General features: G+C 40.6%; 6 protein-coding genes across 8 annotated transcripts in view; 5 read left to right on the forward strand and 1 right to left on the reverse strand.

Annotated features, from left to right (window-relative positions):
- adssl (adenylosuccinate synthase, like) overlaps window positions 1–1424 on the forward strand; it is an 8228-nt gene extending 6804 nt beyond the window's left edge. Inside the window, exons 12-13 of the mRNA XM_084941844.1 lie at window positions 358–507; window positions 620–1424. Of these exons, the coding sequence (XP_084797970.1) occupies window positions 358–507; window positions 620–672 (203 nt within the window). The 3' untranslated portion in view covers window positions 673–1424. The remainder of the gene's footprint in view (window positions 1–357; window positions 508–619) is intronic.
- Window positions 1425–10104: 8680 nt separating this feature from the next.
- On the forward strand, window positions 10105–17052 carry kcnk4b (potassium channel, subfamily K, member 4b). Its single transcript, XM_084941268.1, has 6 exons — window positions 10105–10366; window positions 13484–13598; window positions 13714–13874; window positions 14421–14607; window positions 15757–15899; window positions 15988–17052. Exons 1-6 carry the CDS (start codon window positions 10178–10180, stop codon window positions 16570–16572), a joined length of 1380 nt encoding a protein of 459 aa, XP_084797394.1. The 5' UTR covers window positions 10105–10177; the 3' UTR covers window positions 16573–17052.
- Window positions 17053–21743: 4691 nt separating this feature from the next.
- esrra (estrogen-related receptor alpha) lies at window positions 21744–36207 on the forward strand. Of its 2 annotated transcripts, XM_084941845.1 has the most exons (8): window positions 21744–22025; window positions 23651–23753; window positions 29421–29804; window positions 30248–30364; window positions 30485–30598; window positions 31672–31839; window positions 32206–32475; window positions 32934–36207. In XM_084941845.1, exons 3-8 carry the CDS (start codon window positions 29426–29428, stop codon window positions 33185–33187), a joined length of 1302 nt encoding a protein of 433 aa, XP_084797971.1. In that variant the 5' UTR covers window positions 21744–22025; window positions 23651–23753; window positions 29421–29425; the 3' UTR covers window positions 33188–36207. The 2 variants fall into 2 exon arrangements, with proteins under 2 accessions (XP_084797971.1, XP_084797972.1); XM_084941846.1 differs by lacking the exons at window positions 21744–22025; window positions 23651–23753 and adding an exon at window positions 24498–24859.
- A 3190-nt stretch (window positions 36208–39397) lies between these two features.
- prdx5 (peroxiredoxin 5) lies at window positions 39398–42430 on the forward strand. The gene is made up of 6 exons (XM_084941848.1): window positions 39398–39743; window positions 40905–41039; window positions 41128–41259; window positions 41414–41452; window positions 41535–41599; window positions 42096–42430. Exons 1-6 carry the CDS (start codon window positions 39648–39650, stop codon window positions 42199–42201), a joined length of 573 nt encoding a protein of 190 aa, XP_084797974.1. The 5' UTR covers window positions 39398–39647; the 3' UTR covers window positions 42202–42430.
- Window positions 42431–42918: 488 nt separating this feature from the next.
- Window positions 42919–46038, forward strand: banf1 (barrier to autointegration nuclear assembly factor 1). 2 transcript variants are annotated; one of them, XM_084941850.1, is made up of 3 exons: window positions 42919–43053; window positions 43865–44004; window positions 44450–46038. In XM_084941850.1, the coding sequence occupies exons 2-3, from the start codon at window positions 43879–43881 to the stop codon at window positions 44594–44596; spliced, it is 273 nt and encodes a 90-aa protein (XP_084797976.1). In that variant the 5' UTR covers window positions 42919–43053; window positions 43865–43878; the 3' UTR covers window positions 44597–46038. The 2 variants fall into 2 exon arrangements, with proteins under 2 accessions (XP_084797976.1, XP_084797977.1); XM_084941851.1 differs by having other exon boundaries at window positions 42946–43053; window positions 43845–44004.
- A 54-nt stretch (window positions 46039–46092) lies between these two features.
- Window positions 46093–50988, reverse strand: gng3 (guanine nucleotide binding protein (G protein), gamma 3). Its single transcript, XM_084941852.1, has 3 exons — window positions 50744–50988; window positions 49793–49892; window positions 46093–47652 (listed from the first exon to the last, which is right to left on the reverse strand). The coding sequence occupies exons 2-3, from the start codon at window positions 49889–49891 to the stop codon at window positions 47524–47526; spliced, it is 228 nt and encodes a 75-aa protein (XP_084797978.1). The 5' UTR covers window position 49892; window positions 50744–50988; the 3' UTR covers window positions 46093–47523.
- Window positions 50989–56385: the final 5397 nt, after the last annotated feature.

Consider the following 56385-nt stretch of genomic DNA (forward strand, 5'->3'; position numbering starts at 1 on the left):
ATTGACAGAAATATAATTACTGAAAAGAATCTGGTTTCATGTGAATGGCCGGGGGGGTGTCTTTATTTCACATGGGTTAGCTTTTTTTTTTTTTTCCCAGCAGGAAGTGCAACATCCTGAGTTTGTCAAAATCTGTTCAGATGCAGCTTTATCGTCTTCATCTCTCTGTTTGTACTGCCAAATAGAAGAAGTTGAATCATGAAGTTAATGAATCAGAAGGGTCTCCTCTGTTTAAAATGGCACCAGAGCTGCACAAAAACAGCACGTTATCATTTCTTTTTGCTCAGTGGGTTTTTGTGGGCCGGTGCGTTGGATTTCCCAGGACTGATTTTTCTCTGAACGATGCTTCTTTTGCAGCAAACATGGACGTTTTGACACAAGTGAAAGTGGAATACGAAACGTTGCCCGGCTGGTGCTGCAACACGGAGACGGCTCGGAGTTTCGAGGAGCTTCCGGTGCAGGCTCAAAATTACATTCGGTTCATCGAGGACTTCCTGCAAGTGCCAGGTTTGTAAAGAGATACTTTAGTTTAATGGGGATGGAAACTGCAGCCAACGTCTTTGTTCGCTTTGCCAAAACCTGCCAATCGAATTTTGGTCCCTGCGTCTTCTCATTTCAGTGAAGTGGGTCGGAGTCGGCAAGTCCAGGGAGAGCATCATCAAACTGTTTTGATCTCTCCGTCTTCTGCTTCCCCCGCCTCCCCCCTGCAGTCCTCGACACCAGCTCAGATGATACCTTGAGGTTTTCATAGGTTTACCAGAAGAGTTTAAAATGCACACTCTACCCGGTAGGAATACTTTACCAGCAAAGGTACCTGTGAAGCCTTTTAGTTGCTGCTTGTCCAACACATCCACGGTAATTCTTCAGATATAATTTATGCATTCCACCGATTCTACGTATTAATGAGGGTCTTGATTTTTAAAAAGCTTGTACAAAAAAGTCAATTATTCTTGAAGCCGTTCCTCAGTATATTTTTAACATTGGAGGCTAATTTAGCTCATTTGACATCTGTTCACCATGCAGTTATTTTTTTACCTGTAGAGCCACTGATGAACAGGTGTGGAAGCCGTTTGTATTTAAAAGGTTATTTTCCGACTTTGTTATTAGAGGGTGAGCCATGTTGTGGTTGTGAACTTTTCTATTGAGCAATTTTAGATCACTTTACAAGACCAGACGTGAATCAGTCTCATTTATTAAGTTTGTAACATGCGCTCTATGGTGATTGTTGGAATGGACGTATTGCTTCGAAACAATTGTTAATAAAAGAAAAAAAAGAAGCATAAATTGACACTAAGCAACTTTAGTTGAAGACATTTTCACATCCACACACAGATTTGCTACGTTAGTTGATCATTTTATGTATTTGGTCCATCTTGTATGATGCTTACTCAACTTGCTATTAAATAAAAGTCAACAAAAGGAAACCCTGATATTTAGAGTCTTCTTCTTTTCTAATGCAGTGAATTGTTTTCTGGAAGCATGTTTTATTCCAAAAACCTGCTCTGTACAGATCTCAGTATTCCTGATGGTTTTAGCAGACTGAGAGACGAAAGGAGGCTCAGTCTTTCAGCAGCTTCATGCATTTTTCAGTCGGCTGTCACCCTGAAATATTTTTTCTCTCAATCTTTCTTAGTTTGCACCCTCTTTAAGTTGACTTCCTCTAGAGTTTAAAAGCTTTTCAGAACGTGGCGGTATTAGATTAGAGTGTAAAGTGGATTCTTTTGCCAATCGATAAGAGGTGTAACTGTACTGGGGCTTCCCAGATATTCAGACTTTCTAATGGGTTAAAGGCCCTGAACAGGCACACAGGTGTTCTCTGCTGCTCATTGGACATCTTAGGATGATGATGGGGTGTTTGTTGGTGGGAAATTAAATGATTAAAGTGTGTAAACTTAATATCTTGTATCAAAACTAGTAAGACAACAACCCACAATTGATTTCGCCATTAAGAGCAGCTTAACTTTAAATACTGAACCCCCAGGTTTCTGATGTTTGTGTTTGTTTATTTTTTTCAAGTCTTGTTGTTGTAACTTTAAACTTTACAATTACAAAATATTTCCTTTTTTCCTTTTTTGGTTGGGTTTACTGCTGAACCATCGGGCCGTGCCCCGCCCAACCTTAAAGGTGCCTCCACACAAGAAGTGATTTGCTCGTTGAAAACACTGTGGACATTGAAGGCTCTGGTTGCCTACATAATCCTCTAACCCAGCGGTCCCCAACCTTTTTTGCGCGACGGACCGGTTCATGCCCGACAATATTTTCACGGACTGGCCTTTAAGGTGTCGCGGATAAATACAACAAAATAAAACTAGTACCGGTACCGAAAAAAAGAAGATTTATTCATAACACACGTGAAAAGACCAAGGAAAACGATAAAAACCCTGAAAACCATACATTTCACACCTGAGCCTCAACTCTCGCGGCCCGGTACCAAACGACTCACGTACCGGTCCGAGGCCCGGGGGTTGGGGACCGCTGCTCTAACCAATGAACTACCAGGTCATATGTCAGTGGGATTCTGTTCTCTCATTAGTCGTCATTTCAGTGACAACCAACAGTAATCTCAACTATTTTTTTTTGTTTTCTTTTTAAATAGCTAAATGTCATTTCCTTTCTATGGCCTCTGGTCACCATGGCACTGTGGATCACTACCTGTGTGGATGCAGCTATAAGAGGAAACCCACCATATAATGTTTCCCTACCAGTCCAGTGCCAGGGTGTGGTGTTAGACTCAGTCTGCATGTCAGCTGCATTGCATAGCATTGCCTATATCTCCATATGGCACCACAAAATTATCTGGTTCAAAGTTGGACACACTGGTCACACTGGTCCATGCCTTTGGGAGGGGCAAAAATAAATTCACCAACTCACCGCAGTTTTTCCTACAGAACACCACAAAATAGTTTTGAATTCAGTGTAGTCTTGTGCTCTTATTGGCTCAACAATTAATTATAAATTTATGCAGTTAATTATGAATTTGTTGGAGTGATTGTTTCAGATTTCACTGCTTTGTTTTCTATTATACTTAAATCCATAACAATATGTTAAATACTTAACTTCACAAGCTGGTAAAGGATGAATTCCTGAACCACAGTTTACAATCGGTACATAAAACTACACGAAGACTTGATGACTTGACGCTGCTGTAAAAAATGAAAAACATGTCTGTTGCTGATGTTTGTCCTACTTCTGCGCGTTGGAAGTGCATCTTCCCTCAAATGACTAAAGTTGCAAACGTCTGCTAATCAGTCAATTTCCAGTCTAAGAAGTCCCTGCATCATCAAAAATGCCAGAAAGTGAGCTTGCAGTAGATGCAAGGACGCTTAATTGAAAATAAAGTGCTCATAATAGCAGCGTAGTCCTCCTCCTTTCTGCCCCCTTCCCCTCCCTCTCTTTTGTTTACCACCACCTTCCTTTTACATGTAATTGGGAGCACATTTTACATCAGGTCAGTCAGTTTGAGCGTTTGTTGCCTCCAATGTTTGTGCCTGGTTCCCGCTTCCACTTCTCTCGCTGGATGGACCTTTAATGAATTCACCTTCAGATTACCAGATCACACATATAACTGAAAGGACACTTATAAGCACTGGTCAGCGAGAAGTAAGTAACTTATTCGCATGATGACTTTAACTATGAGAAATAACATGAATTGTTATGAATTTTTGATTCCTGCATAACTTCTCAGAGGAGTATATTTTGGGAGTGCTTTTTCCGTCACTCCCTAAAGTAAAAAAAAAAGCTTTTCCAGGTATGATTTATGCAGGAGGTACATTTTAGGGGAGCAACTCCTGATTTTCGCAGAACTCTGTTTACCACTGAATTCTGCATCTGCATTTCTTTCCCCTTTCCTGTAAACCCACTTCTTACTCCGTGCTGTCATGATGTGTGCAGTTGGAGTAATAAGACACCTGTTTCACTGCAGTTGGACTGTGTTCAGATTTTGAAAGAACGAGACAGCAGCTCTCCCGCAGATTGAATTGAGAAGCTAAATGCATTTAACAGTTTATTTGGCGAGTGCGCGTAATAAATCCAGTGCTGTTGCTCAGCACACACAGATCGAGTACAAAGTATCTGCAGGAAAAGATGGAGACAGACTTGTCAAGCTTATCTCACTTCGCGTAAACTCCTTTGACAAATGCATCTGAATACATTACAACATAATGCACTTGTCTAAGGAATTGCTATCATGCTGTAATATATACCCACATCCTTTTGTCGCTTAAACTGATAACCCAGCTGTACTAAGGTGCTTTTAGTAATCACTGATTAACATGGATTCATATATTGCACCGAACTTTATTATCAGTAACATGTACATCGTACAAAACTAGTAAAAAGGTGGTGCGCAGTGTAAAATGTAAATGAATGCAGGAACTTTTCTTTTAAAAATTGCACATTAAAGATACTCTAAAATGTTGCCTTGCAATTATTTTTGTTTAATATTTTCTGAATAGTGTTTGTTTAAGTTACAGTTCATCTTCTGGGTTGGTTTGCTCGTTAGACATAGGTATTATTATAGATGTAATAACATGTAATAACAATTTTTTACCAAATAAACAAAAACTAATGATACATTCTTTTACATTTTTATTTTATTTCAGTTTTCCAAGTATTTGAAAATCATTTGAATTTAAAAGTTTTCAAAAGTCTGGTTTTTATTGTTATATCTGTGAGCTAAGATATTTTTTTTTACATCTAGTTGTAGTTTTTAGTTTAGTTTTAGGCAACTGTAATATCATTGGAATTAGGTTTTTCTGCATCTACTGCACTGTTTAAGAGCCATAATTGCGGGCATTTGCATACTTGGCAGGAGTAACCTGCACATCTGTGAAGGCACCAGATTCTCTGTGTGTTTGGCAAAAATCTAAAGCCATTCCCATTAAGTTGCAGTAAAGTGACAGACCTGAATGAACCGATTATCCTTTGACGTTTAAAAGTTTCACATTTTCACACGTAGTGCTATAATGACCTTATAAATTCAGATTAACATGCCACCATGTTGATACCCATAACTCTGACTGGGGTTTTTGGTTCTAACACCAAGAAATCCTGGATGTGTCAAATGTTTTTTGCAGTGCATCCCTCAGTTGAAGAAAGACTGCTTCTACGAGTTTGCTGTGAATCACACAGTGTAAATAAGCGAGTAAATAAAGGCTATTTAAATAAGACAAACACCAGTCACAGAGTTCTTTGAAGAAGTATTGATAAAATCAGCCCACACCAAAAGGAGAAATGGACAGGCATTTCACTCAGCTGTTCTTTTATTGATTTAAACAAACTAAGTAAAAGCAGCTTCGCTAAAAAATAGTTGGCATGAAACAACAGTACACACAATCACCACTGACCACCACGGCAGCTGGCTTAGGTGGTCAGTCCCAATCTTCTCAATCCCAAAATGATTTTTCGCCACCACCACCCCACCCTCAGCTCTTCAAATCTCTTTCCCTAATTCAGCTTTAGCACACAGCAGCACAGGTATCTGTTGTCTGGTTGGATCTTCAGCATCGTTCAACTGTCCTGAAGTTTGGCTTTTTGCACCTGTAGCTGTCGGGGACTTCAGCAGACTATCAGCATGGCTACCGTGGTGAATTGGCAATTTTTGCTAGGGCAGTATCTCAACCTGTGTAGGATCAGCTGAATTACTATTTCAAAGGAACTCTCAGCCTAACCCTGGAAAATGGAGGTGGAAAGATCGCAGTGAATCTGTCCCTAAATTTCTTATGATAACGTACTTTAGACTTCTGGTTAAAATGAATTAGAAGTGTAGGATTAGATGTGTTGGATTAATTGTTGAGTGGTAATCTTAACTGCCCAACCGGTGAAAACAATCTTCATGTCCTCCTGTGTGAAAAACAGCAAAACCGTTCATCAGATTTAGTGTTAGATGATTAAATAAGGTTCTGGTCACTTTGACACTTTTATCCAGATGAGAGCGATCGTTTCCAGGATGGCAGTGCCTCCAAGCGTTAGGTAAGAGTGGTCACTGAGTTATTTACAGAGCATGAAATGGTCTGTTAACAAATCTCAACCCACTTTAACACTTATGGGAAATTTTTTAAAAATAATTAACATCCAGTTAAACAGTTCTCCCCACTGACTTCATTAAGACGCCAAAAAAAGGAATATCTTTTGAATGAACAGTGATAAATTTCTCCAGCACAATTCCAAATAATCCTTCTCAAAACACACTGAAGCTGTTCTGATAGCTCAGCGCTTCATTAAGACACTTTATGCTGTCATATAATTTTCTGGACATTTTCCACATTTCAAATCGGTGTCAACATCAAAACTATTAGTTGAAATATAGTTTTTAAAAAATACATAAAACTGCTTAGACTGCATAAAGATCACGTTAAAACAAAAATGTTTAAGGTATTTGATTCTTCAAATACCTGTTCACTCTTTTTACAACAGATTGTTACTTCACGTGGTTTCCCACACACCCTGAGCACAAGTTGGCTGCTTTTCCTGCAATCTGTGGCCCAACCCATCCCTAACCATGTCATTTGGGATTGCCAGCTCTCCAACACTCTGCTTCTTGGTAAAATAGCTCTTCCAGAAACTCAAGTTGTGCACTGTTGAAGAATAATGTTCCCACAAAGCAATTTTTTTCTACAAACTTTGTGGGATGTTACATTCAGGAAATTGCTTTCAATGGCCTTGAGTTCTGAATAAATCATAAAAGTGTCTTTAGCAAAGCGTCATGGGAGCCCATTTTGATCTTAAGTGGGCCTGAACATTGAAACTTTCTTTTCTGTCAGTGTAATCAAGTTTAACTACACATTTAATCCTTCAGATATCTTAATGTAAGACAAATAAGTGCAATGGTATGTCTCAGTTTTTCCACATAAAGAAATTCTGCTTGACTCAATGAAAGAAATCTGTCATCATGACTCTCTGAGCTTAAATTGTAAGCAATACATCTGTAGTTCTGGTTGGTATAGTGTGGTAATGCCCAGGGGAGTGGTCTTTATCAGTATCAGCAGCAATGGCTGTAAAACCTGCAAAAATACAGTAAAACGTCCAAAATAAATGCCCTCCTTAATGTTTTCCTAAGAATGGGCCAGTGGCCCAGACTGGAGTCTTTGCCGGGTCGATTCTGATGAACGCACAAGACTTAATTGACATTAAGTGACATGTTGAAGTGAGCAAAAATGTGCTTGTTTAGCATGTAGTTAATACACATGTGGACCCTACAAAAGACTCCAGCTAATGGAAAACCGTTCCAGGGTAAGGCACTATGAAGATTTATTTATTGTTTTTGTGTTTCCATGGGTGCTTTTTGTGTCTTGATATCTTCAGTATTGTTCTGTAAAAAATTACAAAAACATAAAGGAAATACACTCGAATGAGTAGATCTCTCCAAGCCTTTGATGAGTACTGTCTAAATCTGGGAAGATGGCAAAGTGAAAAGCTGAAACAGAGGCAAACAAAACTTTCTGCAGATGTATTCAAATTTAAACTGAACTTATTATGCTTTGCTGGAACTTTCTGTCATTAATAATAATAATAATAATAATAATATTTCAGAGACAGAAGCTCATAATGAACATGCTCAGTTTTTCAAACTACGAGGTGCAAGTAAGCGCTCCAACATTTTTTTCCCCATCTCTATGCATATGATGTCAGTGAGAATGGTTATCATACCTAATATGGTCATCTTAGCTACACCCATCTGCCACTTAAGCCTTCTGTTTGCGAGGGGCAGCCAATCAGAAGAAAGTTAGCCACTGTCCAAACTGGCAAGCTGAGGAGCTACACCAAGGCCCGGTATTAGTAAATCATCCAAAGCTACTCTTTCAGATACCAAGAATAAAAGTATAGAGCTGGAAATTAGTGTAATAAATCACCTATAACACCCATCTTCCTGATTTGGGGCGATGTATAATATAACTCCAGGACTCGTAAATCTGCAACAGCAATGTGTTGAGCTGAATGTTACTCTGGATGTCTGAAAGTTCACTTAGTTTTCTTAGAAAGAAACCGTATCCCCAACCCTGTAAACACACACACAGAGGGAACAGCAGCAGTTCTTGCTTGTGAGGAAGACAGGTTATTGAGGGTTGGATGAAGGGTGGCTGAGCTGGCTTCCCGCTGCAGAGTTTGCAGAGTAACACCAATCAGATGCCAATAAATCTTAAACATTGATCCCACAGAGATACAGAGGTAGCTTTGCAAAACGTGGGACTTCAGCGGAGGTTCTTCTGTAACGTGCTCATGCACAGGAGAAACGTTAAAATGACAAAATAAAGCAAACGATCCAAACTGCATCATGTGCATGCGGCACGTCTGAAATCTTTAAAAAAGACACTGAACAAGCCGAGTCTAGCTTCACCACCATCTCCGCCTTCTCTCTCTCTCTCTCTCTCTCTCTCTCTCTCCCTGTCTCACTTCAGTTCACTCCCTCACTATCTATATAAAGTCAGTTTGACTGAGTATCTTCTGCTGTGTGTGCACTCAGCACCAGCCATCATTCTCACACACACTCACTCTCACACACACAAACTCCCAGTATGCAGCTGCCCGAACTCCTGAAACGCTTTGCATGAGGTGGCCGTTTCTCTGGATTCTTATGATCCTACATATTGAGGTAAGCACACAGGGGCCGGTCAGTACCATGAATCTTATGGACCCAGAGGGACTCTAAGTGGTAATAAAATGGTATCACTGTGGATGGATAAAGCTTAGTTGCTGCAGAAGCACTGCTGGGACTTAATGCACAGGATAGAACAACTTCCTTCTGTCAGCTGGTCCATAATCAGTCTGTGCTATAGTCTTATATATGTTTATGTTGAATAACTGCTTTGCTGTGATCAGTGTTTAGATGTTCTTTGGAGTAGTGTAGATAAGTATGTTCTTTAAAGAACTACAGTTACACGGTTACTCACATGCACCTTTGGATATTTGTTCTATTTTACTGACTGTTTTACAAATCTATGAGATTGTATATACAAACCAAATATTTAAGGTCATTTTATGCTGTTAAAGGATGTTCTTCATAAATACTCCTGATTGGAATGCGTTTAATTCAGTAAATGGACTGCCCCTTTGTGTAGTCCTAGCAGCTGTAAAAGTCTTCGGAGCCCAAGTGCTTTTTGCAGTCATAGTGTGACAATTTATTGCTCTAATTTTGGATCCAATCCAGCGGACCTGCTGACTACAGCACCACAGTCAACGATCTTCAGAGGATGAGAGCTTCTTTTGTTTTTCTTTTCTGGCTTACAGACCAGTAATGCAAAATGAATTGCAAGTGGCAGACTTATCAATCCCAGTGATAAAATACTACCTTCTTAAATAATTTCCTAAACTTCCCAGAAAGAGTCTGACATATCTGTTGATTTTTTAGTTCCACCGCTGTTCCACACCAGCACTGTAACTTTTGATCAACATCACCTAAAGGGAATAAACCAAATCATAATTCTCTAACTTTCCATCCAGTGCTGGAAACCCCCCTTTTCTGGGGGTCATCACTAACTAAAGGCTTCTGTTATACATATGTGTACAGATGATGTATGAAACAACAACAACTGCACTGCCACACCTCAGGGCTTTGTTTCTTTGTCATTGATCCTTGGCGCTGACAGCTATTTTTTTTTAAAGGAAGTGAGCCCTTTGCTCCTCTTTACTCATTTGAAACTAACTGCTGAATTACACATAAAAATCTGTCTGTGGTCCCGTGTAGTGTCCCCTCCTTCAGAGTGTGAGGGGGACGGGCTCCCCAGTGGTTACAGCTCTAGGGACTCCATCCTCAGAGCCAGCACAGAGAGGGACTGGAAAAGACGAAAACGGGGGCAACTAAGGCGGCTTAACAGGTGAGCACCACTGTTATGATCGCATCTGTTTTAGCTGTTCATGACATGGATCGCTTATCTTTTATAGATACTCATGCAACATCTGTTCAGTTAAAGGCAGGTCACAGAGCAGGCTTTATGTGCTGGATGTTGCATTCAATGTGTGTCAGCAGAGTGGTGATGACTGAGTCCATTTAATGCCTGCTGTGGACCTAATAGTCTGGCTGCTGCAGGCGTGTGGTCAGCCTGGGCTGCTGTCAGGCTCCGTAGTCAGTGTGTAACCAGTCTACTTGTGTGGTTGCTGATATTTCAGCTGCAGCAACTCCAGCGCTGAGGCTGGCAGAGAGAAGCAGCAGCCAACGTTTGGACTGAGTGGAGGTGCAGCCATGCGCTGCTCCACCCTGCTCGCCATCTTGACGGGGGTTCTTCTTTACTTGGTGCTGGGAGCTGTGGTGTTCCGTGCCCTGGAGGCTCCGCAGGAGGAGGGCGTGCACATGAAGCTGCAGGACACACGCCGGGACTTCCTGCTGAACTTCTCCTGTGTCGACTCAGACAAGCTGGAGGTTCTTATAGAGGTACAGAGAGGAGCCATTCACTATCTGGCTTTTATTTTGAAAATTTAAAAATAGTTTCTGTTTCTCTTTTACAATCTCTATCAGGTACAGCGTCATATTGATTGCTACAATACAATACTAAACAATAAGACACGAAACAATACGATATGATACGATACGATACGATACTACATGACACGATATTACCTGATATGATACTGCAAGATATGACATGGATGTCACGACATGATAGGATACTACCAATCAATAAGAATATATTGCAATAAACAAATGCATAGAAAGTATTGGCTTAGATAAAGTGCGAACTTATTGAACATTCAGTTCTCAGACTTTAAGGGAAATGGGCATGAAAATATCAGAAAGACTAAAAGCTGTGATCCCTTTAAATATGACACGTTCGTCTCATTTTGTCAGTAATCCTGACAAATTCTGTGTGTTGCTGCTTTAGTGTTATAGCGACTTCTCTTGTTGCTTCTAACTAAATCGAACAGCATACAGCAAACTTTGAGTTACTGAAACTACACATTTTGCATTCAAAAAGTGACTCTAGCTTTGCCCAGCTGCTGCTTTCTGTTAATCATATATTAACAAACTCCAAACAAGTGTCATGATGACCTCTGATGCCGACTGCCTCTCTAGCTAAAAATACACTTTTGCTGAGTGCGTGACACATACCTGCTTCATGTTTTATACGCACTGGCTGAGTTTGTGGATCCTTAGGATGATCATTCAGATGTGTAACGTGTTCAGTGGAGCTTTGCTGGTGACACAGTGCAGCAGCACAGCACGACGACTATGAGCCAGATAACAGGTGTGGTCAGAGCAGCTATGCAAGGCTCCTTTCATGAGTGTAACTGCGTGACAGCTGATCCACAGATGGGTCGAGCGTTGACAACCTAGCTGTGATCCTGAGACGCTTGTCCTCACTCTAGAATGAACATTGTAAATTACTGTTTACACTTGCAAAGTGATCTATGCATGAACTCGGCGACATCTGGGAAAAGGTTAAAGGGATCAAAGGACACTTGTTGTATTTTGTGTTTATTTAGAGGAAGCACATGAGCGATTAGGTGTGTTTTTTTTTTAAATATCCAAATGAATAGGTGAACACAGCAAGAAGTCCAAGCTGAAACACTTTCTTGTTTCTCTACTTGTAAAAAGAGCATTTGACAATTTGCTTGATTAAAATCATGTAGATACTAATATATTGTGCTTTTAAAAAAATGCACTCATAATATGCAGCCAGTGATGTGATGATAGCTCCTGTTTGGTTCCATCAGAAAAAGAAAGAAAGGATTGGGATGGTTTGGGTGAACTTTGCACCTCAGTGCACTTATTAATGTCGGATTACACGAAAACTGCTGTTGAGCCACTGCGGATCATGTGTCACCGAACTGATGTTACATTCAGATGTTTCATCAGGTCTTCTAGTTACAGTTTCCTCCTCAAGCATCTGTCACATAGCACACCATACTTTATCAAAGATCATGCTATATTTTCTACCAGCAGATATTGATGTGGTTGATCATGTGACATTTATTTTATTGAAGAATTTATTAAACAAAAGTATCATTGCCTTGATGTAGGCATGTTGTGTAATTGTCTAATGTTATTTTTGGACACTGAAAGGATTTTCCGGAGGTCTTCCATTCAGGCAAAATTTGTGCAGCTACTTTCTGATTCATCACTGTAAATGTTTATCTGAAAACCTTAGGGAGCTCTTCAGATCTTGGCAAGATGACACCACCGTACCAGATAAAGCAGCAGACTCGAGATGTCAGATTTAAATAAGAGCTTCAGCTGTCCCTCCGTATAGACATTATTATCACTGCCAACCCCAGATTCTAAATTTATGGATTTGAAAGGCTAATAAATAATGAAGTGTGCTTGGTGAACTTTCTCCACGTGACTTTTTTTTTCACATGGTCTGGCTATCAGTGCAGGGTCTCCTTTTGTATATCAGTATAAGCTGAGCTTAGATAAGCGAAATTACAACTTTTACAGCTGCCAGTTTGTACGCTGAAATTAAATAAATATAAGAATATAGATAAATATTAAATCTTTCAAGCAATTCATGAAGTCAGTGTGACAACATCCCCTGGCTCAATTTCCTTCTTTATAAAGTTTTGCTGGTTATCTAAACAATCATGTGACATTGACAAATGATTGTCAGTAATAAGCAGATTAATTAATACTTCTATATCACATACATTTGATAGCATGTAAAGTATGAACACCATTGTGTTTTCATAGTTGCCGTTTGCATGTATGTTGTGTATTTCACTACATCTGTGAGGGAATTGTGTCATGAAAACCTGAACCTCTCACTTATGGTTAGCATTCCCAGGAAGTTTCTTGAACACAGTTACTAAGGATTATATTTCTGGCTCCAAATAATCCCTTTCTGCGGTGCACAGAGTACACAGGCTGAGACTGAGGTGCGCATGACTAACCTCATAATTTGCCTCTCGCTTTTAATGTAACTTGAGGAGTAAAAGTAACCTAATTATCGTATGCCAAACCCTCTGGACACAAAACCTCACTGCAGTGTCTTCCTGTATCCACTAGAATGCAGGTAAATTCATGCAAAGTCAGAGCTCACTGATACCCGAACAGCACATATCTTGTAATTACAGTGTCACTGATTTGATTCCTACTTCAAACCTACTCTTTTAGTCAGTTGTCACTGCACAAATAGAATTTGAAAGGGTGAGAAGTTCAGCCCGTTTCTGCTAATCTGTTGGGACAGACGTACTTGGCAGTAGACATTTCTACAATCTTCAGTCTAAACTTTTAATTGATTGGTTTTAATGATTTCTGCAGAGGCCAAGTTAATTCATAAACTCATCATGCTTAGGTTTATGTTCCGATAATTGAATCAGGGAATTTGATTCTGTGCTGTAAGCGGTTCGATATGCCCGGGACAGAATGGAGTCGTCACAGCTGCTCATCGCCGCTAACTTCCTGCTTTTGATCATGACAGTGCATTTTGTACCCCGTAGCAGGGATGGCTTCATTCATTCATGTGTTTGTTAATGCCTCTTTTCCAGTGAAACATTAATTATTGGAGTGTTTCATCAACTAAGTACTAACCTTCCCCCCACTGTCCCTTCCCAGGAGGTGGTGGAGGCCACTGGAGCAGGTGTGGATCCCATAGGCAACGCTACATTTGTCAGCAAATGGGATCTGGCCAGTGCCTTTTTTTTCTCAGGGACCATCATCACAACCATCGGTTGGTGTCCAGCTAAAAGTCCTTGTTCGTTAAATTTAATTGCATGATGGGACTCATTAATTACATCTGAAGTCTTTAAACAACTGCTCTTCTACCTCTGATCCCACATGTGCAGGTTTTGGAAACATTTCTCCTAAAACAGAAGGAGGGCAGCTGTTCTGTATCTTCTATGCCCTGGTGGGAATCCCAATGTTTGGTATCCTGCTCGCTGGAGTGGGAGACCATCTGGGTACTGGGCTGAGGAAAACTGTCGCCAAGATAGAGAAGCTCTTCCTGGTCAGAGCTTCAAAAAATATTTAAAATGTCTTCTTTACTGCCACTGTATACATACTTATCCATAGATTTTATAAATAATAGATGGATCTAACATTTGGGTCTGAAGAGTGAAGCCAATGCCTTACATCATCTAAAGCCTATCAGGGATTGACACCTGTATTTGAAAAGAAGAAATTGGTCTCAATTGCATAGAAGCGTTTGGTTCCCTTCATCCAAAACATTTATGGCCTCAGTTGATGGTATCAAGTCTTCTCAGACATAACAAGATTTTTATTTTGTATATTTGGGGTCCGATCAGTGTCAGAAATGCGATAAAATAGGATAAGATTCAGAGTCGGCATAGCTTGGCAGGCTGGTTTCTCAGTCAGACCCAAACCTCGTTCATGACGTCTGGTTTCAAAACGCTAAAGAGGAGATGGCGAAAAGACTGAACTCAAGGCTTAAAAAATGACTTCACAAACAAATGAGTGACATCACGTCACCACGTCCATCTTTTATATACAGGCTATATATTCATGGCACTAATTGGTTGTCCTTTTCTGACAGAAATGGCGAGTTAGTCCCACCATCGTGCGTGTGATCTCAGCAGTCCTGTCCATCCTGTTGGGTTGCGTGCTCTTTGTTGCGCTGCCAATCTTCATTTTTCAAGAGGTGGAGGAGTGGACCTTGCTGGAATCAGCCTACTTTGTGGTTATCACCTTGACCACAGTGGGGTTTGGAGACTATGTTGCAGGTATATAATCAACCACCCATGCTGGCTTGCAGCGGTGCACACTGAATAGGAAGGTGGAAATGGAAAAAGGCCATCTGTCTCAGTATTATTTTAGTTCAAGCGGTGGCCCTTTATCATTCTAGCCAGTTACAAGAAATGGCTTTGGTCTCTGTTGATAGTTCCTCCCTTTATAACAGCTTGATGGGAGGTGATCCCCACCACCCCCTCACCCCCACCCAATCCATGTGTTTTGATACTGTCAAAGTTTTTAAATGGCTCCTTCTGCTTGTTCTGACATATTTGATTATTATAAAACTTTATTACTGATAAGCTGACATTTGAAACTTTGATGCTTTTAGAGGCGGACTTTATTTCAGTACTGGATAATCAGCTGTGCTATTTATTTGAGAGCAGTTCGTCGTGTAAATTGCGCAATAATATGTAACTAAGGCTTTCGACAGCTGGAGGAACAAAACACCAAAAAATACAGCATGAGAGAGGCGGCAGTAGGGATAGGCTCCAGCCCCTCCATGACCCTAAACTGGATAAGTGGGTGGGTGGATCTGGTGTCAGGTTTTTCTTCAGACAGTCAGTGCTCACCCTTACTTCATGCAGAGAGGACAGGTTTATTTCACCCCTGAGGTCACATCAGACCACGAGTATCTCCCCAATAATTAGTCTGCAGGATTTTTTTGTGCTTGTCTTTGTTTTTATTTATATTAAGATGAGATCCTTTCCACTCTCCACACCCTGTGCACCACCACTGATGCCCATAGCCTGCCACTAGTGTACATCTTGCTTTATTAAGCTCTATAAAAGTAATGCAGCTGAAACACAATCATAGCTTCCAGGTCAGTATAGCTTATATCATTTACTTTTTCATAGTTTTCTTTTTCGTTGAAGGTATTGATCTGTTGATAAGTAGGAGCTATGACTTAATTAGTCATCCATAAATATAGCTGTCAGTCGTGGTGCATTAAGTTCACTTAGCGCGGACAATGTCGTAAATTATTTATGATGATTTTCTTCACAGATGAATTATTGATTATCTAGTCTGCTATCTTAACAGTTTATTTACTCCATGGAAATGGATGGCTTCATGGGCGGATGTGTGAATGCGCTGGCCTCTTTTTACCTCCTGCTTCTGTATAATGTGTCTTTGTGTCAAAGGGGATTCAGGAAAGGAAGGCAGCGACCACTGGTACAAACCCTTGGTGTGGTTCTGGATCTTGTTGGGGCTTGCATACTTTGCATCTATCCTCACAATGATTGGTAACTGGCTCCGGGTTCTTTCAAAGAAGACCAGGGCTGAGGTACTCCTGTTCTTTTATGCCAGTTTTATCACCTGCTGTCTCCACTACTTCCTCTCCATCACCTCTGCTTTCATCCTTTTCCTTTCAGATGGAGGAGTTGCGAGCCCACGCCACTGACTGGACTCAGAACATCCAAAATATGTCGGTGGACTTTCGCATGCCAGGAAAAATTGATGACCCCTTTAAACGGCGTAGGAGAAAGCGCCGCCACGGCCCTCGAAGCCATGGTCACAGTGTATCAGCTAACGGGGTGCCTGAGGGGCAAGAAGAGCAGCGTGAGAGTCAGGAAGAGTCTGGGTCATATTCTTCTTCATCATCGTCCTCCTCTAATGAGTCAGGGTCTGGATCAGAGACAGATTCTCAGGCCACTCAGACGGAGCGAGTCCCAGAAGAAAAGCCTCCTCCTGACCCCCACCTGTCCCAGCCTCTGGACTACTTTGGTGAAAACCTTGCATTTATTGACGAGTCCTCGGATACTCAGAGCGGCAAACTACATTTGGATCCCCTGCTAAATCCAACAAAGCCCAATCCCCGTCAGCCAAAAAGGAGACGCCACAGAAGGCCAGTTCCTCAGAGGAACCACAAAAACAACAGCCCCAACAGCACTAACAAGAAGGAACCCAATGGAAACCCCAGATCCGTTCCAGATTTGCTACCCAAGCCTTGTGAATGATAGCAAATGTATTGAGTCTCGTTTGACAGAGGAGTTTTAATTGTAGAATATATAGTGCCTGCATACAGACATTCAAGATAAAAACAAGATGTCGAAGCCTTAGCCACGTATGGTTTTGCATTTAATGTTCTTAGCATGTGAGTGTTTATGCCTCCCTTAAAGGTGATGAAGAGATTTTCATGCCAGTGTTCCCTTTACTTGCTGAGGAGTTACTGCTCTCTAGTGGGCCAGGACTGAAGTGCAGTACGACTCTGTGAACATGCTTTATAGTAGTCACGATAAACTTTATACACCAGTGTGCTGAAGAGAGGCTTCTCTGATCTGTGACAGTAACTACTGAATCCCTCCAACAAATAAACAGGTACTCGAGATCCTCTTGTACATTTTTGGTATGTATTGAAATCTTTTTTAAATCCTGTAAACTGCATTATATTTAGATTTTCATGGCCAAATGCATTGAATTCTATTGCACTACATACATCTGCCTAATAAAATTGTTTTTAATAAAACAAGAAATGAAATGAGCATTTTATTACCAATAGGCAAATATAGTAATCATCTTATTTTAAAAAAAATATTTTCATTTTAACTGTGGGCCCACTATAATAAAACCCCAAATCTGTATAGTAGATAGTGACAAACAGAGAGTTTTCTGTCATTAGTTTGTTTATCTCTTACTTAATTCCTTTTTGTAGTAGGAATGGCAAGGAGGGGTGGAGTATTTACCAACAGGAAAAGGTGCAACACATGGAAATAAATTTAAAAGTTCAATTTTCTTTCTTCTTCACATTTTTCAAAGATTTCCAGCATCATCCCCCATCTCTCACACTTCTGTTCATTCCTGTTTCTGAATTTAAATCCATTGAGCTACTTTGACCGTTCTGTGTAGAATTTGTATGGGGGACATACATGTTAGGTTAACTGTTGATGCTGTAGGTGTGAATACTTGTGTGTCTCCTCGTGTTAGCTCTATGATGAACTAGTGACCTGTCCAGGGTGTACCTTACCTTTTGCCCTATGACAGGTAGGCTCCAGCCCCCCTGCAACCCTAAACTGGATAAGCAGCTAAGAAACTGGATGAATGGGTTCATTTCAGTTCATTCTCCCTGGAAACGCAGGGAGTATGTAAACAGTTCAGTTTGTTTGTCTGGTTGTTTGCCTGTTTGTTAGCAGTCTAGTGTCCACAGTTTAGCAGATATCATTTCCAATTTCTGTGTGATGGTAGATACAGGAAACAGCTCAAGGTGATTTCATTTTGGTGAAAATTCAGTCAATGTGAAATTCAGTAAAAACTTTATAATACCCACGATTTTTACGGATGGTCTTCAACCTTCTTCACAATATACAAGGCCTTGTATGAGGGACACGAGTAACTAGGCTGGCTAAGCATTTGACCTTGACCTTCATGGTTGGCGCCCAAGGTTATAGTTGACCTTGAAATAAAGTAATTCAATAAACATATTAAGTAACATATCATATAAAAGGACATAGAGATTACTGTACAAAACACTTTTTATTTATTCATCATTCATCATTATTTATTTATGACATCACAATGATGCAAGAACGGGCTAATGTTTATGTTTGGTAATCGAGGACCAATGGTTTAAAAAAAAAAAACAAAAACACTGATAAAATGAAGATGCTTTTAAAAATCACTTTCTAATTTGAGGGGATGATTTGAGAATACTTTATTCTTCCTCAACTGAACAGATGCTTAGTTTAGAGTCAAAAATAATCACATTTGAAGTAAAAGTTTATATTTAGCGTGCAGCCATATTGGCAGAAAACATGGCATATAGCTACAAACAGCAATAAGAAGAAAAAGTATCACTCTAAGCACGATAAAGTAACTCAAGCATTGACTTTAATGCATTCTATAGGCCAGGTTAGGCTGGTGGAGACAAAAGCAGGCATACGCTGTCAGACTTGCATATCTCACATAATGCAGTGTATAAATAGCATTATAGCATGGACCTTTGAGTTGTCAGTCTATCCTTTTAAGAATGTGCTGTGTAGCTGCTCATTTGACTCGTGTAAATGATACTCTGTTTGAAATTCTAGCTTGTTTCAACCTGAAAATGGCACCAAGGACAAACACAGTGCAGCAGTACAGTGTGACTGCTGCTCTTTTGTTCTATGTATCCTTTTTTTTTTTAAGAAAAGCCGGTGTACCTTAATGTTACAAAATATCAGATACACAAATGTTGAGACTGTCACTAATGTAGATACACACCCCTCCTCCTCCACCTCAGCTTGTTTCTCTCTAAACACGGCCAGCAGGTGGCGCAAACCTTCAATGTCAACGATGCAACTGTACTTCAACACATCTAATCTGTGACTGAAAACTGAAATTTCTCCCTCTGTGTGCGCTTGTTTGTGACCACCTAGATGCCACACTTGCAGCCTGCAGTCATGTCTGCGTGGTGAGTAAGCAGAGCGCAGAAAACAACGGAGTGGTCGACCGGCCTCTGGAAATCTGACACTTTCCCCGCAGGATGTCTAAAAAGAAAAGGCACTGTTCTGGCATTGCAATCGGGAAGTCAGGAGACAGCGATGATGTGCAGTGGCAGTGGGTGACCTTTAACTGGAGGACACTTGCTCAGCTGCTATAACGTCATCAGCACCGCTGCTGCAGTTTCCCCGAGCTGCCACCAGGGGTCGAGTGGTGGCCACATGGGTGGGCTAAAGCACGCTACTGGCCTGGATTTAAAGAATAATTCCACTCTAAATTAAAATCGAAATAAATATATATTTTATAGGATTGTAAATATGTAAGCTCTTCTGTATTCAGGTTTAAAAAAAAAGAAGAGACACAGACTGTAGTGTAGTGTCAGTTAGAGACATATCCCCAAAGCTGCCCCATAACGAGGACACATTGAAGCTCTAGTCACGGTCCGATACAGGTCATTTCAAACAAAACTGACAGAGTTAGTCAGCACGCACATGACCATCCTGAACATATAATCAAATCAGCCTTCTCTGATCGCACCCCACATTTGCGCACATTGACCTTGCTATTCATAACCACTACAACACGGCATGTGCACAGCAGAGCAGCATAAAACATCTGTGAAGAGAATGTTCCCCCTGTGCTCTCTCGCATTTTTTGGTGATGGCTGAATCTGCATGATCAGCTTTTCTTTTCTTTTTTTTTTTAAGTTTTAAGGTGGATCTAAGTGCACTAAATGAATTCAGCCCCACTCTGGAATCAGCCTGCTACAGCCTGTAGTCTAATAATAAGCGTCTGTAGTATAGGTGGAGACTGTTTTCAGTCAGTCGTGCTGGCTATGACTCACTAATGCAGTGCCCAGTGCCTTTTGTGGATACAGAAAGAAAAAAAAAGAGCTTCTTGTTAGAATTTATGTAGCCTATCAGCTGACACCTGTCTCAGGTCATGACCCCCTATGAGGAGCACCCGCAGGGACCCCATCTGGCATTCACTGTGGTTTTTTTCTATTTCTTTTTTAGGTTTATGATCCCCGCACATCCACACTCAATGCGCCGTCACGTGTTTAGACCTATATTATTACGCTAAACACAATCGTACAAACCGCTTTAAACAGATTTGTGCGCAAATCTAACGAACATAGCATGACGGGTTTCGCTTCCAACCGGATAATGCAGAGTCTGCAGCAGTGTGATGCAGTCCCGCAGAAGAATTGCAGTCTCTGCAGCACAGGCTGAATGACCTTGCTTCAAGGTCGCAGTGACACCGCCGTCAGTTTTCCCTGTGAGGCGCGCGCCACGAAAATCCTGCCCGCGAGCGCGCCGCATCTATGTAACCACAGCGAGCCTGCTGTCCCGCACCTCGGACACAGCGCTCACTGCTTCAGTTGAAACCAACGTATACTGGGCTATAATTAGAGCCGGATCACGCCGGGCAGCTTTGGGGTGGCGATATCTAAATAATAGGCTACTATGGTTACTCCGATTTCTTTGTCTTTCTTGATTTCCTCCCCCTCCTCTCCACTTTCACCACACCAGTAGAAAAGCTTTTCAACTCTTTCGTGACAACTCCTCTGCTTTCTTAATGCCAGCTGTTGCCAGGCGTGTTGGGGAGCGCAGGGGGCAGCAGACTATTTCTAGAAGCAGGAGGCTTCTAAGTTTGACAAAAGAAAATCGTTTGTTTTCTTTGCTATATAATAAAATAGCCAAATAAAGTGAACCTTGGTAGAGCAGGCTTACACAAAAGCCCATACAGGATAACACAGGGGGCGAACTTTGTATTCCAAGCAAGTATTTTTCTTTTCTTTCCTTTTTTTTTTTTTTTTTTTTTAAATTCAGACTACTATCCATTAATTATTTTACTTTCTCAACCCTTGGCACAGCTCTCCTCATCTCTTCTTCCTTGGCTCATGTCCAGATGCTGTGCAGCGGCGGAGTGAGACGGGTCAGCGTCACAAGACCAAAAGCATGACTACATTTTCCACAGAGGTGTCCTGGAAAGGACATGCAGCCTCATTCTGTGCCCTATAGCTAATGTGATAATTATAATAATAAAGCATGTTGCAGAAAGCCATTTTCGTTATAGTGTTTTAAGCATAAAGGCTTTCTGAATATAGGCCACAAAACGTATAATAATACAACCGACCCGTGTTTTTAATCTCACAGCAAATATGAAAGCCGTGGGGTTTTTTTCTTTAGTGTGGAAGGGTTCACTGCTATAAAAAGCACTCAATGGTCTGAAACACTTTGAAGCAGCTCGTCTAAATGAATGAATACACCTTGACTGTACGCGAATTAACGTGGAGTGGGTCATATTTTTTTCACGAGTTGCAGGCCCTTATTAAAATGCGGATGACGCGGGTTGTAGGTGCGTGCAGACGTAACGGAGACCCAGTGGACGCAAATTGTGGCAGAGGGAGGAGAGCAGGCACGAGATCCAGGCTACGTCACTGAGTTCCGTCAAATGAGCGGAAGAAAGCAAGAGGTGTGCCGGAAGTTGAACTGTTAAAATAAAAGCAGCATTTAGAGTTCGTTTTAAGAATATCAGCGTCTCTATCTTTTTTAAAATGTGTTTCGGATTTTGACGGAAAGGAGGGAGACTTTTGTACTGGATTATTTTTTATTTTTGGTCATCTTCCCGCTTGGTAAATGTTTGAAAGGTTTAATATGTCGACGGAGTTTTGCTGTGAAATACTCTTACCGGATGTGGATGCTTTTTTGTTGGAGACTTGACGCTAAGGTTCAGCTACAACCTCAGTTGTGGAAGGCGAAGACGGGAATTTTTTAACAGCAGTGGACGGAGCCGAACAGCCGGGCGAAGACATTGTGTCGCCGGTTGTTGTTATCTCCTTTTTTACATGCTAACATCGTGATGCGATGTGAGAAAGGCTCTTACGGCGCCATTAATCCAGTTCAACTGCCAGTGGACTTGCAATCCGCAAAGACTTGACTGACCTCAAATATTTAAGAACAAAAACGACCCCGTGATGTTTTTACATTTCCTAGTAAGTATCTTGTCTTAGCCTACACTTCCGAGGTTGAGCACACATGGGGTGTTTTGCCCATTATTAGTGTTTTTTGGACGTGGCAGCTGTCTTGACGACAGCCTGATGTGCATGCACGATTTGCCCGAAAGAGCTCTAAGTTCGCCTGACCACGTTAATGGGGATATGGGGCACGAGCCGGAAAATAGTTAATAGCCTACACTGTGGGATAATTTGCAGTGCACGCCATATTTCAAGCTTATAACACATGTATACCTTGGGACTAATTCATGCTTCAATAAATGCTAGAGGAGTCGTTGGTGGTTAGTGCTCTAGTCACCAGTAAGCCACACTCGTTAATGTAGCAAATAAAGAGCAACATGCAGATGATAAGTGTCTTCTTCTGTTTTTCTTTCTTGCATGTTGTTACTTAAACAGCAAGTTCTCATGTGCAGAATGCCCCTCCGGCACTTCTTCTTCAGTTGTTCACACTTTAACTTCTCTTCTGTGTATTTTAATCTCCCGAGTTATCCTTCTCTCGGTTTTAACACACCGAACTATGTAAGTTGTCGAGCCTCCTGGGCCAGGATTGAGATCACTGATCTTAAGGCATAATCCACTTCGGCAATTAACCTTTCACCGGTCCGAGATCAGTAAGGCAAGGTCACCCCTGGATGCTGTTCTCCCTGTCTCCACAGTGCGCCGCATTTAAAACCCTTAAACTGAGTTTAGTGTCGCGTCTGTGAATGTGATGCCTTGTCACTGACGGAGACCTTGCCCCTGACAAAACCACGATAAGAAAGCTTTAAACCGTTGAAGACATAAGGAGCTTGTCGAGGTGTGATATTTGACTTTTTGCTTATGTAATAGAAAGTGTACTTGGAAATCCATTTATGACAAGGAGCTGTTTGGGTGCAACAGTCTACTGGGATTAGAGTCTGAAACTGAAACGACTTATAAAAATGAAATTGTCAGCTGTTTTAACCTCCAAACACAATGGGAAAAGCATCTCAGTTTGTTTTCATATATAAGAGCCTTGCACACTTTTAAAGTTGCTTAAAATAGGTGTCCTTTTTTGGGATATGGCTTTTTTTTTAACAGTCATATTTAGACTTTAACAACAAGCTGGAATACTATTCCATTTGGGGTTTTTGTGTTTGTTTTTAAGCCAAACTTACCGAACTTAAGCTTATAACTTTGTATGACTGAAAGACAAGGTGTTGGCTTTTCTCTGTCTGCCCTTCAAGCATTCCTGTGACTGTGACCTTTGGAGTGTGTCACGCAGTGTAAAGGGGGAGGGTATGAGCAGTGTGTGTAAAAATCTGGATAGATAGGCTGGGTTATGTATTTTTGGAAAGACAGTTGGTTTTAGGTGTATCCATACGCCTCATTAGAGAAGAAACAAAAACTGTTGGCAGAGCACATGCTTCCTCTGGATCATGTGAAGATTAGCTCCGCAGTTATTGTTAGGAGCCTGCCAATCATTTGCCGCGAGTTTGCATACATTATGGTCATTATGAGGCCGGACGCGGTGTCCTTGTGGGGATTTGACCATTCATAGCACAAAGGGCAAACATGAAAAGTAAACTCTTTGGCTTGGCTGCAAGTTTTGGGAATACTCTCAGAAGCCTTTGCTTGCTTCGCAGGTGTCCTGGTAACTGCAGACTTCAGCCCACAGCAATATCATTTTACTGAGCTGTCTTCTGGAGTGAGACATACACAGGCTTCAAGCTCCAGGTCACCAAACAGGTAAGCTGTTCCCACGTCACCTTTTATGTTGATGAAATGTTACACCGTTACGCCGTGCTTCAATTGGGATTATGTGTTAACAAGTGCCTCTTTTTCCTCACAATTCAGTCATTGTAAAGGTAGACTTTGTGGTAGACTTTCAGCTGACGCCTTTAGGACATGCACAGATATGAGCAAGTTTGTAGAAGGATTGAAGCTGAGTAAAAACAACAGAGAATAATGTTACAGTGCCACAACCTTATTTTTCATTACTTATATATGTTACCCGTATATTACGATGGCTTTGTTGCAGTCATACACTTTCCAGGACATGTTCCTGTTTGAGAAAAGCAGGCTCATCAGCTAAACACAGATACTTCTCTTGGTCTGTTGTCGAAATTATATCATGAGGGCACAAACTTGAAACGACAGGCCGTGATTGCTCTGCAAACAGAAAATATGGGTTAGGGAGGGGCAAGAGGCGGATAGATGACAGAAAGAAAGAACAATTAATGTATCAGCCTGTGGCTCTTCAGTGACACTTTAAATTTCTTTTTTGTTTTGGGGATGCTGTGTGAGGGGAAACACATCTTCAGCAGTATACATTTGTGTGTAACACCAAGAGCTAAAAGTTTAGCTGTCTTCCCCTAGATTATTGTAACTATGTTGTCAGTTTAAGCAAGCTGAAACATTTGATCAAAAATAATATATATTACAGTTTAGAAGTTTAATTGCATTCTTCATTAACAATGCTAACTTATAATTCTGACAATGCCAATCAGATTTCCAGCTGGTAATGAAGCATCTTATAATTGATCAGTATAATTTGGGATCTTCCTTTACTCCATTCAAAAAATATAGTAAATATATGACGCGTAACTTTTAAAATGAGACATTTACAAACACGCTTTAGTCAGATGACAGTGTGAAAGTGTTACTATGTGCTTAGCCTGCATCGCCTCCCAGCTGTTAGGGAAAGCCGATTGTAGGTCGGCCCATCTCCGCACACAGCCAGCACGAGCTAGCAGGAGCTGGTGGTCTGGATACTGATTTTTCTGCTGGATCTGTGCCATGATAGCACACCGTGGGGAGACTTAACGTTCAGTGCTGCTCTAGTCACCGCTCAGGTAAGATGCAGCCTAGTCCGGGTTAGAGTGACCAAAATAAACCTCGGCCCTAGGGGGAGAGAGCTGGATAGTCAGGATTAACGTAGGCTAGCTAGCCTAGTTAGCTAACATACAGTTATCATTTATGTATTCGCTACTCTTGAAGCTAGCTCATGCTAACGTTACACCAAACACGCTGGAATTAGTTTACAGCAAACACCACGCGTTTCTATGGCTGATAAAGTAGATAACAGAGCTACTTAGCAGACCTCTTTAGGTTTTACGCGCTGCTTTAGTCGAATCAATGAGTAACCAGAGAGCTATCATCGCATGCTTGTTAACATTTTCTATGAAGAAACCGACATTTCCCAAAGCAGAAGTCGAATTGGCCAGCGGTGCACATGGTGACCTGATGATCTGGCTCAAGTCCGAGCAAAGCCAAATGACACTGTTCAGTATCTGTGTTTATGTGCTACTACTGGTACTGTCTGGTTGAGCGATTCACTGAGCTTTCAGAGTGAGTCCAGGTAGGCTAAACTTTAAACAGGATAAGTTTCTTTGACGTGTCCGAGGCTTGCCAAACAGCTCTCATATACAGAGAGGGCAAACTCCAAAGAAAGTTGTATGCCAGCAACCGTAGGATTGGGTTATCTGCTGCAGCAATAAGTATGATAAATGCTTACTTGCTTGGGAAGTACCTACTGACACTGTTAGTAGGACTGACTAACTCTGACTGTTTTTCTCATAGTGTGTCTGACTGTTCTCAGTGGTTCCCATCAGCAAAGACAGAAAGCTCTTTTCTGATGGTCATGTCTTATAAGTGCAGTTTGATATTAAATATGTCTGAACAAGAGGCTGTTTATTATTGACATAGTAGTAATTTTTTAAACTGACAGATAAACCACCCAAAGCTGACCAGCCCAGGACTGATGTTTATTGATTATATCACAAAAAGCCTCAGAATCTTCACTGTTTTTGTTGTCACAGTCAGAGAGGCTTAAATGAAGAGAATACATTCCTCTCAAGTATTGCGGTGTTTTGTAATTATACGAGACTTGAGTGGATTATCAGCCCACCTGATAAACAAATAGAAAATGTTGGATAATTGCAGTAGATTGCTACTACGTGTGCAAGAGAAACTGAGGACTTAACTGGATTGAGGCTATTTAGACTGCAGAAATCCTCCTCATTGTCCTCACGCAGTGATCTATTAGCACAGTCATTCAAGTAAGGGTCTGCATTAATGCTTAAAAGGTGAAGCTAAGAGACAGTTCATGCTCATGTTACGGTTACTTTCTCAATTTAACAATTCAAATCAAGAAAACAAAGTTAGTTTCAGGTAGAATAATAAAACATGTCAAGAGCGTTTTGGTGGCAATTTATCAACCGTCTGTCTTTATAGTGATTAAATACAGGCGTGATCCGCTCTCTTCTGAATTGATGACCCTCGCTTGAGCTGGGCAAAGCGGTGGTCAGTTTGTGCATGCAAACACTCGCCCGCCAGTTTGTTAAGTTACGTAAAGACGAGAAACCTCAGATGCCCCATTGATATTATTACATTATGTGTCAGAGATCAGACTGCTCTTAAGCTGATTGTCTTATTTTATATGGATGGTTGACATTAAGAACCCTGACATTTGGCTTTAAAACTAAGTTGAGCTTAAAAGCATTACACAGAATTACTCACAGAGATGCAGATTTTGGTATTAGAAGTGCATGCTCACTTGGGTAATTGAATCTTCTCTTTCATTTTTTATGTCAAACAACATCTTCTGTGTACTTCTCTCCTTCGCTGGAGTGCATTTCAAGGTGCAGTGCACAGTATGCCATCTCGACTGTGTACTGAGACTCATTAACTTTTTTATACGCTTGTATTGGGATTCATAAACATCCCAAGTATAATGCATTTACTATTTTTGTTAGCATAATTTAAGTTAGAACTACAGACTACTACTTTTGCTTACTTATTTGAATACAAGTTATGCGATTGAGTGACTTCTTTATAGCACAGTGGCCTTCATTCACTCACCTTAGACATCTTAATGACTTGAAATATGACAGAGGTGTAGTTCTATTAGGTGTGACGTGTTTTTGATAGCTTTCATTGATAGCTTTAGAAGGTAAGATTATGGCCAATATGATGATCATGATTATTTTGCTCAGCATTAAGGTCATGATTATTTGTCATAATTATTCATTTAGATTGTTGACAATATTTTTGTTGCACTTTCATGCATTTCATTTCACGTTTGTACAAATCTTTGCGTCAAAATAAAATTGGACCTACTTATTTATCTAAATTCAGTGTTTTTTAGAAGAAACATTTAAAAAAAACTGTACTAAATGAACAGGCCACTGATTTCGCTTTTGTGTTGCACCACATTCCTGTTTATTAATGTTCACAAATCAATCTTTGATGACAAATAGTATGAAGTTTTTTACTTAATTCATTGCACCTGCGTGATGGATGCGAATAAAACTCAAAGAACTAGATACACCCACTCTTTTTCCCCTGCAATGTTTCACATACTCGTCAGGTATTACTACTTCAAGAATCGCTCTTTTGTCCATTATGGTGACTGTTTTCCTGAAGTCTTGCTTACTCACAGTGTTTGGTGGACACACGCCTTTAGCCAAATGGAACGTGATTGCTTTGATGATTTCAGTGTGCGGATGGATTTGCTGAGGCTCGGTACAGGCTCGCTTTTTAAGGATGGCTGAGTTGATGTCGGACAGTTCACTGCAGCAACCATTGCACTATTTATTCCTTTATTTTTGGCCTTCATGTCTGTGCATACTGCAGTTTGTGGTTGAATAAGTTGTGTTGCTGAATATGATTTGTTTTTGATTAACCTCTCTAAAGTAGGGAGTAATTCTAGTCACTAGATGATTATCTGCTTTCTGCTGTGCCAGACATTTAAATATTTGTTGTGCATCAGCCATTTAATGAAGTGTTACACATCCAGACTAGTCCAGGAAACTTCGAGCTGCCAGGTGCAGCTGCAGTTGGCTCATGCAGTCACATGTTCAGGCATTGATTTGCGGAGTGCTTGAATTAATTAATTGTTTTAATTGGTGGAGGATGTATTTTAAATTGTGTGAGAAGCCAAATGGCATTTTCTTGTATGTATGTAGAGGACCAGCCACATATGTAGTATGTCAAAGGTTGAGGAAAGGAGAACTCATAAGCATTTGGAGGGACAGTTTATTTTATGTTTGCATCCTCAGACTCCAAATAGGAAGGTTCATACTTATGTTTCATCATCTGAGAGGGGGTCCCCTTGACCAAAGAAGTGAAAACACAAATGAAAGAGACAACACCACTGGCATCTGGGTAAAATATCCCCTTGCTTCTCATTCAAGCCTCATCTCCTGAGCTGAAGTCAGGGGTCTAATCTGTCAGCAGATTAGACACATGGATAGCTGACGACGAGCTGGCTAAACAACAACAACAACAACAACAACAACAACTGGTTAAAAGCTAACGCTGTGTCAGCTAATGTTAGGCTTGAGTGTCCTAAAGATTGCACTTTCTCTCTGATAAACAGTGTGAGTACATTCTCATGTCATGTATGAGTTCAGAAATATTTGATCCACTTCAAAGATGACTGGAGGGTAAAAATGTAAAATTCTGGAAAATATTTCATTGACACTTATCAGTTTTTCATTCCTGATTTCTTTCCAAGTGTCGATATTATTTAAATATATTCAAATTTAGTCTGTATAAAAAATTTTTTATGCATCAACAGTAGAAGAAACATGTTCCCAGATGCTCTGCGTTTCCCCATAATGGCTGCTGTTATGGGGTACAGTCTAAACGTAATGTGTTTTAATGTCTTTGTCCTACAGTGGCTAGGATTATGCAAAAGTCTGATTACAGCAATGGTAGACTGTGATCTACAATCTGCTGTAAGATTTTACACACTGTACTTTTAAGCACATTTACATATATAGCTCAGGTGGTACAGCAGGTCTTCTACTAATCAGAAGGTTGGTGGTGTAGGTCAAACATCTTTGGGCAAGATGCATCCATCAGAGTGTAAATGTTGGATAGAAACGGCATAGAAAAAAACTGCTTGTGAGAATGGGTGAATTAGGCAAGTTGTGAAAAGTGCTTTGAGCGCTCAGAGTAGAAGAGTGCTATATATGAATCAGTCCATTTACCATTTAGTTTAGGGAAGGTTAGTTGAGGTTAATTTGATAGTAGATTAAAGCAGCATTTGCATCATCGCAACTTGAATATTTTTTTCTCTCTGCTGCCTGTTTCCTTCTGATTACAGTGTTTATGCTCAAACCATCACAAATCCCACACAGTAGTGCAAACAGTTTGATGGTTTAAAAAGCTTTAAGAAGGACTAAAGACTGGGGTGGGAATATGGTAAAGTGTTGTAGCCCATGAAGGGGCACTACACTACTGAGATGTTTATTTACATCCTTTTTTTCTTTGCTTTATCATTTTATTACTTTTGTTTGTTATCATGAAAATCTGTGACTGATGGATTTTCTCAGAGATATAGATGTGAGTTAAAAGTCTCTGTGCTATTATTTACTTTGACATTTCTTTTTTCCTTTTGCCCTACAGACATCATGTCTTCCCGTGAGCGTCGGTCAGATGTCTACATAAAGGCAGAACCAAGTAGTCCAGAGGGAGGCGGGGGAGGTCGGACCAGCCCTGGCGGGGCCTCCTCAGATTCTTCTCATAGCGGAGGCGGAGTGACCCGAGGAGACAACGTTAAACGTTACTCCCCGCCACTGTACACACCAGCTCTGCGCTGCCATTTCAAGGACGAGGGTGGCGATGGGGCAGAGGAGGGCTCCGCTGGAAACGGGGCAGGTCGATGCAAGTACGCCCTGAGCACGCTTCCCAAGAGGCTGTGTCTCGTTTGCGGGGATGTGGCTTCAGGTTACCATTATGGTGTTGCATCGTGTGAGGCCTGCAAAGCATTCTTCAAGAGAACCATTCAAGGTGTGTTGTGGTAAAGTTTGCTTTAGTGACAGGTAAAGCACTTTAAATGTGTTTAAATGTTTTCACAACAAAACACAGAGTATAAAACACGTATTTGTTTTCTAGACTACCGCTAAAACTTCTCATTGATCTTCCAAAAAAAGAAGCTATTTTGTCCCAAAAAACAAGAAATATATGCAGTTTTTAAAATCTTTCATATTGCTGGTTGTTTCTGGGACCTTCATGAACTCCTGACATTATTTCTGTAACTTTCCAGAGAGTGTAACAGAATCACTGTCACACCTCTGTATGAGGATTGGTATAGTCGGAGTGTAGGACATAAAAAAAAGAGGAATAGCAGAATGTGTGTGTGGTTGAAAGATAAGAGAGAGTATAGGCACTTGCTTCTTCACGAATTTATTTGTACATTCGTTGAGATTAACATCTTCTGCTTCTTCATACAGGTAACATTGAATACAGCTGTCCAGCATCAAATGAGTGTGAAATCACTAAAAGGCGCAGAAAGGCTTGCCAGGCATGTCGCTTCACCAAGTGCCTGAAAGTAGGCATGCTTAAAGAGGGTGAGTGTTAAAAGCCATGTGTGACCAGACTTTGATTATTATTCCAATATGTTCATTATTGTGCAGTTGCTTAGTTTATTGTTGACCTAAACGAGAACTGCTGTTTCTTGCACAATGTAGGAGTTCGTCTGGACAGGGTCAGGGGTGGGAGGCAGAAGTACAAAAGACGCCCAGAAGTGGAGAATGCAACATACCAGACTGCTCCTCTACCGCTGACAAAGGAGAGCGAAAAAAGTGAGCTTTGATAAATTGTATTATGCTTTTTTTGTGTGTCATGAAATAGCCTTCAAGGAGTTTCTGTAAATGTGGCACAAACGTTCCCTTCGAGTCAAGGATGCACTGATTAGTAGTCGGTCATAGGTCACCGTGGCAACATGAAACACTTTTTTTTGGCTATAACTCGTGAATTCTTACACTGATGGTGACTAAATTTCACAGAAATGTCTACTGCATAACACTAACAGGCAGAGCGCAGCCCGGGCCAGGAGTAAGTTACTCATGACAAGAAGTTGAAAGAAGATGAAAGATAGTGATGTAGAAAAAAGGGAGAAATACAGATGAGTATATTCAGCAGTCATGCATATATGCTCAGTTGTATGCTGTGTGATCAAACCTTTGCATCAAGAAAGGTCTGTGGTCTGCTGGGTTAAATGGTGAAACAATGACCGTATTTACCCAACAGATCAAAGGGTATCCACTGTGAGATCCTAAAAGGTCTTCAAAAACACCTCTTCATCCATTATCCACATTCTTTTGTTTTTTAAGTAGTATAAGCCTTGTTAACGGTTAATTTGGGATTTATGTGCTTAGAAATGAACATTTTTCTCCTTAAAAATGTAAATTTTTAAAGGAAAGCTCCTCAGAAAATAAAAGCAACACACAAAACATTTCAAATAAACTGGAATTAGCTACAACACATCTCCCCCTAGTGCCTGATGTGGTTCACTGTTAGTCTTCACTCTTTAAATCAGCAGGTCAGGAAATGCTCTAGCTTTAGTTCTGTAGTGATTTTAATTGAATGTAATTTGACCTGGATTGTTCAAGCTACATGAATCTGGCTGTGGTATAAACATAGAATAATGATCATAAGCAGCTGGCAGATCCTAAGCCTATTTTTAAAATCCATATTTATATACTGTACATAGAGCGCTGTGTATAATACAGTGAAGAGTAATGGACATCATCGTGTTCAAAATATAGCTGAATGCGTTTGTTTAGATAATGACAGTGCTGATGTTGTGGGTATCAACATGTTTGAATGTATACAGTAATGAATGCATCGTTTGTTGTGTGTTTTTGTGACATAGATTCCTCCAACATCATCGTGTCCCACCTTCTAGTAGCAGAGCCAGAAAAGTTATTTGCCATGCCCGACCCTCTGCAGCCGGACACGGCCCAGCGTACGCTCACCACCCTTTGTGACCTGGCTGACCGTGAACTGGTTGTGATCATCGGCTGGGCCAAACACATTCCTGGTAAGAGATGCAGAGAGAATAAAGGAGGGGAGGAGAGGCAGCAATAGCATGGCAACAGCGGAAGAGACTTCCAGGCTCGCTGAAGAGCATCAGTCACACCACGACTAGAATATTGATTGTTGTTATGAATGGCCTGCATGAGCGTGGCTCTGAAGGCTGAATAAATTTAAAGAAAATGTACAGTCAAAACAAATCAGTGTGCATTTAATGTCAAGAGACGAGGACCTTATTCTAAGAGCTCAGATGAAATCATTTATTCCCATATGAAGCTGGTTAAAATATCTAAACCATTATTTGGAACTTGGTACCAGTAAACCCATCATCCTCCATTTAAACGTGTCCCTTTCTTTGTGCTTTCTCCTGCAGGCTTCTTGTCTCTGTCTCTGGCAGACCAGATGTCAGTGCTGCAGTCAGTGTGGCTGGAGGTGCTCGTGCTGGGCGTAGCGTACCGCTCGCTCGGCTGTGAGGACGAGGTGGTGTTCGCAGAGGACTTTGTCCTTGACGAGGAGATGTCACGTGCGGCCGGACTGACAGAGCTTAATGCAGCTATTAGTCAGCTCGCTCGCCGATTCCGTGCACTTAACGTGGACCGGGAGGAATTTGTCATGCTAAAAGCCATCGCACTCACCAACTCAGGTACTTTTACTGCAGCTGCAGCCGAGCAGCTATGGGAACATATAAATCAGAATTCAGTATTTTGACACATCCTTTACTTCTCGCATCTTATGAAGCGTTTTGTTGTAGCTTGTAGTGGTAGGTGCACTGTAACACTGTATATTCCCAGTTTTAAAGGCTAGTCTTCTGCTTCTTGCAGGTATCCTCACTGTAGCTGAATAACTCACAAATGATCTCTCTGTAGTGTAAATATGATGCGATTTGTTTACCCATCTCATAACCTTTATGTAGTTGTCCCTCAGAGGTCCACCTACGATGAGTGCTAACTACAGGCCCTGCTTGTTGAATAAATAACAGCTGACATTAGTTTGTTTGTAGTAAATTACCGGGCAAGGCAGCTTCTCTTTCTGTGACAAAAGCTGAGAACATTTCAGCACCCTCCACACTCCCTCACCATGTGCTCCCTGTTGTTCTGTCAGACTCTGTTTACATCGAGGACATGGAGGCCGTGCAGAAGCTGCGGGACCTCCTCCACCAGGCCCTGCTGGAGATGGAATGTCAGCGGCGCCCAGACGACCCCCAGCGGGCAGGACGTCTTCTTTTAACGTTGCCTCTCCTCCGACAGACTGCTGGCCGTGCTCTGACCACTTTCTACAGCATCAAGACCCGGGGTGGGGTGCCCATGCACAAACTATTCCTGGAGATGCTGGAAGCCATGATGGACTCCCCCTAGAGAGAAACACAGGAGCAGGAGTAGAGCGGATTCAGAGAAAGCCCCAAACAGAGAGCTACTCTTCAAGAGTGGATGTGTGTTTTATGGAAAAGGACAGCTTTCATTTCAGAATTAATAATGAGGAAACGATCATTATCTCCTTTAGGCCACAGGAAGAAAGAAAAATAATGTGAAGTGGAAATTGGCCATTTACAGAATGATGTAACTGCCAGAGTTCAGTAAAAAGCTCTTCACGTGAGAACATTTAACACAAATGCCAGAATATTTCTTAGTTCTAACCGTTTCACGGCATGTTTCTTCACAGCATCGACCTGCAGTTACTTAACCACTGAAGAACAACATGTAGGTACCGAATAACAGACTGCAACCATGTGGCTTTTGAACTTAAAAATAGTACTACATCTGCTCATGAAAAGCCATAATAACATACCCGGCAAAATGCTTGAGAGTCCAACAAGGGGTCAGAATAAAGTGCACACTAAGTGCTTGTATTTACTATAGTTTAGTGTGCCGTTGTAGGCAAGTCATAGGAATTTCTTGCAATATGTTAAAAGCAATATAACGACTCGAATATTGTCTGTCACATTCAAAATGTGGATCAAATGGTGAGACATCTATTTGTATGCCTCGATTAGTAGTACTTCACTCTTGGGACCCCAAGCGCTGCTTTTTAGAAAAAAACAACAAAAAAATCGAGCTTCTAGTAGAAACCGGTTTGGTCAGGGAAGCCAAATGAGTACATTTAAAAACAAAAAAAACATTTGAGAAAAAACTGCAGCACTTTGGGGATTAAATTGTGAAGTGGAAGCCGCTAGTGTGAGTGCAGCTGTCTTTTTACAAGTTTGTGCAATGGATTCACAGTCCAGGAGAAGTGTATATGAAGACTGTATGCACATAAAATGCTCAGCTTGGAAGTTAATTTATATGTAAAGTGTTGTATGTAAATCCTACTGGCACACAAAAAAAATGGCTTCCATCCAAGCAAGCATGTGTGTTTGTTCGTATGCAGTCGAAACCAATGAGCTACACTGAGATCAGGGACGAACACGGCTCTTGGACATTAAAGCTAGTGTGGCAACGAGCGATTAGAAAAGAAATGCCTCATCTGCTTTTTTTAAAAAATATATATGTATACTGCCCTCTCTACTCCACTAGAATCACAGTTTTTGACTTCAGCAGGTGTGTTTTTGAAGAAAAAAAAGAAAAAAAGGTCTGTCCTGTTTGATTTGTGGGCTGTGATGTGTAACACTAATTTGTATGATTGATACGTGTACGTTGAGACATTGCTGCATTTTTCTGCAGTGGTGAAGAATGTTGCATAGATCTCAGATGCTTTTATATGAGATCAGCTGATCTGTTGAACTTTTGCAAGTGCCCGATTATGGGCTTAGGGCAACAAGAAATGCAACATCTTCCCTTTTGGATGTGTGGAAGTCCTGCTTACTGTTCAGCAGGTTTGTATATTTACAGCATAAATGATCACTGTAGTAAGCTTTCCATGCGATGCAAAGCTACAGTGTCTGATAATAAAATCAGATCCCTAAAAATAATATTTAGTGGCCAAAAGGGCCATTAATCTTTTAGCCATGTACAATTCCATTGAAATAAACAGAAACATGCAATTTATAGTGGACAATTTAACAAAAAAAACTAACAAAAAACAAAAAAAAAGCCAGCAAATGTGAGAAAACCCCCACCCCCAATTATAATTTTATTTGTGCAGCTCACAGTGTACTGAAATTTGTAAAGACTTGAAACTTGCTTCTTCTTTTTTTTTTCTTTTTTTTTCATACAATTTCCTTTTTAGGATTTAAGGGTATTTTATTTACATTGTAAACACACTGTTGTGGGGTTGGATAAAGTGAATGCTGATTGTGTTTTTAATGTAAACGGGTGTGTGTCGTCTGAGGCTGATTGTGATTTTAGGGATCAATTTACTTGGCTCTATAGGTCCGGTGGCATGGTGAGGCTACAGAAGGCTACCTCAGGAGGCAGAGTAAGCCAGATGGCCAAAAAAAACAAACTGTGGAGACAAATGTAACTCGTGATCTGTTGTCAGTTTTAAAAAGTGGGTAGTGGGCATACCGAATGTCCTGCAGTTCATTTGTTTCTGTTTTCTTTACGGAGTGTATGGCTCATAAATGCCTCGTGAGAGAAAGTGTGTGTGTGTGGCACAGTTGATGTGGTGGTAAAGCTAAAACAGTGCAACTGCTAATCCATGGGTGCTACATAAGCAACAGCTGGCACTGTGGAATGGGAAATCTGGCAAAATGTGACACTGATGGATCTGTTTGGTCTTGTTGTCATAAGTTTGAGCTTATACACGTCTGTCTTTTTAAAAAGAAAAACTTGTGTTCTAGCCATGTTTCTCAAACCTTTTTAAAGATAGCAAAAACATAGATGCCAGGGTTAAATTAGAGCCGCTAAGTTTCTCCATATTAACGGGTCATATATGCAAAGGTAGATTTTTCTTTTTCTTTTTTTCACTAGCATTTTAGGTACGGCGGGGGTTAGGGTGGAGGGCCATTTGCAGTGTCACTGTTGACGTCATGCAGTCATTTGTGGGTCTACTTGCATACGTGCGCATTAATATAAATAAGCAATACAATAAATTTACCAAACCTCACACCTTTCCTTGTATAGCCACGGTGTACATATAAACATTGCCAGTTATAATTAAGAATAGCTACTAAACGGTATATTATTTAGAAATTCAAATCAATGTTTGTATTTTGAAAGACTATTTAAATGATTAAATTCTATTTTTTACTCAATTTACTGTTGTTTGTTGACACTGCTTTCTTTTTTTTTTTTTGTGTGATACTGGCTGTGAATTTCTGTGTGTAGGCTATTTTTTTTTTTTTCCCCATTTAGATCAAAGTTTGATGTCCGTGTCTAAACATGTCCACATAAAAATCACTGTGAAAAAAAAGTGAGATCTTCCACTGTCTGACGCAAAAAGGGAGTGGATTATTGTAGGTGCTTTGTGTTGTGTAATAAATGGACACACCACCACCGCATACCATTGGTCTCATCTCTCCCTGTGGATGTGTATGCATGTGTATTCCGGGGGGGTTTATGAGGGTACTGTGATGAAGACCACTGTTGAAGCTGTAAGTGTCGTTGTATTTTTGACCATATCACCTTTGCACATGCTCTTAACTGTTGATGAATTGGACCTTGCTTTGCCCCCAGGTTTTCTCTTTAGCACCAGTGTCTCTACACCCCCTTTTACTGACCTACATGCCCTAATATTGATTCACTGGACTGGATACAGTAATTTTTAACAAGCTTTATTTAGCAGTGTAGTTATTTAGATTGGTACTAATAGAAAAGGAGTAGATTTGCTGAGGTTTTGCAGTCAGTTTTCAGGATTGGGGCAGCCTAAATGAAGTTTATTGACATACTCAAATGCTAAAATAGAGAAGTGAGGTAACATGTTTTACATGTACAAAACTGATACAAGTAAAGTTAAAAATGAAGTTAAGATATATGAACACTATAAATTTCATCAAACTAATATTAATGTGACCCCCCCCCCCCCGACTATAAGAAAGCCTATGACTCAATGCCGCAGGTTCAATGCCTAGAACTTTGCAATATCAACAAGATCAACAGGACCATAAGAGCCTTCATCAGGAATTCAATAGGGATGTGGCAAACAACACTAGAGACCAACTTCAAGCCAATAGCATGGCTTGAAGTTGGTCTCTAGTACGATTTACCAAGGAGATGCACTGTCCCCACTGCTGTTCTGTATAGGCCTCAACCTTGTTGACAAGACTGGCTACAGATACCATATCGATTGCTTCATACTGACTACAGAATGGAGCAATCGTCAGCCACCACCTCTACAAGGATGGCATCAAGATGTCCCTAACCCTATCCTCCCCTAAGGTGGCTAAGAATGACCGAGCTAAGATCTTGCGGGACTTACAGATACAGACAGACAAAATGGTGATGGCTAACCAACCGGACATGGTAGTGGTGGACAAGGCAAGGAAGACAGCCATAGTGATATAGTAGCGATACCAAATTATAGCAACATCAGCAAAAAGGGACACGAGAAGCTGTAGAAATATCAAGGGCTGAGAGAAGAGCTAGAGAAAAGGGGGGGGGTGAAGGCAACAGTGGTCCCAGTGGTAATTGGAGCACTTGGTGCAGTGACCCCCAAGTAGATCCCAGAAACAACATCCAAAGAGCGTCCAGAAGAGTTGTTGGAACAGCAAAGATCCTGCACAGGACTGTGGAGCTTGAGGTTCCTGTGCAACATCCCCCCTTTGTTCCAGTAGCCTCCTGACATGGATCTTGCTAATCCAGGCAAAGTCAGAGTCGGTATGGCCACAGCTATTTGTATGTATAAATATATATTTCATTGTAGACACTTTTTTTTAAGTAAATAGTAAGCAACAGGGACATATTTAATGGTTTATGGTATTTATCGTGAGTTATGGTAATATGAAGTGCAAAATTCATGCCCCTCTCCTCTGTAATTTTTCCATTCTCCAACGCCACCTAGTGGCTTGGATTGGAAGATTTTTTTGGCCTCCAGGTCGTATATTTGCCCCCTTCCTTTATAAAATATATACCAGCTCCTGGTAATATGGGGCATAACGAAACAGAAATGTAAAATAAGTAAAAGAATAATTGTTAATATTGTCTGCACATCTTTATAAAAGTCTCCCATAGCCAATCATCATATGATCAACTACCTTTGATCATGTTGTTTACATGTATCATATAGCCTAACTGGCAAATTGTAAGCTAATCTTGTAGTTGCAGCGTAGGTGTGCCTTTACATTTAATTACTACAAAACAAAAAAATTACCAAGAACCTGAACAGGCTAGCGACCAGATTAAAATTTGGAAAGGGCCAGATTTGGCCCCAGGACCATGAGTTTACACATGCTGCTGACTCACAATATAAAAGTCACTATGGAAATGCTGGATCTCCTCTCAACATCACTACTCTGTCTGTAATTCCCAAATAGAGATTTCTCCCCAGTATTACAGCATTTAGTAATTAAAAACTTATTTTAACAGAGGCACCCAGTACCCAAATCAGCATGATGAAAATTAATAATAATGGTAGAAAGCATCTCTTTGAAAAAAGTTTTAAGAGGAGAGCTGTTTTGTTTTAGTTTGATCCCAGTCTCATCTGCTAACATGGACGGGGCAAGGTTTATGACTTATACTGCAGCCAGACCCCAGGGACCAATAGCGATATTCTGTCAGGTGCATGTTTTTTTTTTTTACAGTCATTGATCACAGCCACACATTTTAATTTTCAAACAGTGAATCAATACAGTTTGGCCCAGTGTTACAACAGAAGCTCGCTCACATTTTTGAATACATGTTTGTGGTTGAGCCAAACAATGAAATAATAATTCAGTCTTTAATCATTTAGTATGGTTAACTACATTTAGCCCTGGTTAATTCCATTTGCACACACAAGGCTGTCTTTAAAGTCTAAAAAAACACATAGAGGATGTTTTAACAGATGCCAAAATAGCAGGAGCAGCTTAATGGTGGGCTAAATGTGCTGTAGCATATTTTATACACGCAGGCAAAATGTGATGTGAGTAATGAAGGCGTTTGTGTCCCTGAAGAGCCCTTTTAGAGCCTGCTTTTAATTTGTCACAGCAATGGAAACACAGGTGTATAACCAAGGGCTGTGATCGATTTGGGAGGGTTGGCTTCATACAATGTGTGCCTACTTCGCTGCTGTGGCTCACTAACAGGCTTCATGGAACCAAACCATCATTTTTTCTGTGAAAAAGGCCCAATAGTATAAAAGTATGAATATTCGCTCTGTGTGATACTGCAAATTTGGATACTGACTCAATGCCAAGTAAATGCAGGGCCAGTATTGCCAATACCAATGCTGACACTTTCAACCCATAAAGCCAGCATATAAGGTATATTTTTGTCATTTACCCCCTCCAAAAAATTACTAACACAAGTGGGAATTTAGGAGGATAGAAACAAAACATCCATCCGATACCCATACCGTCACTGGTATTGATACAATCAATATGTGGACCATCTGCCCACCTTTAATGAATATTGGTATATTTAATTACAGGACACACATATATAACATTTTCCTGACTTTGGTGAAGTCTTCCCTTGCATTGTGCAAAGTTATTTTTCTTTATCGGAACTGCTATAGCTCCACGGGCTACTTTCAGTCTCTAGCCCAAACTGTAGATATGTGGGTTTGCTAGCAGATGGCGCAGTAAATAAAGGCTTAGCGGGCCCAAATCTGGCAACTACGTACCTACAGGCAGACCTAATGTGGGACAGCAGTGTAGGTAACTGTACCCGAGGTAAGAGTGACAAGTGAGCTTTGGGCGTGTCCAAGCGGAAATTAAGGCAGCGCGCACGGCACGATAAAAACCCCACCAACCCACAAACCGCTTTCCTAATACTTTGCTAACTAGCTTGCTAAACAGCTACAATGCTCCCCGTGACATCCGCTGTACTCAGAAGTTCCCGTGTGCTCCAGAGCGCTAGACTACTGCACATTACTCCGACATCCAAAATGCCGATTCAGGTAAGGCTTGCGAGCGTTTCGCTGCCGGGTATGCTCTACATGCACGAGCCAAATGCGACTGTGTCAGTGCGTTTTACTGTAACTTGCTAAATAAAGCGGTGACGTTGTTTATTTGTAGCTCACGATGCTAACTATCCGTGTGAATTCCGTCCCCGTGAGAGTCGTTATCTTCATCATTATCGATTGTTAATAACAGCCGTCCTGTCGGTGCTTGTCTCCGCACCTTCCTCCCCCACCTGTTAAACTAGTTTTGAGCGTAGCTTGCGTGTAAATCAATCTCACCTTCTCTTTAGTCGACTAGGCTTGTTTATTTTATAGATGCACACTCATGGTACTTTTTAAGGCCCGTCAAGGCAGTATTCCGCTTTGTTTGTTTGTTTGTTTTAAATACAGCCAAAATCACGGCCAGTATATGTGCACCTAAGTATAAGTATATATGTTGTATTTGGGTCACTTGTAGCTTTTCTGAATTCATTTCACGGCCATGCAAATCGTTGCAACATTGGGTTATTTAACCCATCTTTTGTAGGATAACGTTACTCAAGTGCATTGCAGATTATTGTCTCTTGTTATGGGTGATACGGCTTTTTTATGGGCTCAAATTGTGGTCATAAATGTTTTGTACTTGTAAATCAGTTTTGTACTTGTAAATCAGTTTTGTACTTGTAAATCAGGATTTGTATGTGTAACAAGAATTTGTGTGTGCGTAAAAAAAGATTTGTTTGTGGACTTAGCCAAAAAAATACGTGTGAAACTCTGCACTCAAGTTTCAAGTTACAAGTACGAATTTTGAACCTATTTGGTCAATGTCATGTCAATCACAAATTTAACAATCCAATCAGAGAACAGATGGGTTCTAATTGTATGGTTTGTCGCCCCCCAGTTGCCGTGCAAGATCCTGCAAGCCTTGTTTATTAATAAATAGGAAGCTGAATATTAGATGGGTGTGTTTTTGTATCTATCGTTCGTACATACGTAGAGAAAAACCCCTCTCCCTCCACTGTGTCATCCTGCAGCACTTCTGTGTAAGTGCAGGCTAAACGTAACACAAATAGCAGTGCATGCAATGTCCTCCAGAGACATGCACATTAGTATCACTCACTTCAGTAATGTGAAATGTAGGTCACCATTGTTCTGTATTGTCATCTCGCCTCTCATCAGGTGGGTGAACATCTTCCTGCAGTGGAGGTCCAGGAGGGGGAGCCAGGGAATAAGGTGGCTATGGATCAACTGTTTAAGGGGAAGAAAGGAGTCCTCTTCGCTGTACCTGGAGCATTTACACCTGGCTGTTCCAAAGTGAGTCCACACTGTTAACAGTGCCTGTGCACATTGATAATCAGCTGAGCTTATTAATTATTTATTGATTATTTTTTTTTGTTTTCAGACTCACCTCCCAGGTTTTGTGGAGCAGGCTGCAGAACTGAAGAATAAAGGTATACAGGAAATAGCATGTATCTCTGTCAACGATGCGTTTGTCATGGCTGCATGGGGAAAAGAGCATGGAGCTGATGGAAAGGTAGAGTACAACTGAACAACCTGCATTTAGATGGCTTTTCTGAACAATTGGAGAGCTCTGTGACATGTTAGTCTTGGACAAAGACCTGGGAAATGGCCAAAATGAACTTTAAGGATGCAGTAATGCTGAGCTTATGGCCACTTTTCCTCTGCAGGTGCGGATGCTGGCTGATCCCACTGGAGCATTCACAAAGGTAAAAACCAATATCTGCTTTATATTCCAGCTCTACTTGAAGCTTTAGTGACTGACTATTAATTCATCTTTCTTTGCCTTAGGCAGTTGACCTGTTACTTGACATTGATCAAATCGTGCAGGTACTTGGGAATAAGCGATCCAAGAGGTAACCTTTTTTGTTTGTCTTAAATGCCTGAATTTTATTAATAACAAGTTTGCACAGTAAGAAGGTTTATGCACTATAGCCCCACAATCGTTCCCACAATCATTCCTGCCTTGAACATAATAAGTACTTTCTGTGCAGTTCTGTGTGCTAACACTGTCACTACACAACAGTGCACTTATGATGACACAGTATGTTGACTTTATAGCTGTCCAGAATCACTTTACTGCTCACTTAAGAGTGGAGCAGTGAGTGAGTGGAAATGAATGCTTTTACATACGGCCTTTTGCACATTACCTGCTTTTGCACCTCTACCACTGCAATTGATTCATTGTGCAAAGGTTGCAGATAACTGCAGTGTTTGTGAAGTTTCTACTGATTTTTTTCAATCTTAGTTCTGTCCATACTGATTAAAGACAAACTGCACACCACATAACTGTTATTTGTTCTGTTGGTCTTAACTAAAGTAGATTGGCGTGTGTATTTCATGTTGTTTCAGATATTCTATGTTGGTGGAAGACGGAGTTGTAAAGAAGCTCAATGTGGAGCCAGATGGCACCGGGCTGACCTGCAGCCTGGCTTCCAGCATTTTGTCAGCTGAATAAAAGAAGCCGCACACCCCGAGCTACTGAAAGTTGCAGTTATAAACCCACTTAAGCTTTCACCTCCTCAACCCCCAAAGACTGATGCAAATGCCATGTTGGTGTCAGAAACTGACTTAGAAGATGATTAATGCGCACAACCACGACATGAAAGCCAATCCTAAGGACCGGTGCATCAGTCTGTGTATACTGTTACTCCCTAGTTAATAAAATGCACACTGAAAGCAATATACACTGTTTTCTTTGCCTGTTTATTACAAAGTATCTGCCACCTCAGCAACGTGTGACAGGCAAAAATTAAGACGTGCTTATTATAATTTATGATAAACGTGATTATCGAAATACCTCATTAAAAGTTGGTTATGCCCTAGAGCAGGGGTGTCAAACTCAAATACACAGTGGGCCAAAATTCAAAACTGGAACAAAGTCGTGAGCTAATGTTAATATTTATTGAAATATATTTATTCCTCCAGATATAAGAATGAATCTTTTCTTATGGACTCAAACACGTTTTGCTGAAAAACTGAATATGGAACAAGCAAAGCTTAATACTAAACTATATATATATATATTAGCTGTATAATACCAGTAGGCCAGCTCTGATAGTAATTTGGTATGGCTTCGCGGGCCAAATGTAATTAGGCTGCGGGCCAAATTTTACACCTATGCCCTAGAGTTTTGTCTGTTTATCCTGCGAGATCAAAATCAGGGGGAAATGACGTCACGCGATTTTTGACGTGAAGCCGCAGAGAGCCTGCGCATTGCATTGTGGTCGCCGGTGCTTATACAGAAATCGAAAGCACGTAGCTTTTCAGCTAACTACGTTAATATCAAGCTTGGACGGGAGACTAACGGGTAAGTTGATACGCAGCTGTGGGTTTTTGTTGTGATAAACGCAACCGTGCCCCAAAGGAAGAGGTTATTTGTAAATGAGCTTCATAGGAAAAATAAAAATTAGATTAGTAGCGTTAAAGCTTCATTAGCTCAAGTTAGGCTAATTTGTAGGCGCCTAAAATATGAGCCCCTGATTTCTAGCTTTACAGCATTAACTTGATAGTCTGTGATTATTTTAGGAGCAAGCCCTGGTTTTGAGATAGACATATCTCCCGCCAAGAAGCTGCGGCTATGTAGGAAAAAAGGCAGTAATATAAACTGGAGCTAGTGAACTTTAGCTCGGTGTGCTAAAACGCTTAGCATTGAAATGTGTTCCGCGCGCAATTCAACTGCTTGTACTGCACTTACGTTAAGCCATCAGCCGAAATATTTCACGGGTGTAGTTGTGTTTGGTGAGTCTGACTAGATGCTACTCGGTAATGACGATCAGTTGGTAATCCCAGATGTTAAATATATTAGCATTAGCACTCAGAGCTCCATAAAATAGGTCATTGCTGTAGAGAAAGATATGGCACTTGTTGATATGTTCGCACTGTAGGCTTGGTTCATAACTAGAGTTGACATGAGTAGCCAAACATTAAACCATATCATGTTCAACTACTATCTAAAGAAGTTTCTGTGCCGTCTATCAGTTACTGATAAAAATATAAATAAGTAAAATTAGATTTGCAATTTTACGAAATATTCTTTCTTTTCACGAAATTGGGTAAGTATTATTTTCACTTGTCAGATCTGTTTATATTACCGTTTAGCACCTGCTATTATTTGACAGACTCCAAAGAGACCATGTCATCGACATCCCAAAAACATAAAGACTTCGTGGCCGAGCCCATGGGAGAGAAGCCAGTGATGGCTCTGGCAGGCATCGGAGAAGTCCTTGGCAAAAGACTGGAGGATAAGGGTTTTGACAAGGTGACTTGGTTTTTGATTAGCTTCTGCAGTGTGTTTATTCACACAGTAATTTTAAGTTATTTTACCTAGTAGGTATTGATTACTTTGAATAATATTGAAATAATCTTAACTTACAGCAGCAGTATATCACAGCTGACACAAGCTTAACAGATTAGTTCTTATTTTTGGAAAACTAGCACAACTAAAGTTGTGATGTAAAGAAAAACAAGCTGCAGTTTTTCTTCTGGACATCTGTAAACGTTTGTTGTCGCAGAAGAGTTGTTCTCTTGTCAAATCAGCTATGAATTTGATCAAACACACCCAAACAAATACTCATCTGTGCAGTTTTTCAGGTTCAGTTAAAAACTGGATCTGCTCGTTATCAGAACAGATGTGGCTCATTCTTAGATACTCGCACATCGGTCTTAATTACATTCTTGTGTTGTCTTCACATCCACTTCCACAGGCATATGTCGTCCTCGGACAGTTTCTAGTGCTAAAGAAAGACGAGGAGCTTTTCCGAGATTGGCTGAAGGACACTTGTGGAGCAAATGTCAAACAACAAGGTGACTGCTATGGCTGTCTTAAGGAATGGTGCGATGCCTTCCTATAAACATTCAGTCATTTGTTTTTGTACTTCTGAAGTCCAAGCTGTACATTACCTCTTCTGATTTTCTTTTAATTCAGCCCCTGCTTATAATATCCATGTGGCCCAACTATTGGAATACTATGTGTACTTTCTGTTCAAAATTTAAAAAATGTAAATTTCTAGTGTGTTCATTGTTGACAGTGCGTTAAGAAGTTACCATTTTAAGCTCATTGTGGCAGTTTTAGAGGTAAACTCTTTTTACCTTCAAGATTTGTTTTCATTTATTTCAGCACATTTCTTTCTATTTAATGTGATGGTTTACCTGTACAATCTACACTAACACCTGTAGTCACCTGATGCTTTTGGGCTGCTTGCACCATTTGCTTGTTTTTAAATGCTACTGGAAGGTTTGATATGAGTTGTCCATTTTTTTTAAGTAGCACATCATATCACAGTTTCATGTACTGTAATTCCACCAGCAATGCTTCAACGATTTCTTGATAAGGATTGTCTGTTTGGCAGAAGATTTGGCTAATTTAATGTGAAACCTGAAAACTAAACCTAAAAAAAGATTCAACTGACACTGGTATTTAGAGATTTATATAGATATATATGTATGTGAAGTGTTTTAACTTTGTGTCTTGCAAATGAAGACACACCACAGTCCTACATCTAGTCTACTCTAAGCTTGTTTGGACTTGAAGATTGAAATGTATATAAATAAAGATGCCAATGTAACAAAACAATACTTTCAATAATAAAAGTGTCTCTATTGCTGGTAACTTAGATATTGTGTTTGTTAGAAAGCTTGATATCACAGCTAGTTGTGCTGCTAGTAAAAAAATGCAAACCTTCTGTGGAGGTCGTGAAAGCAAAGTTACGAGTTGGTGAGCGTCAGACAGCAGCCATCCTGATCCAAACCCACAGTGATAGATCTAGCAAAACCATGTTAGCAGCTAATTAAAGTAGGTTAAAAGTAGTAGGCTTTCTTTTCTTTCTGCAACTTACAAGCTGAGTAAGAGCGGAGAAACCCTCTTAATCCACTGTCATGTGACTTACAAATAAAATATCCTTTATTGGTTTGAGTGGCTTTAAATGAAAATCCTACACTGTGTGCATTTTGTTACAACAGCGAGCCTGATATTTAGGTCAGGTCTTCATAGCTGAGCTAGATGTATTGTCTTTGAATTTCTAGACATGAGATGCCTTAATGCCTGTTACTTTAAACATTTAACTTGGTCTAAAGAAGTGTAAAGTCCACAACACTGCATGTTCACACTATTCCCTAATCTTCCGTTCAAATGCTGAAACCCACCACCAGTTATCAAGCTGTATGAAGATGTAACCAGTGTGTAGCAGCTCTTTGTTATAACGCAGGCCCACGTGTTTGCATTTGACTGTGAAAAGGTTTCAGCTTTTCTATTGCTTTTATTATAAAACAATAAAAAGCAAGTATCACATTTGAACATGTTTTTTTTTTTCTGTGCATTTTATCAGAGAACACCCCAAGAGACAGAAAATGTTTGATGACAGGAGGCTTTATTTCAGTGCTTCGTTTCCATGGTTACCCTTTTTTCTGCCAAAGCTCCAGATTTGATATTTGCAATATGATGAAAATATGTCACTCTTTTTTTTTTTTTTTTCTTTTTGAATGCTCCAAAGCAGGGGGGAGGCGTTTCCAAAAGTTCCAGGTCACGGACAGGAGAAGAAGAGCAGTTTTTCGTTTCCTTTTATGAAAGTGGTGTTGAAACTTAACAGCTGACAGTACTTTAGATGGAGAAAGTGACACTGGTTGATCCATGACTTTTCTGGAAACCACTAAGAACCCCTGCTCTGGAGATCCTCTGATCATTTAAAATAACAATGATGCACACTTGTCCTTAAAAGTACATTAAGACTGCTTCATTTACTTGTTTTTATTTTCATGTCTTAAAGAATTAGAAAATTATTATTATGAGAGGCTCAGAATAACCGATTAGATGATCTTACTTTAGTGGCTTAGATTAGATGTTGAAAGTCCTTAACTCCTGGAATGTGTTTGGGTTTGTGTGTGTGTGTGTGTGTGTGTGCTATTTAACTACAAAATCTCAATTTGACAGTGATCCGATGCACAGAATTGTTGCTCAAGTTTCACAGTAGCACCTATGCATACACACACGTCCACATCCACACTACGGCAATAGTATAGAAATGAGCAAAAAAAGAAGAGGCTAAAATCTTAATACCCTCCCCCACCCCAAAACCCCCCCAAATCAATTGCATGTGTCCAGTTGTAAACAAGTAACTGCCAAGACGGGGCCAAACAGTGAATGACGAAGGTCAACAATAGATTAGATTAGAAAAAAAAATGCTGCTACTTGTGAGAGGAGCATACGTGTTATGACCTCTGCCTACGAGTAGACAAAGAATGAAAGTGTGTTTGATTACGCGGCATTAGTCTTCTCATTTATGGGGAATTTAAATGGGGAGAGCTGAGACATGTCCCCCATAATCCCTAGACCTAATGTAATTTAGGTTCCCAGTTTCAATATGAATCTGTTGCCTGTGACTGGTGGAGAAATAAGATACTTGGTGATCATGTTGTCCCTTCTGGCAGTTACTTGTAACCTATTTGAGCACGAGATGCATGTGTTTCCTTTCAGATGAACGCTCTTTGTTTTTTCCCCTTCCCTTGAGACTTTTAGCAACTTTGTGATTTTTCTAACTCTTTATTGATTAAATGTTAAATTATTCTTGTTTGCCCTCCTCTAACATTGAGACAGATGTTCGCAGTATAAGAATTTAGTTCAAGACATTTTGTAGTTGGTTATGTACTGTACATCGGCAGCTTTTATGCAACGTTACTATAGTACATTAATGTCTTATTCAGATTGGAAGTACATGTACACACTGTACATAGATGTACATACTGTACAGTTGTACTTTTTCATCACAACAATCCCTGATTTGTCTCAAAGCAAAGCGCAGAAGAACTTCTTCTCCCTGAAGGGGTTCTCTGAGGTGGGCACGGGGGTGATCAGGGGGTCGTCGCAGGCGTGTGCGTCACAGTACGCCATCAGGTCAGCTGCTGCCTTTGATACCTGGAGGTGGAGACGATGGGGTTTAGAGCATTTAATTACATTTTTCCCCTTTACACTTTCCCCTCATCCCGCCTCCGAGTGGTCACAGTAGGGAGCTGGCTGCCCCTCCCTGATCCTGGTGATTTGCAGGTAATTTCCCTGTAAAATCAGGAACTTAGTGACTTCCTCCCCACAGTCGCCAAATCCTTGCTTATAATACTGTGTGATTAATATTAAATGAATTTAAAGCACCTTGAGATGCCTCTTGTTGTTATAGGAGTCATCTCAAGATGCTTTACTAGCAACAGTTATTGATTTTTTGCATGCTGCTTTTAACCCGGGTGGTATAGTGGCATTGCAGACAGAAAATCCTCGATTTGAATCCACCAGCCAGGCTTCTGCGTGGAGTTTGCGTGATCTGTGTGTGTTAGACTGGTTATTCTAAAATGGCCATAGGAGTGGCTGGGAATGGTTGTCTGTGTTAGAGCTGCGACAGACTGGTGACCTGTGCGGGGTCCACTTCACCTTTTGCTCCATGGTAGCTGGGACAGGCTCCAGCCTCATCATGAGCCTGAAGTGGATAAACATAAGTAAACGGATGGGAGGATCGATGGATGTTTCAGACCCTCATCCTTGTTGTTTTGAGGTATGTCTGGGTTATCTTTGCTGTGATCGTTTATATATATGAGCAATATTTTGGCCTCTGCTCTTTCTCATTTGTATTTTCACAGGTACACTGTGGAACAGTCAGAACATGAAATCTTTGTAGGACCCTCACGAACCCCGCTACTGTACTGGCTCATAGTTTTAACAATGGCTGGTATTTCCCACTTGTCTCACTCATTTTTTTCTCCTTTTCTTTTCTAAGATCTGTTCTTTATCTTTTTCCCAGTTTTGTTTCCAAAATTGTTTAAAGAATCTGTTTATCAGTGTTCCTCATCCCATCCGGGTCCATCCATGTCACTGTGGAAATGTGTGTTGTTGTTTTTTTTGGATATCTCTTTATCCCCCATGCTCCAAGTAGCCTCAGCAGATGGCTGTGCATTTCTGAGACAGTTTCTGTCTCTTCCTGCTAAAACTGAGTTCCTTCTCTCCACTGTCACTAAGTTTTTACTCTTAGGGAATCATCTGATGTTTGGTTTCTCTCTCTAATTCTGTACTGTAGGTCCTTTGTCTGACGAGATAAAGCACCTTGAGACAACTTATAATATTTACCCCCATTTACCCAAAAAACCACACACACACACACACACACACACACACACACACACACACACACACACACACACACACACACACACACACAGTATCCAGAACCTAAAACTGAACTGGGTCAGAATTAGCTGGATAAAAATTTGAATGTGTCTGTATGGACATACTACTGTAGATTATGTAAAGAGGATAAAACATAGTAACACCACAAACACATCAACAACAATTAAAATTCAGTATGTTCTTACTTGACTCAAAATTGCTTTGATGGACCATGAAATGATGTTTGTATGTATGAATGGATAGTTTTCTTAATAAAATCTAAATATGAGCATGAAATGTGCAAACATAAAAGTAACTGAACGTTAACTGAATTATTATTTAGCTCTTGTGCTCCTTATGTGGATCTCTCTCTAACAACAATTTCAACCTTTGAAACATCTGGCTGTTCAATGTAAAGGTTTTGAAAGAGTGCTGGACCTCTGCGAAGACAAACATTCTGCTTCAGGTTCTAATTATTGGTGGTGGTGCCAGCAGATAAAGCTTATCTCTAAAACTTTGCTCTCATGGTAGCATGAGACAAGTTTGCCTCCTGCTCATTTTAACGCTCGTGGATTATTTCTTACAAAGAGGCAACGTGTCTCTGCAAGGTGGCTTTGATGCAATTAGGAACATCATGCAAGCCAAACACCATTTGGAAAGCCTCCAGTGGGAAGCCTTCATTTAAAGTATGTTTGAGAAGGTCATCACTGCCTACCCATCATCGCTTACAACAAAATCTTCAAACCAAACTTGCATTTAGTTTGTGCGGCACAATTATTAGCATCTGACTGACAGACCTGACTTATCACAACATATCAAAGAATTCCTTTCTTGATTTTTTTTAAAGCAGAAAACTTTCATTTGTGCTGTTTTGGACCAAACTTCACGATAAATACGTGCGCCTCACCTTTATCCTGCAGAAACTAGCCTCGATCTTCAGTTGCTCCACCAGCTTCCTGGCTTGGCCGACACTCATGGTGCTGTTCACTGGGGTGTCTCCTTTCATCCTAGCCACAAACACGGCGACGTATAGAAGAGACAGGAAAAGCATTCAGTAGATTTGTGCATTTGTTTGACTGAAATGAAAGAAAATAATTTATCTTACTGTTTTTGTGTTGCATGCATCCTTCACTTTGAATGGATTTTTAGAGCCATGAAAAATATTAAAAATGCAAATATGGTTGCAGTGAGCTATGGTGGCACTATTCATTTCCATTATACAGGTTTATTAAAAGGATTATTATTATTATTATTTTTTTAAATAACAGCTCCTTAATCAAATGGAATACACATGAGAACCAGTTTTTAGACAAATACATTATATAGAGCTCTTAAGTAGCATATGACAAAAAAACTGTGCTCAAAAATTGCATTATGTTATTTATGTATTTAGGCAAGCTGGGCTTTAACGCAAGCATGAAGCCAGATATTATAAATATCAGTCAATACTGTGTCACAGAATCGGCACAGCTGCCACATTATGTCATCTGATATCTGATATGGGATCAAATGCCCATATATTTTCAAAAATGCAAAGGCAACACACAAACTGGGCCAAATGGTAAGCATCATTCACTATAGCCCACAGATTCTCCCACTATGAACGGGAACAGGCACAGAAATATCAAATGTGGAATGAAATAACCACTGCAGGCATTCACGAAATGATGCCCACATATAACTAATGGGGAAAAAACGTGTCACAGATGGAAAAAGGACTGAAATTAAATGGACTGTCAGCAGGAAGGAAATGGGGAAAAAAGCATAGCATCAAAGGAGCGAATCTATTTGAACCATTCTGGACCTTTCCCCATTGTCTTTTTCCTTCTCCCTCCATCCACCCCCCTTTTCTCCTTACCCGTATTATATTCCTCTTCAGGTGCAGTCTTCCCCCCTCTTCTCTCTCTTTTTTCCCCTGTCTTTTTCTGCCTCTCTGGTGTCCCTCTGTCAGCTTATGGTTGGTGGTATGAGTGTAGCCGGACCCCACCCCTCACAGACAACAGCCTGGATGGTACCCTGCTCTGTACAGTCCAATGCACTGCAATTCTGCCACAACGAGGGCTAGATTTGCGGTGGATGGATAGGATAACCCCCTCGGCAGTGAGTGGTACCTGCCAGACAGAGGGAGGGGGGAGCATTGGTAAAGGTTTTCTAATGTGGGTGGATTGTACCACGTTTGTGATGAGGAAATTGGGGCCAACTGGAATCTCTCAGGTTTCAATCTCTGACATGGAGCAGGGCTGTCTGTGTGGTCTGGGATTAGTTTTCAGTGCTAAAATGCTATACACAGCTTGGGACGTGAGCTCCATTGGCGTGAATCATGATGCGTCTCTGTGCCATTTGTGATGCCCACCCTCTCCTCTGTTGCTATGGGGACTGCTGCAGTCTGGCTCAATGGTTTACATCACATTTTAAATTGGGGAGATGTCGGCTAGCATTTAAATAATTCTGTGCTACAGATAATTCAGATGAGTGGCTCAATTTGTACATATTATAATGTTAAAGAGAAAGAAAATGGCAGAGGGGACGTAGTTTTTGTCAGAAACCAGATTTTTACGACGCCGTTAGACCAAAGACGCTGTGAAGTTAAGAGCTCCGTTAGCTCACCGCCAACAACAGCTATGGCTGTCGCTATGTACAAGAAGAAGAAAAAACACCACTCTGTGTGTTTAACTCTACAGTGAAGACTGGACTATAAAGTAATAGAATACTGACCAATGCGCAAAGTTAATTATATTAAGAGAAACTCGAGTAGACAGCCTGAAAACCTACAACACGGAGTTGAAGTTTGAAAAAGCAGTCCGACGCCATCTTTGCTATGCTAGTGTTTTCTTGGCTTTAATGGCGCTGTGCTGCTGCCCTTCTCATCTCTTTTTCGACTGTGGTATCTTTTCATTTGTATGGTCTCTGGTTACTGAGGGGCGTATCGCGTTCCAGCCAGTTTGTCCGTTTTGCTTGCCATAAGTTGGAATGTTGGTATGAAATAATAATAATAATAATAATAATAATAATAATAATAATACAGTAGAACAGAATTTTAACTTTGTGTTTGGTGTAAAGTTGCCCAAATCAAAGTGAAATTCATTAAAAATAATTTGTTCTTTTTAAAAATGAGAAGGAAAAAGACATCTGTGCATATCAGTGAACATTATTTGTGCCATGGCAAGGTGTGAGTGGTTCCCGCATAACCTATAATCACCAGCAATAAATGAGCTCCAGTTACAGGCCATAGCTCATTTATTTGTTTTCTTCTTAAATAATAATTTTCGTGCCTTTTCCCTTTATTAGACAGTGTAATGGTGCAGCGTGGATGGGAAAGCATGGAGAGAGAGTGGAGGAAGACAATCACAAACTTAATTTCAACTAACTATTGTACTGTATATGGTGCAGACATGACTTATTCTACTGTTGATTACTCTGCTGCAGCGCAAACAATGGTGGAAGGTGAAAAGATAAGCTGCTACTGCGGTTCAAGTACTCCATCTGCTGGATGGTGCGGGCAGAATTGAATCAAATCTCAGCAGCAAGAAGCAACATCAAAACCTGAAAGGAAAGCCACTAAAAATGTGTCGTCATTAGTGGCTTTCTAATTATAAAATTATAGCACGATAATGATGATAACTGCTGTTCTTTTCTAATCTATTTAATGCTAACTGATAAAAAATTAACAAAGAACACAGGAAACAGGAATACGATACATATAATGTTGGATTGAACACATCTGCTGTGCACTATATATGTAATAAACCATACATCACACCATATTGTTTTGATATAATTTTAGTGATATGACTTAGAGGAATAGTTCATGTTCTTATTCTTAACATGTATGGTATAGAATACAGTATATACCAATATAAGCTGTAGAAGTTCACTGCTTTTCAGGTCATTTTTCTGTCGTGTATTTTTCTGCTGAGCAGACCGATTTCAGGCAGCACATCTGAGAAATGAACCCAGCAGGTATTTGGTAACATTACCTGTATTGTGAGAACCAGTTTCAACCCTATGATAGTTTTTTTGTGCTGGCACAAACTCTGAAAAAACAGCGACAGCAGGTACAAACCACTACATGACTGCAGGAGCCGTGTCTAAAGCACTCACCAGATGGTCTACCAGAGCTCCTCTTTCATCTCTGCAGGTTATTCTCTGTTATAATTAGTGTGGGTGCACATCCAACAGATAAGTCAGCTAATTATCTGATGCCGTACTAATGAAAAGAAAAAAAAATGGTGTCAAGCGTAAGTGGGAAAACAATGCAGGAGAAAATAGAGGTGTGGCTCGGTGAAAGGTCAACTTAAAATGTGCATAAATCCAGTTTAGCAAAATTTCAGGTGTTAACTCTGTGTTTCATTTTGCATCCTTTAAATGATGCCTTTAATGACCTTTTATTACACTCCTTTTTACATAATTAACAAAGCTTAATTAAGTTGAACATAATTACTGCCATGCCACACTGGGACCTATGAATCTGGAGACTCAAAGCTGAGAGACAACCAATCTTATGTCTTTACTGCAGCTTCACTCTATGCACCTGATAGGAAAATGATTTTTAGCTAACACAAATTTAGGACCATTTTCAATAACAAGGCAGAAAATGGCAGCGAGGATAAGATCTTGTCTTGTTATCTCCCTGCATAAGTAAAGAGGGATAACCACTTTCCTCCCAAACACACTGCAATTTCAAGAGAAACTCTTGTGACCCAGTCACTGCCTTGTTTTTGTCTGAAAGCATGTAGCACGCAGGGCACTTCTCTGCCTCGAGGTTGATGTCAATAAATATTGAAACAATGTTGGTAAAAGACTTTCATTTTAAGCCATTTGGGGCCATTGATTCCGCCGTGGTGCTGAAACGCTGGGTGTGTGTCAGCTCAACAGTCGGTGAAATGCTTGTATCGAAGAGCAAAATGCTTAATGCATTATCTGTGGGACCATTTATGTCTGATGATTTCTAGCTTGTAAAAAGAGCTGGCGCTTTTAAATAAAATCTGTGTGGACATTTTCACATTAAAGCATCCGTTGCAATAGCCTCTGAGTCATCACACATCACTGGTTGATGAGCTATCTTGTAAAATGCCCACACTTTGATAGGAGGCTGGTTTCAGGAGACTGATGCAATTGTAGCGAGTAGATCGTTGCCATCATACCGCCACACACTGTACTAAAGGTGGCAACAGATGTGCGAGCAGCTGAGATAAAGATGTGTCCGACAAAAGCTTCACTATATAAACATTCAGGAAATTCTCCATTGAGTAATATTTGAATGCGCTACAGCCAGTTTCCTGAATATCACATAGTGGTTTTCGCTGATATGTTTTGGAGTAAACTGCAACGATGCGAACATTCTGACGCCTCAAAGACAGCAGTCACCATCTTCACCATAGTGGTTTAGATTCATCAGTAGAAACGCAACAGATTACATGTGTGCCAATGAGAAGGAGACAGGTGTAACAGTAAAGCTGCAAGGAGCAGATACAGTGAAACCTGGGGTCAACCATCCAAAGAAAAGGACAAGGCAAAAGAGAGAAGAAGAGAGTCAAGGCAGGGTGGAGTGAGTGGAGATAAGCGCCAGGGCAGCAAGACTGGGAGGAAAGGTTTCCGTGACGATAGTGGGACCTGCTATGATGTCTGGTTTGGAGACAGTAACACTGAAAAAGAGACAGCAAGCTGAGCTGGAGGTGACAGAGTTAAAAGATGTTAAGACTTTCAAAGTTAGGGAGGCAAGGCTGGGATGGTTTGGCATGTGCAGAGGAGGGATAGTGGAGAAGATTCATGGATGCAGTGAAGGAAAACATGGAGAGTTGGTGTGACGTTAAAGGATGCTAGACGTAGGGTGAGTTCAAGGCAGATGATACACTGTGGCGAGACCTAAAGGGAGCACGTGAAAGTATAAGGAGGAGGAAACGGCTCTTCTGACTGCAATAAGTTTTCCATGGAAAAACAGCTCTCGGTTCCTTTGGTCCACGACCTCAGTAAAAGCTTTCCTGATGACTTAATGGGCTCACATGCTGGTTTCAGGTCGTACTGAATAAAACATGAAGATCACTGTGTGAATCATGGTCATTATTAGAGCCACAGTCAGATCCACCCCTCGCTCGTCATATCTGGTTCGAAAACACACAGATGGTAACACCAAAAATATTCAGCTTAATGCTTCACAATAGGACATCATGGGAGCTTCTTTTATACTGTCTGTGTTTGCTAGGCAGTACAACATCAGACTGCTAACATGCACACAATGCTGGCAGGTGGCAGCAGAGACATTAGATAAGGCACTCAAAGAATCCTGACTAGAAATTTATGGGAGAATTCTGAACATGAAAGATAGTTATCACCCATGTAGTCCAATCAACAGCTGAAATGGGAAGGTTTTAAAAGCTGTAATGTGAAACAATGCATGTGCACGTGTAGTACAAGTATAACTTAATGGGGAAAAAAACTTAACTTGGTGCAACGTTTTGCCAAAACCTTTTTTTTCTTGCTTTACTGGATATAACTCTCAGTTCTATACATGCAGTTTTTATGTCCCACTGAACCAGTGAAGTAAAATTTATGGCTCTCCCCATTCACTTAGATACAGACTGCAAAGTTAATACATGGATTCAATCCAAGATGGCTGCTAAGTTGATTAGATGGAGAATGAAAGGCTCAATGATAAAGTTTATGTCTACAGAGAAATATGAATGTATGCACCAAATATCAACATAACCAACCAATACTTCATGAGTCTTATGATAGTGTTAAAAAAAAGAGCCAGGGAATTACCCCAGTCATCGGGATTCATCCTCCAGGAAACAAAAATTATTATACCGAGGCTTTGCATACACGTCACCCCTAACCATGCAATGTTAACTTGTCCACCATTTGTTTGACAATTATAGTGACAATGTAGGATCAAGTGAATAATGTATCACTCATGCAGGCCTAGGGACTGGTCTGCAACCATCTGGCAAGCAAATATGTGTATTTCCTGACTGGTTGCAAGTGGTTGCTGGGAAACTGGCTGCTAAAGCACCAGTCATGCAGGTCTACATCTTGTGAGTGACCTCCTGGCAACCACCTGTTGCTATGGAAATATGCTTAATCCCTAACCGGTTGGCAAAAACCTCCTCGTGGCTCCTTTGGTCACTAGCACATTGTATGGTCATAGTTTGAACAGAACCCCTCTGCTCTCTCCTTTTGCCCTCTCCCCGAACCAGTCGCAGCAGATGCACGCCTGATTCTGATGGAGATTTCTTTGTGTCAAAAGGGAGTTTTTCCTTCTCACTTTTGCCTTGGGATGCTTGAGATTTTCTCTGTATTATTGTAGGGTACTTACCTAAAAAGATAAAACACTTTGAGTTTAGTGTTTTGATTTGGCGCTGTATAAATCAAATTGGAGTGAAGTGACAGACTTGTCTACGAACACTGTCCAGGACTCTCCAATCTGTCGTGAAACCATGAAAACTGCAACACAAGGTTCACCTTCAAAGCAGAAGTTGTGACTTTTGAAACATGTCAGCT

Source organism: Perissodus microlepis, chromosome 10, assembly GCF_051167445.1.
Source record: "Perissodus microlepis isolate ML-2025 ecotype Zambia chromosome 10, ASM5116744v1, whole genome shotgun sequence".
NCBI lineage: Eukaryota > Metazoa > Chordata > Actinopteri > Cichliformes > Cichlidae > Perissodus > Perissodus microlepis.

Excerpts from the sequence above, each read along its gene's own strand:
- kcnk4b (XM_084941268.1), top strand. The coding sequence starts at position 10,178 with ATGCGCTGCTCCACCCTGCTCGCCATCTTGACGGGGGTTCTTCTTTAC. Across the intron at positions 13,875-14,420 it reads AGATAGAGAAGCTCTTCCTG|AAATGGCGAGTTAGTCCCAC; the intron begins GTCAGAGCTTCA and ends CTTTTCTGACAG. Across the intron at positions 15,900-15,987 it reads CAAAGAAGACCAGGGCTGAG|ATGGAGGAGTTGCGAGCCCA; the intron begins GTACTCCTGTTC and ends TTTTCCTTTCAG.
- esrra (XM_084941845.1), top strand. The coding sequence starts at position 29,426 with ATGTCTTCCCGTGAGCGTCGGTCAGATGTCTACATAAAGGCAGAACCA. Across the intron at positions 30,365-30,484 it reads AGTAGGCATGCTTAAAGAGG|GAGTTCGTCTGGACAGGGTC; the intron begins GTGAGTGTTAAA and ends TGCACAATGTAG. Across the intron at positions 32,476-32,933 it reads CATCGCACTCACCAACTCAG|ACTCTGTTTACATCGAGGAC; the intron begins GTACTTTTACTG and ends TTGTTCTGTCAG.
- prdx5 (XM_084941848.1), top strand. The coding sequence starts at position 39,648 with ATGCTCCCCGTGACATCCGCTGTACTCAGAAGTTCCCGTGTGCTCCAG. Across the intron at positions 41,260-41,413 it reads AGCATGGAGCTGATGGAAAG|GTGCGGATGCTGGCTGATCC; the intron begins GTAGAGTACAAC and ends TTTCCTCTGCAG. Across the intron at positions 41,600-42,095 it reads GGGAATAAGCGATCCAAGAG|ATATTCTATGTTGGTGGAAG; the intron begins GTAACCTTTTTT and ends ATGTTGTTTCAG.
- banf1 (XM_084941850.1), top strand. The coding sequence starts at position 43,879 with ATGTCATCGACATCCCAAAAACATAAAGACTTCGTGGCCGAGCCCATG. Across the intron at positions 44,005-44,449 it reads AGGATAAGGGTTTTGACAAG|GCATATGTCGTCCTCGGACA; the intron begins GTGACTTGGTTT and ends CCACTTCCACAG.
- gng3 (XM_084941852.1), bottom strand. The coding sequence starts at position 49,891 with ATGAAAGGAGACACCCCAGTGAACAGCACCATGAGTGTCGGCCAAGCC. Across the intron at positions 47,653-49,792 it reads CTAGTTTCTGCAGGATAAAG|GTATCAAAGGCAGCAGCTGA; the intron begins GTGAGGCGCACG and ends CTCCACCTCCAG.